At 40.9% G+C, this 72,089-nt stretch overlaps 2 protein-coding genes across 3 annotated transcripts; one reads left to right on the top strand and one right to left on the bottom strand.

Annotated features, from left to right (window-relative positions):
- Nucleotides 1–13,156: 13,156 nt before the first annotated feature.
- On the bottom strand, nucleotides 13,157–29,689 carry Znf786 (zinc finger protein 786). Of its 2 annotated transcripts, XM_076859606.2 has the most exons (4): nucleotides 29,621–29,689; nucleotides 23,301–23,427; nucleotides 17,536–17,685; nucleotides 13,157–16,542 (listed from the first exon to the last, which is right to left on the bottom strand). In XM_076859606.2, the coding sequence occupies exons 1-4, from the start codon at nucleotides 29,648–29,650 to the stop codon at nucleotides 14,474–14,476; spliced, it is 2,376 nt and encodes a 791-aa protein (XP_076715721.1). In that variant the 5' UTR covers nucleotides 29,651–29,689; the 3' UTR covers nucleotides 13,157–14,473. The 2 variants fall into 2 exon arrangements, with proteins under 2 accessions (XP_076715721.1, XP_076715724.1); XM_076859609.2 differs by lacking the exon at nucleotides 17,536–17,685.
- Nucleotides 29,690–37,903: 8,214 nt separating this feature from the next.
- On the top strand, nucleotides 37,904–70,288 carry Znf398 (zinc finger protein 398). Its single transcript, XM_076832227.2, has 6 exons — nucleotides 37,904–38,082; nucleotides 40,496–40,891; nucleotides 52,200–52,326; nucleotides 52,875–52,988; nucleotides 63,240–63,353; nucleotides 64,642–70,288. The coding sequence occupies exons 1-6, from the start codon at nucleotides 38,059–38,061 to the stop codon at nucleotides 65,796–65,798; spliced, it is 1,932 nt and encodes a 643-aa protein (XP_076688342.2). The 5' UTR covers nucleotides 37,904–38,058; the 3' UTR covers nucleotides 65,799–70,288.
- The last annotated feature ends 1,801 nt before the right edge of the window (nucleotides 70,289–72,089 follow it).

Here is a 72,089-nt window from a genome sequence, read left to right as displayed (position 1 = left end):
AAGATTGAGTCTGATAGACCCAACCTGATCTTTTCTTAAAATTGGGCATCTCGCCACAAAACCATGAAAAGATAATTTCGGCTTTACTATAAATTACTGCAAATTCTGAACCTGCTTGGAATGCCTGCCCATGCCTTGAACTCACCCATGCCTGGCTCTCTGACCAAACAGCAGCCCTCTCTGAAACTTAGTGACACCTCATAAATATTGGCCTTCCCTGGCCAGACAACAACCCTCTCTGAGGCTCTAATGGTCCTCATAAATTCTGATGTTGGGGACAGCAAAAAATGTAAACTACCATTAGTGTGATGCTTGTCAGAGTTCTGTTATCTGTAACCCCCCCTTTGTGTAACTTTCTGGGCTATAAAGCTGGGCTTCAGGAAAGCTGGGGTGCTGTCTTGTTCCCACCGTTTTGGGAGGGAGAGGCAGCCTGGCCGGTCGAAATAATAAGCTTGCTTTAATTTGATTTTAATTGGAGTCAGTGATCTTTTCTTGCGTCCTGGTCTAACAAGTCCAATCAGAATTTTTGTCTTTCTTCATAGTTTTTTATGAATTTTCACTAAACTGAGAAGAATGAAGGCCTCATTTGCCCAGATATAGGGCAACCAATTGCAGTAAGGCCCTTTGTTGATAACAGGTATGACAGGAAACCTGTCAAAGTGCAACCACACGCACACACACCCCTTGTGAAATTGAAGTGACAATGTTCTTTTTGAAACCATTTGGGTGGCACACACTTGTAATCTCAGTTACTTGGGAGCCTTGAGTCAGGAAGATTGCAAGTTCGAGACCAGCCTCAGCAACTTAGCCTCAAAATAAAAAGGGCTGGGATATAGCTCGGTGGTAAAGTATTCCTAGGTTCAATCTCCAGTAGCAGAAAAGAAAAATATTAAATCATTTAGATTAGAACAGTGGAAATTCATTGAAAAACAAAATATGACTTTATCAAGTTGCAGATCTCCTTGTTCTTCATCTCTAAATCTCATCCAATTTGGTTATGGGTACAGCAGGCTGGGAGACCACTGTGAGGTGGACCACAGCAGAGAGAGGATTTCTTTAATCAAGATCTCCATAACTAGGGGTTGGGGTTGTAGCTCAGTGGTAGAGCACTTGCCTCGCATGCATGAGGCACTTGGTTCTATCCTCAGCACCACATAAAAATAAATAAAGCAAAGGTATTGTGTCCATCTACAACTAAAAAAATTTAAAAATAATTTCAAAAAAATCTCCATAACTATTGTAATTATATATAAAGGCTGACTGTTAATACAACTGGCATCTAGTTTGGAAACTTCATTCATATAAATGAACTCGCCCCTGGCTTGTCCTCTGAGCTGCCACTTAACACTACTAGGCTTGGATTAGAGGTCAATTTGAACAAGTGTTTTCCTCTACTCCTGCATAGCCCTTGGGGAATGGCCTATGGGGAATTAATCTTCCCCTTCCAGATTATCTCTAGATAGATCTATGACACCAATGTCTGCCATAACAAGCTGAGTTTATATGGTTGGAAAACTAAACTGGGACCAGACAGATGTACAACCTGCAGCCATGTGGTTTCTAATCCATCCTATGCAAGAATTAAACCACCTGGGCTATTCTTGTATGTGCTGGAGATCTTAGGAATGGTTGGTCCTACCTTCCTTTGATTATGATACAGTTCCTTTTCAATAGAAAGGGGAAAAGTGAGATCTCTGCTTTTAGCTGGCATGGTAGTGCATGCCTCTCGTCCCCTCTACTGGGAAGGTTGAGGCAGAAGGACTGTTTTTTTGTTTTTTTTTTTTAATTTTAATATTTATTTTTTTTTTAGATCTCGGCGGACACAACATCTTTGTCTGTATGTGGTGCTGAGGATCCCCCGCTACCGCTTGAGCCACATCCCCAGCCCAGAAGGACTGTTCTTGAGCCCAGGAGTTAAAGGCCAGCCTGGGCAACAGGGAAACCCAGCCTCAAAAAACAAAAACCATGTAACTGAAGCACACAATCTCTGTGTAATTTTATATCCTACATCTTAAACTTAATATCACATCATGATCATTTTACCATGCTGTTACATTGTCTTCTGAGAGAGAACATCACTCTCCCCTAAAGGATTCACCTTGATTCATGATTGCAGACTGAAATGAGGTCCCATACCCACACTTTTACCCACACTCCAGCTACCCAAGCATCTACCTGAGGATGTAAAACGATTAACTCCATTCTAGAGTTATGGTGCATAAACACTATATTCAGATTCTATTACCATGTTTTAGAATATACTGGTATTTTAGTTACTGCATCTTCCAATAATCCTTCCATAAGGGCAATATTCACACATAGAGGGGTGGACAACCTGACATTTTTTTTTAATTTTTTTTTTTTTTTTTAGTTGTTGATAGACCTTTATTTTATTTGTTTATATGTGGTGCTGAGAATTGAACCCAGTGACTCACATATACCAGGCAAGTGCGCTGCCACTGAGCCCCAGCCCCAGTCCACAACCTGACACTTTTGCAAGGGGTTGCCTGTGATGAGAACTTATTTCCAAAAGTTTGAGGAAATGGGTAACCAGTCCAGTCTTTTGCTGTTGTTGTTATACCAATGGTCTTAGTCACTATTTCTCTTATTTTGAGGTAAAGTAATTCTGCCGCGTGACCAGCATGCTAGCTTCATACTAGAGGTCCTAAGCATAGAAGTTAACTAGTGAGATCAAAATAAACACACATAAACTCAATTTACCTTTTTCTTGACCAGGTCAGAGACGGCCCCCTCTGGCTCCTGTCTCGAACCACTGGTGGGGTAGCGAGGTTTACACAAGGGACTAGCAGGAGAGAGGAAGGGCGCGCCAGGGAGTGGCCTTTTATTGGGGAACAAGAAATTCAAGAAAAAATTCCATCCAATGAAGGTCGAGGGGGACAGCATTCCAAGGTCAGGGTCAGTGATTGGTCTCAGGGTCAATGGTCAGTCACACCCCCACACGGATGGGCTCTTAACCTAAAAAGGGTGGGGATTAGTTCTGACACAGCTTGGCTGGAAGGCCTCACACCCAGTCAGGGAGGTGCCCAATCACATGTGAGAACGGCTTCCCACAAGTAATTCTTAAGATTTTTATTTTTTATAATGGTGCTGGTTGATCAAACCCAGAACCTCACTCATGCTTGGCAAATGCCATCCTTAGTACCTTAAGGAGTTTTTTGTGTGGGGGGCGGGGCGGGGGGAGGTGCTGGGGATTGAACCCAGGGCCTTATGTATACAAGGGAAGCAACTTTACCAACGGAGCTATATCCCCAACCCATATTTTAACATTGAAAATAAAATTATTCAGGCTGGGATTGTAGCTCAGTGGAAAAGTGGTTGCCTGGCAAGTGTAAGGCACTAGGTTTGATTCTTACCACCACATACAAATAAATAAAAGTTCAGCAACAACTAAAAAATATTTTTAAAAAAAATTTAAAAATATATAAAATTATTCTTTTGGAACTCAAAGTTGCACTGTCACCAAATGCTAGAATATTCCAGACATTTGGTATCATTACTAATGCAATTGGGATTTAAAGAAATTAAGCAGTAAAACAAATAAAAAATATAACCTCATGTTAGAAACAAAAAATATTTATTGTATTTGTTGTGAATGGGTAGAGTAGCTGTTCTAGAGTCAGGTTGCATGGCTTTGAATTTAGTAAGTCACTTACTAAATTATTATTTTTATATATTGTTGGACTTGACTTACACTTTATTTATTCGTTTAATGTTTATTAAGTACCAACTATGTGCCAAGAAGTTTTCAAAGCATGGTTCTACATACAACTTGCAATATTTTGTGCTATTTTAAGGAAAAATTTTTAAATGTCAAATTTTAATTACTCATTGCAAGTTAACAGAAGTGCCATTGATTTTTGTACACTGACATTGTATGAAACATTGCTAAACTCAATTGGTTTCAGGAGCTTTGCTGAAGATTTGACTGGTAGATTCTAGTTCTCTATCAATCTTGTCATCTGCAAACATAGTTTATTTCTTCTTCATTGTGAATTCCTTTATTTTTCTTTCCTTATTTCCTGTCTCAAACTTGTAGTATAATGTTGTTGATGGGTATTGATGAGAGTGGCTATATTTGCCTTGTTCAGCCTTTCCCACTATACATGATACTGACTGTACATTTTTAGTAGATGCTTTTTATCAGATTAATTTCTAGTCCTGGTTTCCTAAGAGTTTCTTTTTTCTTTTTCTTTTTTTTTTTTTTTTTGGTGGGGGTCTTAGGGATTGAATTCTCAAGGGCACTTGACCACTGAGCCACATCCCCAGCCCTATTTTTGTATTTTAGAGACAGGGTCTCATTGAGTTGCTCAGAGCCTTGCTTTTTGAACTCCTCCTGTTCCAACTTCCCCAGCCCCAGGCATATGCCACAGAGCCTGGACTGAGAGTTTTCTTTAAAACAGAAATGGATCATACGTTTTTCCTTTTTAGTTCATTAATATGGATTATGTTAATTGATTTTGAAAAGCTTGACCTTTGTATTCCTGAGACCTCACTTGGTTATGATGTATTATTATTTTTATATATTGTTGGACTTGACTTACAAAAATTTTGTTGAGAGTTTTTGCATCTATGTTCATGTTCACAAAAGACATTAGTGCTGGCCTCATAATTAGGAAGTGTTTTCTCATTTTCAATTTCCTGGAAGAGTTTCTGTAGAATTTGCACATTTTTCTTCCTTAAATGTTTGGCACAATTCTCTAGTGAAATTTTCTTTGTAGGAAAGATCTTAATTTTAAGTTTGATTTCTTTAATAGATACAGAGCTATTCAGAGTATCTATTTCTTCTTGAGTGAACTTTGGAAGTTAGTGGAAATTTGCCCATTTCATGTAAGTTGTCAAATTTATTGGCATAAAGGTGTTCATAATATTTGCTATGGTCTGAATATGTCCCCCAATATTTTTATGTTGGAACTTAATCACCAATGTGATAGTATTGAGAGGCAATTAAGTCATGAGAGAAGAACCCTCATGGATCAGGAGGGAGCAGGAACCTTATAGTCAGGGACTGAGGGAGTGGGTTCATTCTTCTGCCATGCTCACCTGTTTCTACCAGGTGAGGATGCCTCAAGAAGGTCCTCACCAGGCATTTTTTTTTTTTTTTGGCACTTTGTTAAGAATATATATTCTGGGGGGCTGCGATTGTGGCTCGGTGGTAGAGCACTCTTCCAGCATGCGCGAGGCCCTGGGTTTGATCCTCAGCACTTCATAAAAATAAATAAATAAAATAAAGATATTGTGTCCAACTACAACTTAAAAAAAATAACATTTTTTTTTTTGTTCTTTTTATTTATACTCACCAGGTATCTTGGTCTTCGACTTCCTAGCCTCCAGAATTGTAATAAATAAATTTCTGCCTCCTTTAAGTTAAAAAAAAATGTTCTTTGTAAGTTACCCAGTCTAAGGTATTTTGTCATAACAACAAGAACAATAAGACAATAGTCTTTTCTCATACTTTAAATAACTAGAATCTGTAGTTAGGTTACCTCTCTTATTGCTGATATAATTTATCTTCTCTCTTTTTTAATGTTTAGTATGGCTGCAGTTTTGTAAATTATATTGATCTTCTCAAACAACCAGCTCTTATTTTCATTGATTTTACTTAGTTTTTCTGCTGTTCATTTCATTGATTTTTAGCTCTAACCAATTTTCTGCTTACTTTAGGCTTCATATTCCCTGTCTCTCTTAGTTTCTTCACTGACATGTGGCCCTTCTTCTATGATATAGGCATTTTGTGCTATAAAACTCCCAATCCTGCCAAGTGTGGTGGCAAACCCCTGTAATCCCAGCAGATCAGGAGGCTGAGGCAGGAGGATTGTGAGTTCAAAGCCAGCCTCAGCAAAAGTGAGGCACTCAGCAACTCAGTGAGACTCTGTCTCTAAATAAAATACAAAATAACGCTGGGGATGTGGCACAGTGGCTGAGTCCCCCCGAGTTCAATCCCCAGTACCTGCCCCCTAAGAACAAAAACAGTAATCCTCCCAATTCCTGCTTCTCATCTAGGAATCTGTTACAAACTGGAACATGGAGAATTTGGAGGAAGGCAGGTTATTTAGGACAGCTGAGATAGCGTGAGAAGAGGTGAAGTAAGGAACACAGCTGGAGAAGATGGGACCAGGTAATGAAGAGCTGTACCCTGAAGGCAGCCAGGAAGTGACTAGATCATGTCTGCATTTTATACAGATCAATTTGGGGCTGTGCGGAGGTAGAAGCAGCTGGAGTTAAGAGGACTAGCTAAAGGGTGGTCTCATGTTAATCCTGATGACAGATGGTGGTGAGAGGGGATGAAGAAAACTAGACAGACTGAAATGACAGTAAGGAGTTGAAATAAATGTGAAAATTGGTGATGGACAAAGATGTGTGGGGCAGGACCATGAAGACTCAGGAAGCAGTGAGTGCTGTCCATTCATTGAGACAGAGAATGCAGACATACGTTATTGGCAGGCAGAGACCAGGAGGAGGGAGGCAGGAAGAATTTCAGTTTGGTCCACTGACTTTAAGGTGCCTGTGAGGCATTCAGGTAAATATATAGTAGGCAGGTGGAAATGTGGGTTTGGAGCTCTGGAGAAATATGTAGCTAGGAGCTGAATTTGCAGTCAGCACTGTATGAATTGCCAGTGAAATGTTGTTAGCAAAATCACTCATGAAAAATGTGCTGAATTGGAGGAATATGAAACTTTGGGGAACAAAGAGATTTTAGGGACCATCATTTTAGTATTAAGTAAATCATGGGCTTTTCCTTACAGTAATCAAAAGTCTGCTCCCTGAGTTTCAGGGAAGGTTTAATTTGATCTCCAGATTATTACTGACATCAACCATGCATAACATTATTGCCAAAATCCAGTATACACTTCAAATGCCAAGGTATGGGTCAGTCAAAACTAGTTACTAGAAGCCTAGTAAGAGTAAAACCAAGCTGGGCACGGTGAAACACACCTGTAATCCCAAAGGCTTGGGAGACTGAGGCAGGAGGATCAATAATTCAAAACCAGCATCAGCAAAAGTGAGGTGCTAAGCAATTCAGTGAGACCCTGTCTCTAAATAAATACGGCTGGGAATGTGGCTCAGTGGCCAACTACCCCTGAGTTTAATCCCTGGTACACCACCCCACCCCACCCACCAAAAAAGAGTAAAACCACAACAGTGACCTGGAGGACTCTCTGTAAAGAATACAGAGCAGTGGGAGAAAACAACATGGTAGCTTGGGTGGTGTGCCTGGCCACACTGGGTCACTATAAGGGTCTCTTCCCTCTGTGTAGACCTTGGTGGACAAGTGGGTCCTCCTTCGGGCTGGGGAAGCTTTCTTCTTTACTCTTAGGCACTAAAAGGCCTCACTTCACTGTGCACTCTGAGGGGCTCAGGGAGTTCAGACTGTGGGTAAGAAAAAGACCTCTTGGGGATATGGATACATGAACTTTGATGTCAGCTTGCAGTAAATTCTTATCATGTTCTGGGAACCTGTGTACACAGGGAAGTGGGTGACAGGCTGAGATTTCAGGGGTTTTTCTCACAGTCACTGCAGGAGAACACTCTCTCTTCACTTTGTAGGTGTGGAGGAAGCCTGGAAGCAAAGTGGCCACATTCTGGACATGGGAAAGGTCTTTTCCCTCTGTGCCCATGCTGGTGACTGAACAAGTATGGAGGTGCTCTTGCACTCAGAGCATGTGAACAGCTCCACCCCACTGTGCAGATGCATGTGGGTCCTAAGTTTTGACTCCTCAGTGAAGTCCTTGCCAGCCTCAGTGGGGGAATGGCTCTCTCCCCAGTGTCCACACTGGCACTCCTCAGACAGCTTTTGTCACATTCAGGGTTCTGAAGGGCTTCTGTCTGTAGGCAGACTGGGGGTTGGCTAGACTTCTTCTCTGGGGAAGCTGCTGTCACACTTGACCAGGAGTCATGAGCCAACAATTCCAAAGATAACCAGAGCGAAAGTCCTGCCTACAGCAGCTTCAGGGGAAGAGCTTTCCCTCCTCCAGGGCTCAAGGCCCTGGAGATCTGAGGGCTCCCTGGGCTTCTGATAGCCCTCTGGATACTCACAGAGTGGCTTTCCTGCTGTTCCATTGGTTGGCTCTTCACCCAGGAACTTGCTTCACAGAGCAGGAGTAGGGTCCCCACACTGAAGAGCCAGGAGATGGGCAGAGCCCTGAGGCTGTGTGCTTTAGAAAGGAGTCTGAGGCTCTTGGCAGTGCAGGTCCTTCACATCAGCTCTTTGGGTAGTCGTTGAAAATACCGCATATCCTTTTTCTATGAACTTTCTAGAGCAGCCCTGTCTTTGATAACCACCCAAATGGCAGCCCTCCTCATTTGGGCTTACTGTTGTCTTGCTTCCCTGGAACTTAAAAGAAGTATCCAGTTATTCATGACTGATTGTTAACCAGATTAAAGAATAACCCTAACGTGAACCCCAAAATGAACCAGTGACGGTGACCTTGGCCATGGTAAAATATCTAGTTTTCCACAAGAACTTCTTTTTCCCTTAAAAAACGGCAGCCTTGGGCTAGAGTTGTGGCTCCGCGGAGCAGCGCTCGCCTGGCGCGCGAGAGACCCTGGGCTCGGTCCTCAGCACCGCGTAAAAACAAATAAATAAAATAAAGGTACTGTGTCCGTCTACAAAAAAAAAAAAAAAAAAAAAAAATATATATATATATATATATATACACACACATATATATACATACATATGTGTGTGTGTGTGTGTATAAAATTAAAAATAAAACCGGCAGCTTCCAGTAACATCGCTAATACAATTAGACCACAAGATTCATCTGCAACAGACAGGTCCACTATTGGACAGGTGACAAGGGATCAAGAAGTGTCTTGCTTACCTAGATGATCAGTCCAGGGCTTAATTTAATAAGATCAAACTGAAATTCGCATTTCTCTGCTCAATTCTCAGTCCTTCCCCCGCTGATGTCAATGACCCCGCCCCGGCACCTAGTAGCACCTGAAGACTCTGCATTGCCTGAGACCTCCTGCGAGGGTCCATCGAGGGCCCAAGACCGGTGTGGAGTCTGGGAACTCTGAGTCGCTCAAACCGCAGCAGAGAAGTTCTGAAAGCGGAGGCCACGTGGTGAGCCGGACCTGCTCCCCTGGACCCGCCCCTGGCGCCGTTGCCGTGGAGACACGCGGGGCTTCCTGGGAACACTGCCTCTCCCGCGCGTAGCTGCAGCGTGAGCTTGGCTCCCACAGCGCCGCCTGCTGGCAGGATGCGAAAAGAGCTCACGCTGCCCCGACCCGCGTCGGAATCTCGTTGGGTCTTCCCGGCGCAGAACAGTGGAAATCACTACAGTTCTGACCTCTTCCTCTTTGGGTTACGCATCTTAGGAAATTGGGTCATGGGTAGCTCCTTTTTGTGTCTCGATTTTTGCTACTTTGCACGTCCTTCCTTCAAAAAGAAATTGTCATCACACAGCCAATTCACTCCTTCATCCACCCTCCTCACTCACCTATTCACGATGGTGGTTTTTAAGGTTCCGGAAAGATTTGGACTCCTCCAGCTTTCCCCTGAGGACCTGGGGGTGTGGGGAGTGATGGTAAGGTTCTGTATCCTTCAAAAGATGGTGTCTTGAGGACCTCCATAGTCCACTGGACACAGCAGATCGCAGTGGATCAGGCTTTCATGGAGCCAGTGATTACCGACTGGCCTGCTGGGTGCTTTCTTGGTACTGATCCCGGTGACCATTACCTAATTCTTAAACGCTGTTCTGTCTTGATACCATGTATTTGTTTTCCTCTGACTACTTTATCCCAGGTTTATTCTGAAGGGTCACACCAGGGGCATCCATACTGCTGCCTTGGTTCCCTGCTATCTCATTGTCAGGATTCTCAAGTATGAACCAGGAGCCTTCACTGCCCTCCTAAGGGCTATCAAACCACTCACTGTCTGGACTTGTGTGGGCAAAGGCCATCAATCAGTCTGCAATGCAGGGATCTTGTTGAAGCATTCCATTCGATATTTCAAATGGGATGGATGGATGTCAAAGACTAAAGTAATGAATCTCACCTTGTAAGATTTCCTGAGACCACTGTGGCCATCCTTTGGTACTCCAGACCCAAGCAGCTGTTTAAAATATGATTTACTGGGGCTGGGGATGTGGCTCAAGTGGTCGCGTGCTTGCCTGGCATGCCTGAGGCCCGGAGTTCAATCCTCAGCACCACAAAGATGTTGTGTCCACTGAAAACTAAAATAAATAAATAACTCTCTCTCTCTAAAAATAAATAAATAAATAAAATATGATTTACTGTTTGAGGTCAAGCCCACAGCTTCTATGAGTGCTGCTTGAGCCTCATATGTATGTTGCTGACTTGCAACAAGGTGGTCTTGGAGAAAGTGGTGAGAAGAGATTAACTCTAGATATATTTTGAAGGTGAAAATACCAGGATTTGATAGAATGGGTGAGAATTTTGAGAAAAACTATGCAAATTTTCAAAATTTCTCAAAAGAGAAGTCAAAGACAATACCAAGATTTTTGACCTGAGAAGCTAGAAGGTAGTTTCCTTTCACTGATGATAGAAGAAACAGGACAAGGGAGGAAAAAATGAGAATTTGGTTTTATTTTATTTTATTTTTTAAATTTTAATATTTATTTTTTTTTTAGATCTCGGCGGATACAACATCTTTGTTTGTATGTGGTGCTGAGGATCCAACCCGGGCCGCACGCATGCCAGGCGAGCGCGCTACTGCTTGAGCCACATCCCCAGCCGAGAATTTGGTTTTAGAAATGTTGAATTTGAGATGTCTGAGAGACATACAAATTGTTATGGTGAGAAACTACCCTTCTATCCTTTCAATACACCAAAAACGCACTTTTCAATCAGAAATTGTTGCCTTGCCCTTAGCAACTTCTTGCTTACCTATTTTGTGAGTTTGCCCTTTCTGCACACTCTACTGGTAGATTCTCATCAGGCAATGGTTTCCCCTGGAGCTGTTCTCATAGAGTGAGCTCACAGTTAAGAATGTCTACAGCTTCCATTGCAGTGGTTTGTTCCCATTTCATTTAAAAACATATACAAACTGCCTTTTGTCAATTACACCTAAGAGTTTTTGCATTTTTATGTTTTAATAATTCCAATCTGCCTAATTTAGGGTGACAGTAACTTCCCTAAAAAACTGTCTTGGTAGAATGAGACAATGAGTTGCATCCCATCTACAAGAAGTTTCCATTTCATCCCTAAATAATCCCTTTGTCCCCAATCATAAATGGTTCCCATTAGTTCTTGGATTGCTTTTCGTCCCTATTTAAACAAAGAATCCCTTTCATTAGTGTTTTGTCTCTTCAAGATGATGCTGGGCCTATGTGATTTTTAAACTGAACACTTGGTTTTCCCTGCCTTGTGCTTTTCTTTCATATTTGAACCCCCCTTGCCCCACCCTCCACTGCAACAAGCTAGCTTAGTAACTGTGTTGGTCTTTGGTGTCTGAGCACCTGCTGTTTCTTAGCCCTGTGCGTTTCCTGGATTTCCAAATTACATGCAGCGAAAGGAATCCCTTCTCTGAAATCAGACCTGCAGAGAGCATCAGCATGGTCACTAACCAGGTTTGAGACTGTGGGTTAGACATTTATTGTGATTTTGTTGCTCTCTCTGTAACATTAGAGTATGAGAAAAATTCTTCCTTGTATTTTAGAATTCTAAAAGGGTGTGATAATTTTCCTTTTAATGATAAGAATATTGCTTTTTAATGATAAGACTTTTGAACAATACTTTAAAAAAAAAGAATTCTAAAAGGATTTAGAATTATATTTTTTCTATATATTTTGTATAAATTATTTTATTAGGGAGTCTTCAGGACCCCTGTGGGATAGTGAATTTTAAATTTCATTTTTCTGTTATGCTTTAAAATTTCAAAATTTTGTTATTACTATATATATTTGATGGACCTTTATTTTATTCATTTATTTATTTACTGTGCTGAGAATCAAACCCAGTGCTTCATACATGTGAGGCAAACACTCTACCACTGAGCCACAACCTCAGCCCCTATATAAATTTTTAAAAAACATTTTTTTAGGGGTTTGGGTTGTGGCTGATGAGTAGCATGCTCATCTAGCATGCTTGAGGCACTGAGTTCAATCCTCAGCACCACATAAATGCAAAATAAAGATGTTATGTCCACTTAAAACTAAAAAATAAATATAAAAAATATATTTTAGTTGTAGATGGACACAGTATCTCTTTTATTTATTTATTTTTATGTGGTGCTGAGGATTGAACCAAGTGCCTCACGCATGTGAGGCAAGCACTCTACCACTGAGCCACAATCCCAAGCCCACACAAATTTTTTTTTGCATAAAGGTAATCACACCTGGGTTTTTTCACTGTTTTATTTACTTCACCCACTTCCCCCTTTCATCACATATGCACATCTATGATGCAATCATAAAAACTGAACAGAAAAGAGGATCAAACTCTCAGTAAAAAAAAAAAAAAAGGGTAAAACTAGTGTTGGCACAATTCACCTTCTACTTACTCTCTTGTTTTCTACCTGTTGGATCTTCTGTCCTACTTTCTGGGATCCAACTAATTCTACTGAGATTTTTAAGATTTCAACAATCATAGTTTTTAAAACTTCTTAGTAGTTATTTTTATTTCTAGATGTTTCCTTTTCCATAAAACTATATTTTTATTTTATGACAAAGATAGCTTCTCCAGGTTTTCTGAATAGGCATTTTTTAACTTTTGACCAACTATGGTAGCACATGCCTAACACAGGAGGCCGAGGCAGAAGGATTGCAAGTTGGAGGCCAGCCTCAGCAACTTAGCAAGACCATTTCAAAATAAAATCTGAAAAGGAGTTGGGGTGTAGCTCAGTGCTAGAGTGTTTGCCTAGTATATGCTAGGCCCTGGGTTCAATCCCCAGTACCACCAAAAAATAAATTAAAAATATAAATAAATAAAAGTTAATTAGATTTTGTTCCTGAAGTAAATGATTTGTCTAGAACATTTTTTACCCTTTATCTTGGTCTTTCTTTTTCAGGTAAAATTTATTTCTTCAAATGTTGGATAATCTCCTGGGCATTGTAGTGCATGCCTATAATCATAGTGACATGGGAGACTGAGGCAGGATTGTAAGTTTGAAGCCAGCCTCAACAACTTAGTGAGACTTTACCCCTCCCACCCACACCCCCTGCCTAAAAAAAAAAAAAAAAAAAAGGACTGGGAATGGGAATGTGTCTCATTGGTAGAGGAGCTGGGTTCAATCCCCAGCATAAAAATAAATAAACAAATAAATAAGTTTGATAATCTTTGTGTATTCATTCATATTTAGAAGGTAGCAACAGTCAATTTAATTAGGATCTTTGTATAATTGACCATGCAATTCTTCTCCGAAAAATATCTTTAAAGCTAGTGTTCCAGAGAAAAATCATTTGTGAAACATTGTCTTAGACTACAGTCTACTGATAAATCTAATTTTCTATCATCCCTCAGAATTTCAGGTCAGCCCTCTGAAAATTAGGAATTCTTTGTATAGAGTATGACTCTGACCCTAAGTATGTACACAACTTTCATCTAACATGGCAAATGGGGTAGCCCTCACCTGTTTCCTGGACTTATTTGTATTACTGCCAACATTTGCTTGGAAATTCCCTAAACTCTTGTTGCCTATAATGCATCCTAGTTCCCTTGTTTAGCTCCATTACTTTGTCATAAATTAGCCTTTAATCAACTGCTCACATGTTCACTCTTGAGGTTCACTCACTCACTTAGCTTCAAGTAGCATCTCTCTTCTGGAACTCCCAAGGATCTACCTCCTGACTCAACCTCTCAGCACCTGTAGTTTTTTGTTTCTTCTCAGATTAGCCACATTTTGCTGAAACCATCAGCATTTCCTTAGGAGGAACTATGTATAATCCCTATGAGCCCTTCAGCATTCACATAAACAGAGGAGAGATTCAGAGAATTCATCTTACGGCTATCAGTTTCAAAATAAATAAGCCAAAATCAAATCCAAGGGCATATTAAGCCAGCAACAGAATTCACTGGACTTAACCCACAGAATCATATTATGAAAAAAATAAAAAGTAGAAATGGCAGTTAATAGATACCCCATCCTTTCAGAGGATGTACTGGAGGGATTTCCTTAGATCTTATTCAAGCTGGGATTTTATGGAGCTAGCTTAGCATTTGGGCAAAAAATACCACCTAAGAAGGCAAGAAGAAATACCTCTTTTTATCAATGGATAGAAAATATAATTGATAGTTTCCTTGCTTGAGGTCCTAGGGATTGGACCCAGGGCCTCACATGTGTTAGGCAAGTACTACCACTGATATATCTCCAGCGTATTGATGTTTTGGAAGAGAAAAACTTTTACGGTCTCCTACATTCCTAATTTTTATTACATTCTTGCTCAAACTAGGACCCCTGTTCCTAAAATTTGTCTACTGGTGTGCTTACTGCTTTGCTGAGGATTGGGGCAACATCAGCTCTGCTTACTGCTCCCGGGCCCGCCCTGCCTCAACTCCAATCAGCCTCTATCATGGCGAAGAGTTGGCTAAGCCTTTTCTTAATGTCAGGCTCACTCGGAGCACGGCAGGATTTTGTGTGCACCCTGATGTGCTCCGCCAGCTTGGACCTATAAATGAAACCCTTCCCACAGTCACCACAGGCAAAGGGCCTCTCCGGCCTGTGGATGCGCTGATGCCGGAGCATGTGTCCCCTTTCCCGGAAGTTCTTATCACACTCAGGGCAGTGGAAGGGTCTCTCCCCTGTGTGCAGGCCTTGGTGGCTGAGCAGCTGTGCCTTCAAGCGGAAACTCTTGTCACATTTGGGACACTGGAAAGGCTTCTCGCCGGTGTGCGTCCTGATGTGTTCCACGAGCTTCGACTGCTTGGCGAAGCCCTTGCCACACTCACAAGAGAATGGCATCTCCCCGCTGTGCAGCAGCCGGTGCGCCTTCAGGTCAGCCTTCACGCGATAGCACTTGTCGCACTCAGGGCACTGGAAGGGTCTCTCTCCCGTGTGCAGGCGCTGGTGGCTAAGCAGCTGCCCCTTCAGGCGGAAGCTCCTGTCGCACTCTGGGCACTGGAAGGGCCGCTCGCCGCTGTGCACACGCAAGTGCTCGGTGAGCTTGGACTGCCGGGTGAAGCCCTTGCCGCACTCGGCGCACGAGAAGGGCCTCTCCTTGCTGTGGGTGCGCTGGTGCGCCTTCAGGATGCCCTTCAGGCGGAAGCTCTTGCTGCACTCGGGGCACTGGAAGGGCCTCTCCCCGCTGTGCACTCTCAGGTGCTCGCGGAGCTTGCACTGGTGCGTGAAGCCGCGGCCACACTCACTGCAGGCGAAGGGCCGCTCCCCGCCGTGCCGCAGCTGGTGGGCTCTCAGCGTGCTCTTCAGGCGGAAGCTCAGCTTGCACTCTGGGCACTGGAAGGGCTTCTCATCTGTGTGCAGCCGCTGGTGCCTCAGCAGCTGGCCCCTCTGGCGGAAGGCCCTGCTGCACTCTGCACACCAGAAAGGCTTCTCGCTGCTGTGGACTCGGGCGTGCTCAGTGAGCTTGCACCGCTTGGTGAAGCCCGTGCCACACTTCCTGCAGGAGAATGGTCCCTCCCTACTGTGCACACGCTGGTGGACCCTTAGCAGGCCGCTCAGACGGAAGCGCTTGTTGCACTCCGAACACTGGAAGGGCTTTTCTCCTGCGTGCACTCTGAAGTGGCTGGCCAGCTTGGACCTTGAGAGGAAGCGCCTGCCACATTCCAGGCAGGGGAAGGGCCTCTCCCCACTGTGGCTGTGGCCCCACTGCAGAGCCTCTGCGTCCCCCCACGGGCAGTGCTCCTCACAGTTCAGGCCGAGTCCTGGCTCTTGCCCTGAGTGCACACCAATGCCACTTCTCCAGGAGGCTGGCCTCTCCCCTCTGTGCTGGCACTGGGGAGCCTGTGCACTGTCCGTGGAGAAGCCGCTCTTGTTGCATCGGTGGTACTGGGAAGGTTTCTCCCCCTTGTGCCCGAGATGGTGGCTGAGAAGGGTCTGTTCCTGGCAGAAGCACATTTTGCATTCAGGGCACTGGAATGGGCTCTTCTTTGTATGGACAGCCATATGTCTCAGCAAGTACTGCTTCAGATGGAAGCACTTCCCACACTCAGGACATCGGAAGTGCCTCTGTGTCCTGGAGATATCCCACTGCTCCTGCGCATCAGCTTGTTGGTTGAACTTCTTCCAGGCCCTACATGATGCATCCTTGGAGTGGCTCCTCTGGTGCTTCACCAAGTGGTTCTTTTTCCAAAACCCTTCTCCACAGACAGGGCAAGAGTGCTGGGTGCTTTGCCAGGAGGGGCCTTCCTTCAAGCCAGGGTGACCCACAGCTCTGTGACTTGGGATTTCTTCTCTATGTGCAGATTTGCTGGAGCTGTAGACCACTGTAGCTAGAGCCTGTGTGTCGTGTGTCTTTGGATTCATAAGGGTAATGCTGTGGTCAGGCAGGAAGGAAACATCTTCCCTTTCCCCTAAACTCCGTCCATGGGAATACTGGCTCTGAAGAGGACTGAACTGGAAATGACATTTAGTTTCTCCTGATTTTTCAGTTTCCTGGCTTCCTGAAATTGAAAACAAAAATTCAGTCAGTTTTCTCATCCACAGCATGACTAACGACTGTAAAGTGATCCATAATAGTGACCTGGGTGGTCTGAGAACCCAGCTTTCACTAAACTACTCAGCCATGTCATGTGGTTCTATTTCATGACCAAAATGAGTTTGGTGACAGTCTGCTGAAACTACACTCTCGTGGCTTTGCTCCTTATCCTGTAAAGACAGAGGAATGATAATATGTACATAAGAGCATTATGAATGTGATCAGGGAGCATGCATGAGGCGATAAGTATGGTGCCCAGCACGTCATGGCCTCTGCTGACCATGCTAACAACTTTGGGAACACCAGACTTAACCCATTTTATGTACAAACCTGCCTGGAGTCACAAGGTGATGATGACAGCGAGTTCCTAACAGACTCCTAACACTAGGGCTCTGCTCAGCAGAGGAGCAAAACTTTGGGAGTGGGTGTTACCCAGTGGAATGGGCTGTATTCTTGTTCTGTTGTAATACTACCCCTTCCTTATCTTTTTTGGATGGAATGTTCCATTGAACCTCCCCTTGTGTGCCCCCTATATAAATAAAGAATTCAGGTGGAGCTCTCTTTCAAACGGACCCCTAAGAGCTGTCAATAGACCGTAAGAAATAGGTATTTTCTGTGTCTGTGTAATTATTTTGTGATAACCCAAATTTACCCGGGGTGACCCTGAATGATTTAGTCACGTGTTGCAGCAATGAAGGTAGATCATGAATTGAAATATTGTAGATCAGGAACTGAAATATTGAATTACTCAATAACCTGCTCAAGGTTACCCAGTAAAGGCAAGAAGCACACACTCAGGCTCCAAAACCCACACCATTAACCACTATGTTTTACTGCCTTTCTATAGAACTTATGAGATATCAAGCTCAACCAAACAGGAAGGCAAGATTAGAGAAGCAAAACTAAGAAATCTGAATATGATATCTTAAGGTCAGCATGCTGATTTCTTAATACTCACCCCCAAACAGCTCTCCCTCAATATGTGGGTCAAAATACATATCAGCAGAGTGAATCATGTTTCTGGGTTTCTGTGATTCTCCCCAGCTCTTAAAGGACTCCTCTTCTTGTTCAATCCAGGATATTAATTCTGGCTTGGAAAGTCTATCATCTGCACAGAGAAGTCAGACAAGGCAGTCTGGTTTCCTTAAGCACTCACTATATTTAAAACACATTGTTTCTAGATTTCTCAAAATTCACCTCTGGGACAATGTATGAGATGTCAACAGATATAGAGTACAGGGTTACATGAAAAGAAGTAAAACTACCCACCCACCTAATGTGTGTCCTAGTCTTTCCAGACCTATTAGACCAGTTATGTTGTTTTAATTTTGTCATGGTCGCCATGTATGTAACAATGCTGTATTTGGTTCAAAAAAAAAAAAAATGGCAGGGGTTGGGGTTGTGGCTCAGCAGTAGAGCGCTCCTCTCACACGCGCAGGACCCTGGGTTTGATCCTCAGTACCACTTAAAAAATAAATGAGGGGCTGGAGATGTGGCTCCAGTGGTAGCGTGCTTGCCTAGCATGCGAGAGGCACTGGGTTCGATTCTCAGCACCACATAAAAATAAAATAAAGATATTATGTGTCCACCTAAAAACTAAAAAATAAATATTAAAAAAAACAAATGAGTGAAATAAAGGTATTGTGAATAAATATTAAAAAAAAACCCAAATGGCAAATGCTTCAATATTCTTTTTTAAAATTTTTTCTTTCCACGTTTATTGGTATATTATAGTTGTACATAATGATGAAATTTGTTGTTATATCTTTGTACATGCACACAATTTAACAATATAATCTGGCCAATATCACTTCTCTACAATATTCTTTTTTTAATATATAGTTTTTATTTTTTAGTTATAGATGGACAAAATCTTTATTTTGTTTACTTATTTTTATGTGGTGCTAAGGTTTGAACCCAGTGCCTCACATGTATGAAGCAAGCACTCTGTCACTGAGCCGCAACCCCAGTCCCACCTTATCTGTAATAGCCAATCTCAGGGGTTCAGTTTTATTAAATATTTATACTCTGGGTGCTGGGTACTCTACCAACCAGTAAGCCTAGCCCTTTTATTTAATTCATTAATTTATTTATTTTGTGGGGGTACCAGGGATTGAACTCAGGGCACTCGACCACTGAGCACATCTCCAACCCTATTTTGTATTTTATTTAGAGACAGGGTGTCACTGAGTTGCTTAGTGCCTCGCTGTTGCTGAGGCTGGCTTTGGATTCTTTTTTTTTTTTTTTAAGAAAGAGTGAGAGAGAGAGGGAGAGAGAGAATTTTTTAACATTTCTTTTTCTTTTTTTTTTTTTAGTACTTGGCGGACACAACATCTTTGTTTGTACGTGGTGCTGAGGATCGAACCCAGGCCGTACGCATGCCAGGCGAGCGCGCTACCGCTTGAGCCAATCCCCAGCCCTGGCTTTGGATTCTTGATCTTCCTCTCTCGACTTCCCAAGCTGCTGGGATTATAGGCGTGTGCCACTGCTTTGGGCCCTTTTTATTTTTTGATATAGGATCTCACTAAGTTGTTGAGGCTGCCATCCTCCTGCATTTGCTTCCCCAGTTGCTGGGATTACAGGTGTGGGTACTGCACAAGGCTAGGGGCTCAATTTTAAAGCAAGTTGGTTGAGGCAAAAATTTCATCAGAAAGTGTTTTAAGCTGGGGTTGTGGTTCAGTGGTAGAGCACTTGCATAGCACATGTGAGACACTGGGTTCGATCCTCAGCACCACATAAAGATAAATAAAGAAAGGTATTGTGTGGTTGGACCCAGAGCCTTTATGTAAGTAGGCATCCCACTACTGAACTATGATGTTTTTATTTTTAAAATATGTACAGGTACATAAATAAAATATAATAATTGCTGATTATAAACATTCTACAAACTACCATATCATTCTGTAACTTGCTTTCTTTTCCCTTAAATATTTTCAACATTCCCTTGATAGCCCCTGAGTATCTGAATGCATCTCCACCTGTCATGTCTCTCCTGCTCACAGGCAGTCTCCAAGAGAACATCACAGGCATTTACATTCCTCTGTGTGAACTGCATCATCGGAGCACATCTTCGACTTTACCTTATGTCACCAGATTGCTCTATAAAGTGGCTGTGCTAATTTACAGCCTCATTTGCTTCAAATCTTGAGAACATGGGCACTATCTGATGTTTTCCTCCACCACAGTACCACATGTAAATCTCAATGATAGAAAAATCACCTTCCATCTTGTTCCAAAAAAATTATCTTGCTTGTTCTTTGTCCTTTGTTCCACTGTGTTCTTTAGGATCAGCTTACAGGACCATAAAAAACCCTATTGGGATCTAGGTTGGAATTGCTTTGGATGCAATTTTGTATCCAATATTGCATTTTAAGGAGAACTGACAGAAGGCAGAAAGGTTCATGCAATGAACTGTATGGTTAAGAGGTTGGACAATCAGAGATATGGATGCAAGCAGGGTAAAGAAGAAATTAACTAAAGATCGGAGTCTAAAAACGTTATGGCTTAACAGTGAAGAAAATTAAAATTCAGCATGATTTTGTTATCTTTTTTTTTTTCCTCTTAGTTTTCTTTTCTCTTTTTTAGGGCTGAGGACTGAACCTAGGTTTTACACGTGCTAGTTAAACACTCTGCTACTGAGCTAAATCCCCAGCCCCTTCAGTATGATTGTGAACAACTGATGAATATGAAACAGATAATCCATTTGATCTTTTTTTTAAAATATATTTTTTAGTTGTAGTTGGACACAATGCCTTTATTTTACTTATTTTTATGTGGTGCTGAGGATTGAACCCAGCAACTCACACATGCTAGACGAGCGCTGTACCTCTGAGTCACAACCTCAGCCCTAATCCACTTGATCTTGATGCTTACAACATTTTGGGGGTGGCACAGGGTTCCTGACATAAAATTACATTTCTCTGCAAATTCGATTACTTTAACTGATTCTTTAGTAACAATGAAAATGTAATGACTTGGATTACATGTTTTAGAAGCAATCCACAGATGGAGCCTGGATAACTTAACTATGGCAACAGGACAGAATAAGTTTTAGAAAGCTTGTGTATGGAGGGGGCAGTGTGGCTGTCATGAGCTGGCAGTAGTGGGGTGCAGGAAAGCTGAGGATCTTCCTAAACGGGTGGTATGGAGATACAGAGCTGATGGAACAAGATCTAGAAGTTTAAATATACTACTTTAAATTTTAAAATTAACCAAAAGAGGAAAAAAAGACTACCAAAAATGGGGGAGGAGAAGGTAAAAAGAGAGGTATCAGAAGGATAACATATGTGACCTAATGTGTCACTTTTCATAGTAAACGATAAATTTTAGGTAACTTCAATAAATCAAGACAATAGGTATTATTGTGACATTTAGATTGGAAGAAACAGCTTCATGAACTAAAACAAACAGGTAAAAGTGATTGCCTTAGGAGAGTTAACCGAGTGTGGGGAAAGGAGTCTCACCCTTCATTTGATGCTTCTCTGTACAGACTGATTTTTTTTTATATGTTGATGAACCTTTATTTTAATTATTAATTTATATGTGATGCTGAGAATCAAACCCTGTGCCTTACATGTGCTCAGCATGTGCTCTACTACTGAGCTATAACCCCAGCCCTGATAATAGACTGATTTTTAAAAACTCTTACTTGATAAATAAGAAGAAATACAAGGAGGCTTGGGTTATAGCTCTGGTAGCACACTTGCCTAGCATGTGCAAGGCCTTGGGTTTAATTCCCACCACCATCCCCCCAAAAAAGTAAAGAGGAAATATAAAGACCAAATAAGGAAAGAGACCAAAAAGAATATTCATTACTGGGGCTGGGGTTGTGGGTCAGCGGTGGAGCACCTGCCTAGTGCATTCGAGGCCCTGGGTTCTATCCTCAGTACCACATAAAAATAAATAAGTAAAGGTATTGTGTCCACCTGCAGCTAAAAATTAAATATTTAATAATAAAAAGAATATTCATTACTGAAACTGCACAGAATCTTAAATACCTCAATGTGCATCCTGCCAATCAACAAATGTCAATCAACAAATATATGAAAAAATGTTCATCCTCTCTAGCAATCAGAGAAATGCAAATCAAAACTACTCTAAGATTTCATCTACTCCAGTCAGAATGGCAGCTATTAAGAATACAAACAAAAAATTAATGTTTCTTTACATTTAAATAAACATTGGTGAGAATGTGGGGGGAAAGGCACTCATGCATTGCTGGTGGGACTGCAAATCAGTGTAATCAATATGGAAAGCAGTATGAAGATTCCTTGGAAAACTCAGAATGGAACCACCATTTGACCCAGCAATCCCACTCCTTGGTCTATACCCAAAGGACTTAAAAACAGCATACTACAGAGACACAGCCACGTCATTGTTTATAGCAGCACAATTCACAATAGCTAAACTGTGGAACCATCCTAAATGCCCATCAGTTGATGAATGGATAAAGAAAATGTGGTATATATACACAATGGAATACTATACAGCATTAAAAGAGAATAAAATTGGGGCTAGGGTTGTGGCTCAGTGATAGACCACTTGCCTAGCATGTGTGAGGCCCTGGGATCAATCTCCAGCACCACATAAAACTAAATAAACAAAATAAAAGTATTGTGTCCATATACAACTAAAAATATTTTAAAAAAGAATAAAATCATGGCATTTGCAGGTAAATGGATGGAGGTGGAGAATATAATGCTAAGTGAAGTTAGCCAATCCCAAAAAACCAAATGCCGAATGTTTTATCTGATATAAGGAGGCTGATTCATATGGGATTGGGGGAGGAGAATGAGAGGATTAGACAAACTCTAGATAGAGCAAAAGGGAGGGAGGGGAAGGGAGGGGACATGGGGGTAGGAAAGAGGCTGGAATGAGATGGACATCATTACCCTAAGGACATGTATGAAGCCACGAATGTGACTCTATTTTGTGTACAATCAGAGATATGAAAAATCTACATGTATAATATGAATTGTAATGCATTCTGCAGTCATATTATAATAAATTAGAATATAAATAAATAAAGGTATTGTGTTCAACTGCAACTAAAAAATAAGTATTTAATAAAGAAAAGAATATTCATGGGCTGGGGATGTGACTCAAGCGGTAGCGCGCTCGCCTGGCATGCATGCGGCCTGGGTTCGATCCTCAGCACCACATACAGACAAAGATGTTGTGTCCGCCAAATGCTAAAAAATAAATATTAAGATTCTCTCTCCCTCTCTCTCCTCTCTCTCACTCTTTCTTTAAAAAAAAGAAAAGAATATTCATTACTGAAACTGCACAGAATCTTAAACACCTCAGTGTGCATCCTACCAAAATCTCACTGCAGGGAAGAAGACCATCAGCTTCCCGAAGGGTTTAACTCTATGGGAAAGTTATGAGGAGGCCATTCCTAGGATAAAGATACCCAGGTATTTATGGACATGAGCCAGTATGTTCCTAGGTAGAACACCATGGCAACCCAAAAGTAAATCATAATGGGAAAAGTGTTGACATGTATTTAATTACCTCTGGCTACCCATATGTGTTGTCTCAAATATTCTTACACAGCAATGTCTACCCCTGAGTGAAGAATGGTAATGCTTACAGAAGTAACAAAACAATATGGGGTAAAAAGCCTTTCTGAGGACTCTCCCTTCCTGACAAAGAGGAACACCAAGAGAGACCTCTTTTAGGACCCGGTTCCAAAACTTGCCCCCAAAGCTGAACTCTCCTTACCTAGTGAGAGGAGAGTCTCATAATTGGTGATCATGACATGCTTGTAGAGCTCCTTCTGCCATGCCTCTAGATTCCACCATTCCTGCGCCGAAAAATAAATGGCAACATCCTCAAAGGTCAGAGGGAACTGAAATAACACACAAGACATAGTTGAGTGCTTCAAGATGACTACAGCTCCTTCTCATCATTAAATTAAAAGACTTGTGCAGTAGACAACTGTTTTGTCGGCCACAGCCTCTCCCCTGGGGACTACTCCTTCCCCTACCCAGGCAAGTGGCTCTGCGGTTTACCACCACAGCCCCCTGCGCGAGCTTCTTCATGCCTATTCAAGCTAGATATGGAAACATATGGCATGGAATGGGAACAAACACAGTTCAGCTTCATTCACTTAGTATGTCATGGCCATCTTCCTAGGTCAATAGGAAGAGGCAAACTCAATTTGAGTAAACTGTATTGTATTCTATGAGTACGCATCTCCCATTGATGGGATAAACTCCCCCAGTTTCCAACCTCTTAAAAACAATGCCCTCATGTACTTCCTCTCCTATTAGTGCTTTCAGCTTTGTAGGATAAAGTCTAAAAATGAGAACTACCAAGTTAAAAAGTATATACATCTTTAGTTCTATTTATTTATTTATTTATTTATTTATTCGTGGTGCTGAGGATCAAACTCAGGGCCTCATGGATACTAGACAAGCACTGTACTGCTGAGCTATAGCTTTGCTTAACATCTTAAGTTTTAAAACTTTTTTTGGTGATGCTAGGGATCGAACTCAGGGACTTGCATAAGCTAAGTAAGCACTCTACTACTGAACTACAGCCCCAGTTTAAAATTAATAGTTACATTTATTATAGTTGACTTGAAAATACGATGGTTATTATTAGAACTACAAATTTTGTTAGTTTAAAATGGTCTCATTATGTAACTATACATCCCACATTTTATTGAACCATTTCCTTTACACCCAATTTAACCTCAATTGTTATTTTGTCATGGGTTTATTTCCTATGGACATTAAGGTATACTTGTTTCCATTTTTAATTTATGTTCATCTTATTGTATTCAATATAATAGTTTCTGAAATTAATGTTTCTTTACATTTAAATAAGATTCATTATTTTAGATTAATGAGATACAAATTTCTGCTATAACACTATTTTGAAACATGAATTTGTTCCATCATGACTGTTAGAGAATTTGCTTATGTCCAATTTTCTCTGTGAGAAATACAAGGTCAGAGGTTCTCAATAAGGACAATTTTGTCCCCCAGGAACTACTGGGCAAAGTTTGCAGACATTTTGGATTGTCATAAGGAGGGGTGCTTCTGGCACTTAGAGGGTATGGGCCACGGATGCTCCCAAACACCCCACAATGCACAAGACAGTCTTCACATAAAAAATCATCCAGTACAAAATGTCAACAGTGGCAAGGGTGAGGAACCTTGCACATGTGAATAGAGTACAGGGCTGTGCAAACAAGCAAATTCCCACAAACATCCTTTGCATGTCTACCAGCTACCTCAGACTGCCTTGTGCTATGAGCCCATCTATACCAGGTATCAAAAACGTCCACCTTATTTCAGATATTCTTCCTTTTACTACTTCAAGGTAATGCTACCCTTGTTAAACTTACTTCCACAAGCAACTTTCCAGTAGTTTTTAAGGTAATTAAATTTCTTTCTTAATCATTTAATATGCACAAAGCTGCCATTTTATTAGGTTTCAATCTTTCTTTCTTAACATGGCACTGATGACATTTTTTCAGTGTCACATGCTTGACATACCTCCTGCAAGTTCTGATTTTTTTTCTTTTGCATAGACAGAGGTTTATCTAGGAGAGTAGATATATATTCAAGGGAGAATGGGGGCAATCTCAAGAGAGAGAGATGCCTTTGAGGGTAAAGCAAAGAACACACATTCAAGGGAGAATGAAGGCCACCTCCAGAGGGAGAGACAGCCAGCTGTGATTTTACTGCACAATTTCACATAGCACTAGAATTTTTAGAAATGCATTACACAGCATAACTGAAAGTATGTTTTTATTTTTGTTAAATACACTTATTCTCATCTGATTAAATTCCTTACTTTAAAAATGTTTTCTAAAAAGTCTCAAAATCCTTCATTGCTTGTTTCTTTTTAAATTTTCAGTTTATAACCATTATGTTAGTAGTCACCAATGACATGACAAATTAACCATTTTTTTTCATCTTTTCTTTTAATAAAATAAACAGAACATGACAGATGACATTCAAGTTCTCTTGATTTTTATCTTCATTATTGTTCTTTTTTCCCCACATATTTTATATTGGTGCATTATAGTTGTACATAATGATGATGGAGTGGCTTTACATATTTGCACATACACACAATATAATAATATGATCTAGCCAATATTATTCTTCCATATTGTTCTTATGCTCACTCCAGTTCTTCCTTTGAGGAGACAAACATTATTATGAATGTGGAAGTTTTCAGTTCATATTTCAAAGTTAATATACATATATGTCCACAAATAATATATAGTATTTCTTTGTATATTTTATACATAAATGCTTTATAATGCAACTTGCATTTCCATTCAACATTTTGAGATTTGTGTATATATATGTATATATGTAGCTGATTTATTTTAATTTTGTGCAGTATCTGAATATGTCACAATTTTTAAACCATTCTTTTACCTACTGATTATTTCTATTCAGTTCTGTGAATTGCCTGGTCATATTCTTTGCTCACATTTTTATTGAACTATAAGAATTGCTCATTTATAGTTTCATTTCTAGTAAAGGCAAGCCCTCTACTGCTGAGCTACAACCCCAGCCCCTCTAGTATTCTTTATACAATTTATGTATTAACTGAATTAATTACAAATAATTTTAGGTTACAAATAATTTCCACTAGTCTTTGGTTCATCTCTTAACTTGTTTATGCTCTTTTATGTTGTATAAAATTTTCAACTTTTTTTTTTTTAAGAGAGAGAGAGAGAGAGGCAGAGAGAGAGAGGGGGAGAGAGAGAACTTTACATTTATTTTTCAGTTGTTGGTGGACACAACATCTTTGTTTTGTACGTGGTGCTGAGGATCGAACCCGGGCCATATGCCTGCCAGGCGAGCGCACTACTGCTTGAGCCACATGCCCAGCCCCTAAAATTTTCAACTTTAATGCAAATATGCAATTTTTTCCTTAGGTCTCTTTGTGTCTTATTCAAGAAATTTTTTTCTACACTGTATTCATAAAGATACACCACATTTACTTCCCAAAAGCTCAAGTTTTGCTTTTTGTCTAGATTTTTTTGAGATGGGGTCTCACTATGTTGCCAGAGCTGGTCTTGGACCCCTGGGCGAAGTGATCCTCCTCAGACTCCCAAGTGCTAGGACCATGGCTACCTCACCCAGCTCTGGATTTTTTTTTTTAATATATTTTTTTTAGTTGTACACAATACCTTTATTTTATTTATTTATTTTTATGTGGTGCTGAGGATCGAACCCAGGGCCTTGCACAAGCTAGGCGAGCGTTCTACTGCTGAGCCACAACCCCAGCCCCTGGATTTTTCTTTTTTTAATATTTATTTTTTAGTTGTAGTTGGAAACAATACTTTATTTTATTTATTTATTTTTATGTGGTGCTGAGGATTGAACCCAGGGTTTCGCATGTGCTAGGGGAGCGCTCTAGAGCTGAGCTACAGCCCCAGCCCCCAGCTCTGGATTTTTATTTTTTATTTTTATTTATTTATTTTAAATTTTTTAATATTTATTTTTTAGTTCTCGGCGGACACAACATCTTTGTCTGTATGTGGTGCTGAGGATCAAACCTGGGTCACACGCATGCCAGGCGAGCTCACTACCTCTTGAGCCGCATCCCCAGCCCTGGATTTTTAATGTACCTAGAATTTAAGTTTTGTGAGGTATGAGGCAGTAAGCTAACAATATTTTTTTTTCCCCAAATGAAAAAGTCAATTGTCACACTACTACTTTTGAAGGTCTGGATATTTGTTCCTATGGCCATTGAAACAAAGTACCACAAACTGCGTGGCTTAAAACAACAAAAATTTATTCTCTTACATTTCTGGAGGCTAGAAGTCTGAAATCAGGGTGTCAGCAATGCCATGCCCTCTCCAAGCCTCTAAGGGAGAATTAGTTCCTGCCTTCCTTTCAGCATCCCCTGGTAGCTCTTCACCCTTGGTGTTCCTGGTTTGCAGGTTCATAGCCCACTCTTGTCTGCAAGGCCACATGGCTGTGCCTGTCTCTTTTTATATGGGCACTGTTCGTATTGGACTAAGGGGCTACTCTACTCTAGCAGGACTTCATATTAGTCAATTACATCTACAACCACTAGTATTTACAAAGAAGGTCACAGTCTGAGGCTCCAGGAACGACATTAATTCGGGTGGGGGAACACTATTTACATAGCGTGTAATCAGCTTCTGGGTTCACTGTTCTGTTTCTACTGCTGTCAATCCTGCACAAAACAACACTATATTGGGCTGAGGAGGTGGCTCAAGCCGTAGGTGCTCACCTGGCATGCACAGGGCGCTGGGTTCCATCCTCAGCACCACATAAAAATAAAATAAAGATGTTGTGTCCACCGAAAACTAAAAAATAAATATTAAAAAAATTCTCTCTCTCTCTCTCAAAACAACAACAATAACAACACTGTATTAATTCTACAGATTTATAGTGTCCTCTGAAAGGGAAATTCTCCCATCTTTGCTCCTTTTTTCAGAATCATACAAATCATATTTTTTTAACTTTATAGCTGTTTTCCCTTATATGAGGATTCGCTTTCCAGTTTGAAAATATTAAATGGAAAATTCCAGAAATAAACAATTAATAAGTCTTAAATTGTAAACTATTATTCTGAATAGCCTGCTGAAATCTCCACCCAGGACACCAATCACCCTTTTGTCCAGCAAATCCATGCTATGTGCTGGTTAGTCCCATTTCTGCTATCAAAGTTCTTGTGTTCAAGTAACTCTAACTTTACTTAATATTGGCTCCGAAGTGCTAAGAGTATTGACTGGCAATTCAGATATGTCCAAGAAAACCTGTAATGGGCTTCATGTAAAAAAAAAAAAAAAAAAAAAAAAAAAAAAAAAGCCGGTTGCCACAATGCACTCCTGTGATTCTAGCAGCTCAAGAGGCAGAGGCAGGAGGATAGCAAGTTCAAAACTAGCCTCAGAAACTTAGCGAGACCCTAAGCAACTTAGAGAGCCCTATCTAGTCTAAATAAACAATAAAAGGGGCTGGGGCTGGGACTCAGTGGTAGAGCGCTTGCCTAGCACATGTGAGGCCCTGGGTTGGATCCTCAGGACCACATAAAAATAAATAAATAAAGGTATTGTGCCCATCTACAATATATTTAATAAATAAATAAATAATTAAAAAGGACTGGAGATGTGGCTCAGTGGTTAAGCGCCCCCTGGGTTCAATTCGTGGTACCAAAAAAAAGAGTAAAAGACCCCACATAAAAACAAAACAAACCCTGTGCTGAGACTGCTAAAATTCATAGAAAGAATCATTTTTGAATCCCTGAAGTTGTAAGGGAAAAAGAAATTTATGCTAGTTTTGCTGTCGCAGCTTAAACTGCAAAAGTTACAGTCACAGTGTGATAGCAAAGTCATTGAATACTGAGTTTGATATAACCATCTTCCCGTTTCAGGCATCCACTGGGGGTGGTAGAATGTATGTGTACTGTTGTTTATCCAATTGAACTTTATCTACATTTGCAAATGTTACTGTCATTTGATAAAACTGCAGCGATTTTATAAATAAATCTGTATTATACTTAGTTTTTCAACTATGAAAATGACATATCTGACACTTATTTAAAATTCTCTCTATAAACCCTAGAAAAAATTGTTTTACGATGATCTCAGTTCATTTAACTATTAGCAAGAATACTCAATAGAAAAGTTAGAAAAACATAACAAAAAATTAGCTCCCGCCCCCAACCCTGACTTCAACAGAATGCTGAAGAGCTCCCCAGTTCTCGGAGCTCCTAGAGTCAACACAAACGCAGTCACAGTTTGACATCCTCGGCGGCCAAACGCCGTCTGAACCATTCAGGAGCTGGCATCCTTGGAAACACCAGGTCTGCATTCGGTGCCCCGACGTGAAGGCGGCCGAGGCAGCACCCAGGTCGGCCCAGACCCTCAGCCCGCTCCCCGCAGCCCGCGCTCTGCGGTTTTGAGGTCCGGCGCCCGGTGGCTCCGGGACCCCGCACAGCACCCAGGCCGGCCGCTCGCCGTCCTCGCCATCGGCGGGCGCCACTCACATGAGCCCGGAGCCCGAAACCCGAGCCCGCGCGCCGCAGCCCCTTACCGGAGCCGGCTCGCCCGTCGCTCTCGCCATCTTGCTCAGCCAGGGCGACGGCCACCGGCGACGCTGACAGTCCTTGCCCTCCGCCGACTCTCCCCGCCCCGCGGGCCCGGCCGCGCGGTGCACGCTGGGCCTCGGCACCGCCCCGCAGCGCCCCCTGCGGCCGGAGGAGCCGGCGCAACCCGCCGTCGGTCCCCGCCCCAGGCTCCGGGGCCCGCGGCCGCAGAACGCCCGTCCCAGGTGCGCCCCAGACTCTCCCGGGGTCTCCCAGGGAGAGAAACAGTCGCAGACCTGCCGACAGGACTGGAGGGAAGGTGGAAATGGAGAGAGAAGGCAGGGACCGCAGGACGCTTCCCAGAGACAGACGGAGACGCAGCCCGCAGAGGGGCGCCCGCCACGGCTGCTCCCACAGCGGTCTGCAGCCAAGCCCTGGGCTCCGGGGACCGCCTGTAAATCAAGCGGGGGAGCTGCGGGGACAGACCCGGGAGGAGGCGGCCGGGAAGGGGAACCCCGGTAAGCAGGCCGGCCCTGCGCCAGGGGTCCACCTGCCAGGACGCTGGGGCGTGCGCACGCAGGCGGGTCCCAGGCAGGTCCCAGGCAGGGCAAGGGGCTGGGTGCTCCTGTCCCTCGTGGTGGACGGCTTTGGGCGACGCGGCGCAGGCCCGAGAAAACCGTCGGGGAGATAGATGAGCGCCGCCACCCAGGGCCTCAGGGAGCTAGCTGCCCGCGGGATGAGGGAGGGGCCCGCACAGCATCTTCGGTGAGACCGAGGGACAGAGACGGAAAGGGAATGAAACAGGGAATGAGAAACAGCGCGGGGCTGGGATGTGGCTCAGTCCGTAGAGGGCTCGCCTCGCGGGCACGAGGCCCTGGGTTCAGACCCCAGCACCACAGGGCTTAGGTCTGGGTGGGTGGCTCCGTGGCAGAGCACCTGCCTAGCCAGTGTGAGGCATTGGGTTCGATTCTCAGCACCGTATAGAAACAAATAAATCAATAAAGGTCCATCGACAAGTTAAAATGGGGAGCGGGGTAGATGGAGTGACACGGGATGGGGGTAAGACAGGGAGAAGCTGAAGAAGGGAGAGGAAGATGGTAGGTGTTTGCAGACATCAACCTCAGATTCTATCCCTGTAATGAGCTAGGTGTCAGGCTAGGGAAAGGGAAAGTGTGCAGATGGTGTGTGTGGAAGGATGCATGTGAAAGAAGTTCTTGTGTATGTGGGATACGTGTGTGCGGATATCCGTGTGTTATGGAATAATGAAATGTACACTTATGCCATTAAAATTTTTATTATTTAAATATTACCATAAGATAAATTAACTTTCCTCTTTCGGTGTGAAGTTCTATGAATTTTAACGTATGTGGATACATGAAATTACCACTATGATCAGAAGACAGAGGAGTTCTGTCACTTCCCAAATCCCTCCGAGCTCTCTCTGTATAGTTGCCCGCCATGCACACCCCACATACACACCCCCCCTGCCAAGGGCCTATTCATTCTGCATCCTATAGTTTTCTCTTTCTGAGAACAGCATACAAATGGAATCATGCAGTGTGTAACCTTTGACAACTGGATTCTGAAAAGTATGATGCTTTGTAATTTTCCCACAGTTGTGATACTTGTTTATTAGATTAAAGCATATTATTACACAGGATGGATGTACTGAAGTGTAGTTACTCATTAAAGGATATTTATTTAATTCTGAATAGATCTGCTGTCAACATTAATGCAAGGATTGTTTGTGTGAACATAAACATTTCTTTAGGGTAAATACCTATACCCAGGAGTGGGACTGTTGAATCATGTAGTAAGTGTATTTTAATTTTACAAGGAAGTGGCAAACTTTTTTTTTTTCTTTTTTTCAGTGATAGGGATTGAACCCAGCTTCTGGCACATACTAGGCAAGTCTTCTACCACTGAGCTAAACCCCCAGCCAAGTGGCAAACCATTTTTAAGAGTGGCTGTGCTCTTATCTGTTCTTCTCATGAACAAATGAGCATTCCAATTGCTTCACATCCTTGTCAAGCACTTGGTATTGTCAGTATTTAAACATTTCTAGACACTCTAATCAGTGTGTAATCAGATCTCAGCATAGTTTTCACTGGCATTTTCCTAAAGGCTATGATGTTGAATAACAATAATAATTAATATAATCGTCATCATTATCATTAGGTACCAGGAGTGCTTTATCACCAAGCTACACCCCCCAGTCTTTTAGTCTTTTCTATTTTTTTCTTTTGAGACTTGCTAAATTGTTTAAGGCCTTACTACGTTGCTAAGGCTGGCCTCGAACTTGTAATACTCCTGCTTCAGCCTCCCAATCGCTGGAATTAAAGCATGAACCTCCACACCCAGTGACACTTTCTAATGTGCTAAATTGCCATCACTTGGTGAAGCATTTGTTTTTTCTTTTGCCCTGTGTTCAGATTTAGATGTTTTTCTTATCATTGAGTATTGAGAGTTCTTAATATATTCCAGATGCAAGTATTATGAGATACGTGATTTGCAAATATTTTCTCCAGGTCTGTACCTTGTGTTTTCGTTCTCCTAATGGTGTATTTTGAAGCTAATTAATTTTGGTGAAGTACAATTTATAATTCCTTTTTTTTTTATTGTGCTTTTGTTGTCATAGTAAAAACTCTTTGCCTAACTCCAGGTGAAATTAAGATTTTTTTTGTATGTTTTCTTCTGGGGTCTCATAGTTTTTGTTTGTTTTAAATTTATATTTATGGTCTATTTACTTTTGTTTAAAGATTTTTTTTGTTTTTTTGCATATGGAAATTAAACAGTTGAAATAAAATTTGTTGAAAATATTTTCTTCATTGAATTGACAAAGTCAATTTCCAACTTTGTGTAGATATATTTTTGGACTCTTATTTTGTTTCATTCATCATTGATCTTTGCAGTACAACATTATCTTGATTACTGTAGCTACACATGAATGAGAGTGGACATTCTTTATCTCAATTTCTGGGGAAAGCATTTGATCTTTCACTATCAAAGGTAATGTTAACTGTAGATTTTGAAGATACTTTTTATTAGGTTGAGGTAATTTCTAAGTTTTCTGAGAGTTTTTATTGTGAGTGGATGTTTGCTTTGTGAAATAGTTTTTCTGAGTTTATGGACAAACACAACTTAGATTTATTTTGTGGTGGAAAACTAGAATCTAAATGTATAAATAATGACACTTTATGAAATATTATGTGGACATTAAATTCATGCTTTAGAAGAGTATTTAATGCTGTGGAAGATACTCAAGTACATTAAATAATAAAGGTATGCTAAAACCAGTATTCATAGTTCCAACTATATTTTTAAAAAATACTATACATAGAAAAAAAAGAAGCCTAAGGGTATAGGACCAAAATGCTAATGGTAATATCTTTGGATATTACAACTAGATGTGGGCTTTGTCTTCTTTATATGTCCCTGTATATTTAAATATTCTATAAATAACTGAAAAAGAATAATAATTGTAATGCAAAAGACAAAAAAGGTGTCACTGTAAGAATTTTGATGAACATTGGTAATAAAAATACAAGGCAATTTCAACCCACTCACATCATATAAACAAAAAAATGTAAACACTTTTAAAGTAACATCCATAGTTTCAGTCTAGATGGAAAATAATCACTTAGAAATGTTTATCCACAGTAGTACTGATCACTGTCACAATCATTAGGTCTTTCAAGTACTCGTAGATTAGAGGTACCCACACATGTAGTAGGGATGCACTGACACTGGACTTTGGGATCAGTGGCCAGATCTTTATCTTCAATGTTTGCTTCAGCCTTGGCCATTGAAAGGCGGAATAACTAAATGCCATTTATGGCATCCTTCAACCTGTCTGTGGATAATGACATGTGAATGTGTAGATCACCATTACATCTCTTTAGTGCAACAATCTTCAGTGACAAGAACATGCATGCTATTCACATGTTCGTTCAGATGGAGAGAATATGAAGATTTGTTGTTAATAGCTGAGTGTATTTATTTATTTGTGGTATCCAGAGGCACTCAACCACTGAGCCACAACCCTACCCTTTATTTATTTATTTATTTATTTGAATTTCTTGATAAGTTGCTGAGGCTGGCTTTGAACTTGTATTTCTCCTGCTTCAGCCTCCTGAGTTGGTGGGATTACAGGCCTGTACCATTGAATATCTACTGTTAAATTTAGGTATTCTAAATTCCATATGCAATTTGAAGTGCAAAATCTGATGATGTGCTTTATATATTGAAATTCTAACAGTTGAAATACATATGAATGTGTGTATATATACATATTTACACACATTACAAGTATTGCTATAATAAGTATTAAAGATTATGAAAGGTATGTTATGTAATAAGCAAGAACTTGCAATTAAAATACATTGACAATATGAATATTAAGAATGTGATATTTGAATAATTTTAGAAAGAACATCTTTTCTGAGCCTACGATATTTTAAAAAAATATTTATTTTTTAGTTTTAGGTGGACACAACATCTTTATTTTATTTTTATGTGGTGCTGAGACCTGAACGCATGCTAGGTGAACACATTACCACTTGAGCAACATCCCCAGCCCCTCTGAGTCTACAGATATTTATAAAAATATAAATGCCACCACAGGGTAGGTGTGGTGGTGCACTCATATAGTACTAGTGACTTGGGAGGCTGAGGCAGGAGGGTTGTGTATTTGAGGCCAACCTGGGCAACTTAATGAAATCCTGCCTGAAAATAAAAACTAAAAAGGGCTGAGGACATAGCTCAGTGGTAAAGCACCTCTGGGATTCAATTCCCAGTATCACCACCACCAAAAAAAAAAAAAAAATTCTACCACAATGTTATATAATAAAGATCAGACATCATAATTGTAATTACTATAAAATTATTTGGTGCAATTTATTAATAACAGGAAACAACCTTTTAAAAATAATTTTTAGTTTAAAATAGATATAATATCTTTATTTTATTTATTTATTTTTATGTGGTGCTGAGGATTGAACCCAGTGCCTCACATGTGCCAGGCAAGTGCTATACCATGAACCACAACCCCAGCCCCAGGAAACAAATAATCTTTAGAAACTAATGTTTAATTATTCAATTCCATTTAGTCTACGATTTTTTTAAAATAACTATTTGGTAATTTTTCACAAGTTAGGAAAATAAAAGCAGAATATTAACTTGGCTACCTCAAATTTCACAAGTAGAAAAAAACACATGAAATACATACATGATAAGTCATGTTTGAGATATGACATGATTAAAAATATGGAGAGTTGAAGAACAGTAGAAAGTGTTGATAAAAATAAGGCACCCCAAACCTATTTGTTCTCTAAACAATGGATTTACAGGGTGTTTTTAATATGAGTTACTCACCTTTTGGTATCTGTAAACATTCATGTATTTTAAAGCTTGTGGAAATAGTTACTATATATTGATAACCATTTTCTAACAAAGAGAACAAATTTTTTGAGATTTCCCCCAAGTTTTTAATTTTACATATTGATTTCTTTTTGAAAATATTTCTAAAACTTTTTTATTTATATCCTTTATGCACGAATTTTTGTTTTAGAGAGAGAAAGATGAGAGAGATAGAGAGAATTTTAATATTTATTTATTTTTTTAGTTAGCGGACACAACATCTTTGTTTGTTTGTGGTGCTGAGGGTCGAACCCGGGCGCACGCATGCCAGGAGAGCACACTACCACTTGAGCCACATCCCCAGCCCCCGAAGTTTTTAATTATTAAATTTGTACCACAGGGGCTGGGGTTGTAGCATAGTGGTAGAGTGTTTGCCTAGCACGTGTGAGGCCCTGGGTTCAATCCACAGCACCACATATAAGTAAATAAAATAAAGGTATTAAAAAAGAAAAGAGTGAAACACTGTTTCTAGGAGAATTAGAAAATAGTGTTGGGAAAGGATTTTTAAAAAATTTGCTACCACAGCATCTAGCATATAGCACAGTTGAATATGAAGAATCAAAGATTTGACCACATTGAATATTAATGACAAATTCAACTGTCCTGGATATCATACATGTAATAAATTTGACCTCAAAAAATATCTGTGGAATATTTTTTCTTCAATAAGGAGAAATGCACACAATTCTCATTGTCCACGAAGTAAACATGAGAAAGGATATGAGCACACATACACTATAGTTTAGCATCTTCAGTTTTATATTCAGAAAATGTTTTTAGCTTACATTAGTTTTAATAGAAAATTACTGCCTAAAAGTAGAAACATTTCCATAGTTTTTCTTTATCTTATAAGAAATTCTGTAATACACAAAAGATTTTGAAATTGTCTTGTTACATACATTTGCAAGATATTTCATAAGATGGAATAGCAGTTATTACAGGTTTCAAAGGCTGATAAGATGAAAGTTTTTACTTTGTATTTTCCAGCAAATATTACCATTGTACTAAGATTTACTAATAACCAATGATTGCTACCGAGAAAGAAGTTTGTATGAATTTGTTGAATAAATTGATACTTAAAAAGTTCACATATATTTTCCACAATTCCTGTTGAAAAGATCTCCATTGACTCTGCTTCAGGGACGATGCTGTAGTTAGTGTGCAAGCAATGAAAACCAAGTTGCAGGTAGAAACTGATTTATTTCATTCACTTGACCAGTTAAATTGTTCCATTGTCACATTTCTAGATCCCAACTTTAAGGACAAATTTTTCTCTAGTAACTGGGCATAGCAGCAAAAATATTAGAAATTTAAAAATAAGAGTACAACAACCTTAAATCTGCTTCTAAAAATGTCATGTATTTTCTTCAAACAATATACGAAACTTTAGTTCACAAAACTGCTTAATGAAATGCAGAAATGAAGACCAAGAGTAAACTAGGGGACTAAGGCTGTGGCTCAGAGGTAGAGGCTCAGAGGTAGAGTGCTCGCCTTGCGGGCCCTGGGTTCCATCCTCAACACCACCTAAAAATAAATAAAATAAAGGTATTGTGTCCAACTACAATTAAAAAATAAATATTAAAAAAAGAGTAAAGTAGGAAGAAAGTCTTTGCCATAAGTTCCTTTTAGAGGAAGAAATATTTAATAAGTTAGTGGTAATACTACCATATCAAATAGGCAGAGCTAGTTTTGCTTCCCCATCAAGTTCCGCTGAAAGTGTCTTATTAGTGATGCAAATATTCCTGCTTAATAATCATAGGAGCATCTAACAGTTAACAGGGCTTTGAAATTACTGCTCTTGCTCTTAAAGGTTGAACCTTTAAATTATAACTACTATATTTTTAATAATAAAAATATAAAACAATTTTCTTGGAAAGAAATTTCAGATTTTTTTCTTGAATCGTAGAAGTTCATTCTATGGTGATATTCAGATTCAGAGAATGGTAATATTACCTGTCAAATATTCTCCATTTGACCAAGATGTATACTTAGGTAGACCTCAGATTGCATACTGCGTAAGTAGCTAGAGTCTAAATTTAATACAAGAGCAGGTGTCCTAACAGGAGGTTCTCATAACTTCCATGAATTACAGATACATTTACTGCTACTGGCATTGACTTGATTTCTTTTGTTGCAATATAGTTTTGAGAGGATTTTGAGTCATGCCAGTTTGAAAGGAGAAATGTGCTGGAAACTCAGGTTTATGTGGCTATGTAACACACTGCTAAACACACAACCTCCATGGTTAACAACTTTCTTTTCACCAGTTGCTTTGCACAGACCCAACAAACCATAACCACAAGCTTTATTTCTGCGAACCTCAAGAATTTCCCTTCCAGACCAAGCCCCAGAGAGTCAATAATCCAGAGAGGATAAATTTGGTGCCAACTCGGGTCATGTAAGATGTGAACCGCTTCACGTTGGCAGCCACATCTGTAATTTCTGCAAATGACACGTCTTCGTCATTGTTCTACCCAGAAACTCACTCGGGCTTTATCCCCACCTGACTCTCACACTCTTCCCGTTTTCAAACCTTGCTAAATCGGAAGGTCATCCAGCAGAAGCTCTGTTTCTCAGCTGGAACTTCATCATGAAAAACACTCCCCAGGACGATCCCTGGTTGGCAACTGAGCCCTAAGCTACCAACTGTTGGACTTTCTCGCGGGGAACAAGCGGAGATCGCCCGCACACGGGCTGGGCACTGCCAACCAACCCGCGCAGAAGCGGACCCGCGGGAGGGACGTGCTCGCCGCGGGGGCCGCCAGGGGGCGCGCTGGCTGCGGCGGTCGGGCGGCTGGAGCCTGAGGCGCGTCTAGGCCGGCGAGGCTCCCAGCGCACTCGCTGCCCACAAAGCGCCGCTGCGGACCGCTGCGGGAAGCTGCCTCGCGACCAGCTCCGCGTCCGCGCGAGCCCGTGTGTGGGGAAAGGCAGGGCGGGGCCGGCGCGTCCTTTGGAGAGGACCGGGCGGCGGGGACTTCGTGGGACGGCAGCGGCGTCGACTCCGGGCCGGGCCGGGCAGCGCAGGGCCATGGCCGAGGCGGCCGCGCCTCCGGTAAGGCCGGCGCGCGAGGGCTGCGAGCGTGGAGGGCCCCGGCTGGGGGGGAGGCGGGCGGGCCGCGGCCGCGCAGGCTCCTCCTCGGCCCGCCGCCACGTCGCCCGCGCCCGGCTCTGCAGCCGCAACCCGCTCGTGGGCCGCCGCCGGGAAGCCGGGCTCGAGCGCGGGTCCGAGGCTCTCCCTGGGGTCCGCAGGTCCCGCGTCCTCGGGGCGGAGGCCCAGGCATCCCCCGGTGGGAGATCTGGAGCCGTGAGAGGCTGCCCCGTTGGGTGTCAGCCTGCAGAAACGGGGAGTGCGCTTGGGTTTGGGTGTTTTTTGTGGTCCGCCTGCCATTCTCACAACTGCAGGAGCTGTCGTCACCAAGTCCCCCCAATGCAGCCACCTGCGCGGCGGGGAGGGTGGAGCCAGGTGTGCCCTCCGCAGACTGCGTGACGACGGCCCCAGCACGCGCTGAGGCCCTGCGGGAGGCTTCGCGGTGAAGGGCTGCAGCTGTCGGAGCGTGGCATTAGCCGCGCGAGCGCCGCTTCACTGCGGGCCTGCAGTGGGCCCGGCACTCTACCAACTGCCAGGGCACAGAGGCAGCCGGGACAGCTCCCGCAAACAGCCATTTAGAAAGAGGAGGGAATGGTCAGTAGCAGAAGGACTGGAAAGTATTCCTTGGATTTGCCACCTAAAGAAGCCTTTGGCCCCCTCAAGGACAGCAGTGTGCTGGAGCCAGACTGGTCCACGGAGAAGTGGCTTGAAAGTGAAAAAAGGAAGAGATAAAAAGAGGGAGCAGCAGCAATGGGGTGGAGAATAGAGCAGAGGGGAATGCCATCTTTACTCTTGGGCCTGTTTTTCCTTTTATCAAAAAAAAAAAAAATAATCCAGTGTATGAAAAATATTATTTCAACAGTAATCAGTATAACAAAAATCACTCGTGAGATTTTTAACTGCTTTTTCTCTATCAAGTCTTCAAAATCTCATGAGTATTTTATACTCACAGCACAAATGAGTGGAACTGAGCACACTGCAAGTGCTCAGTGGCCACAAGTAGCCAGTGACTGGTACTGAACAGGACAGGTCTATCTAATGGAGAAGAATCTGTAGAGATTGGCATGTTGATGATAAAAGAAACAAATGTACCTAAAAAGGTGAAAGGGATTGGCTGACATTGAGAGTGTAAGTGGAGAGACTGGTTTTAAATAGGATGAAACTTTTCTCCTTGGGAGGGAATTACTGATGAGTAAGTGGGAAGTGATATGAAGAAAAAGATAAAGTTGAGAGAGTTTAGGTCCAATTATTCAAATTGGTTTCTCAAAGTAGGAAGCCATGTCATCTCCTGAGACTGAGGGAACTGCAGTGCCCTCAGTCTGCAGTGCCAGCAAGTCTTTCCATCTACTGCTGTGTACCCTGAAATCAGGCAGCTTGTCTGGGAGCTTTTTTAAAATGCAGAATCTCCATTTTCCTCCCAGACCTACTGAATCAACATGCGTTTTAACTACAAATGATTTTTAGCCATTAGCTTAAAAGTTTGTGGTGGCTTTGTGGAATGTGAAAAGATGCCTGGAGAGCACCAGGCAGTGTTGCCCTACTGAACTAGACTAGCCTGTTAGTAGTTCACAGGACAGGTGAAATGAGAATACAGTAGTATGTGAACCAGAAAGAGGGTTCAGATTCATGGAATTAGAAGGCTTTGCAGAGGTTATCCTAGTCCAACCTCCTATTTGTTGTAGGAATTTCTTCCTTTTATACCACTCTTTTTTTCAAAGTATATTCAGTGATAGGGCAGCCTGTTATTTTTGTGAAAAGATCTAGTTCAAAAATAGGTCAGAGTTTGCCTGAAAATTTCCACATGTTGGCTCTAATCTGCCCATTTGAGTAACACAATATAAGATTAAACAAGTCCATTCTGCCTTCTGTTTTATAATCCTCAAATATTTGAAAACAGCCATCATATTTTCTCTAGGCTCAACATCCCCACCTTTTTTACTTCTTCCTGAATGGTATGGTTGTGATGTGTAAACAGGGTGGTGGACAGGGCGAGAGCATAAGTTTATAAGGGATTTGTTCCAGGGCATTATGCTCAGTGAAACCTGGAAGAATCCTTGTGCAGTTTTGCCTTTTCCAGAGATAGCTAAAGCAGCAGCCACCTGAGCCTCCAGGTCATATATTAGAAGAAATGTGCCAGACTTGGTCTTAAAAGCCAGTTTGATTCACAGTCTTTCTAATTCCATTCCTGAACCACCAAAATGGCCTCCCTGCTTTTGATGTCAATGAGCTCCAGAACAATGAGACTGATACCAGCACACTAAACTGTATTTAGATTAATCTCAGATGGACAATTAAGCAATTCTTATCAGATTGTACTTTGCAATCAAGAGTTCCTTCTAACACTGAATGTCTTGTCCCATCTCTCCACTGCACACAGACTTCTGAATGGGATTCCGAGTGCCTTACATCCTTGCAGCCCCTTCCTCTTCCTACACCCCCAGCAGCAAATGAGGCACACCTACAGACTGCAGCCATCTCCCTGTGGACAGTGGTGGCCGCCGTGCAGGCCATAGAGAGGAAGGTGGAGGTCCACAGCCGGCGTCTCCTACACCTAGAAGGCAGGACAGGGACAGCAGAGAAGAAACTAGCCAGCTGTGAAAAGACAGTGACCGATCTTGGGAGCCAGCTGGAGGGCAAGTGGGCCGTGCTGGGGACTCTGCTGCAGGAGTATGGGCTGTTGCAGCGGCGCCTGGAAAACTTGGAAAACTTATTAAGAAACAGGAACTTCTGGCTCCTGCGGCTGCCCCCAGGTATTAAAGGCGATGTCCCAAAGGTAATACCTCCTCTTCTAGGGGTAAGATAGTACTGCTAGACCTCACATGGCAGTGAACGATGGTCTTGGTCAGTTACTTAGATATTCTTATTTCCTTTTATAATTTTTGGAAATGTTTTAGGTTGAAAGAACCATGAAGCTGTTTTGTGTTTATTTGAGAAGTATTCTGTATTCAATTTAGTGCCCTTTTACAGTGTCAAGCTTCAGATGGGAAAACTTTCCTAGCCAAAGTTGGCTGTCTGGTAGGTAGATTTTTTTCTTTCTTGCTTTCTCCTGTCCTTATGTGTCACTTCTCTCCTGTCCTTGATGAGAATCTTGATGAGGAAACTAAATCCAGTAACATGTAAACCAATCAACATGAATTTGTTCTCATTTCTGGCAAAAAACCAGAGGGGACATGGTAAGCGATGTATAGTCCTATGGTTAATGTGAAGGCTGAGGATTATCCACAGGTCTAGGATTGATATAACTCCTGTCCTTTAGCATCTTCACAGAAGAAGCATGTTGAGATGCTAGGGCCCTATGGCCCTTCTGGAGTAAATAGCCCCCCAAAATAAGGAAATAAATATTATTCTAAAGCAGTGGAAGATGACATTGAGGCAACTAGTTTCCAAACATGCCTATCTATTCATTCGTTTGTTTAATAAATATTTATTGAATTCTTGCAGTTTGTTTGATGTACATCCTATGAAGGACATAGCAGAGAATGGTTCACTTAAGCTCTCCTGGAACTTATATTTTCCTGGGGAAAGGAAGGTACTACAAATGTGTTTGTATTTGTAAATACATCTGTATCAAAGCACATATATTTGCTTTGATCACAAGTAAAGCAAAGTGCTATCTGGTGATCTATTTTCAAATGGATGTCAGAAGTTCTCATTAGGGAGCAATGTTTAAGCGGAGGCTGAAAGGCCCAACTGTGAGAAGTGTGAGAAGAGCTTTCCAGGCAGAAAGAATAGTTGGTGCAAACTCCTGAAAACACACACAGTTCTAAAACACAGGAGAAGGAAAAAAGACCAGTGAGCTGGTATGCATGCTCGAATAGGAGCATGACTTTCAGATGTGGGTAGAGTCAAATCATTTAGAGCAAAGTTGTTCTGCCCTAGCTGTCCTAAGAATTAGCTGGTGGCCTTTTATTTATTTATTTAAAATATTTCTTAGTTGTTAGTGGACCTTTATTTATTTACATTGGTGCTGAGAATCAAACCCAGTGCCTCACACATGCTACTGCTGAGCCACAACCCTAGCAGCTGGTGACCTTTTAAATTTTGACTGGTGTCATACCTAGATGGAGCCCAAGCATGAGTAATTTTCAGAGCCCCACAGAAATTCTAATGTGTGAGTGGGATTGTGAATGACTAATTGAAGGCATTTAAGTCAAAGCAAGGAATTGGGATTTTAAACTTCAGTGTAATGAGAAGAAACTGGAGGTTTGAAGAATCACTGGCTGCTTTGTAGAGAATGGATGGTGAGGGCAAGAACAGAAGAGGGAGGGGAAAGTGAGGCAACTGTAGTAGAGTGAGGGCCACCTGAATGTGATAGTGATAGAAATGGAGGAGTAGACAGAAGCTGGATGTTATGATAGTAGAACTTAAAGTAGCACCTACTGATGGAAATTAGAGAGGAGGAGTTAAGAACAACAATGGTACACTCACTGGAAGGTAATATACTTAGAATTTGGTGTTCTAAGTATTTATTTATATAATTCTCACAAGAGCCCTAATTTGCCCAAGGTCATATAGTTACTAACTATAAATAATAGAGTTGTATTTTAACCGAGGCAACTCCAGAGAGTATACTCTTTTTTTTTAATTTGTTGATAGACCTGTATTTTATTTATTTCTATGCAGTGCTGAAAATCAAATCCAGTGCTTCATACATGCCAGGCCAGTGCACTGCTGCTGAGCCCCAGCCCTAGCCCAGAGAGTATACGTTTAACCACCATGAATTTACTGAGTCTTAGGCTCTAGTCTTGAATAACTGGATAGATGGTGTTGGCCTTTTCTTAAGAGGAATACCTTTGGGAGGTGTGGCTTTGGAGTGGGAAGGAATTAGGAGTTCTCTTTGGGCAGTGTGAGGTTTGAGATGCCTCTGATACCAGAGAGATGTTAAGTGGGCTCTGAAGCTCAAGGGAGAGAGAAATATTTGGGAGTCATTGATAGATGGTATTATGAGTTATGAAACTGGAAGGGATTATCTCAGGAGAGAGAATGGATAAGCAAAAGAGAGTCTGGGGACCAAGTTCCAAGGATAGGAGAAGAGAAGCTAGTAGAGGAGACTCAGCAGGAGAGGTCAGGAAGGCAGGGAAAACAAAACACACACACACACACGAAGGTGGGTGGTATCACAGGCCAAGGAGGAAAATGCATTTCCAGGACAAAGTTGTCCTCTAGGTTGAATGTGTTCCTAGGAAGTCCAGAGAGATGAGGACAGTGGCCTTGTCAAGACTGTTTGACTGGAGAAGTAGGGCTAGGAGGTTGAATGGAGCAGTTGAGAGGGAGTGGGAAGAGGACACGGAGGCATGACAGAGAGCATCTTGGGTCACCTGTGCAGGGGCAGAGGAAGAGGAATGGCTGGGAGGGATGTTAGAGTCCTTTGCTGGTGGGAAGCTCTCAACGTGTCTTATTTGTGTCTCAAGAGCCCCTCCAAAGGTTGTTGGAGTTACTTAAAATTAAGTGTTTTAAAATAGAAAAGTAAAAGTGAGTTAGTTATTTTCTTATCTGGGTAAGTGGATAACATTAAAATTGCCCATCTTAAACTCCAAAATCATATGTAAAATAAAGTAATTTAAAAATTTCTTGATGAAATTAAATGCATTTAATTCTAGTCAAATGTACTGAAGATTTACTAGATAGAAATATGAGAAATAAACCTTTGTTTCCATGCTTTATTGAAAATGACCTTATTCTGTTCTTATGTTTGAGTGCTGAGTTCTAGATCCAAAATCAATTTCCCTCAAAAATTTCTTTCTTAATTCTTATTTTTTATTTTAATTTTTTTATTTCTTCTAGCTTTTAATGGATCTTCTAAGTTGTCCACAAATTTAAAGTCAGCCAAAGGGCATATTACTCCTATTTCCCAACCTATCAGGCAAAATATCTATTTGGACAAAGTTATCAATTTCATTAGTTTTTTTTTTTTTTAAATTTTTATTTATTTCTTGGTGCTGGGGATTGAACCTAGGGCCTTGCTCATGCTAAGCATATGCCCTACCACTGAGCTATAGTAAACTGCCTGGCCTTTTTTTTTTTTTTTTTTTTTGATGAGGATTAAACCTAAGGTTGCTTTACCATGGAGTCACATTCCCAGTCCTTTTCATTTTTATTTTGAGATAGGGTCTTGCTAAGTTGCTTAGGGCCTGAATAAGTTGCTGAGACTGGCCTCAAACTTGTGATCTTCTGCCTCAGCCTCTTGAGTTGCTGGGATTATAGGTGTAAACCATCATGCCTGGCACCCCTATACCTATTTTATTTTTTTTAATGTGGTAAAATTTATGTAGCATAAATTTATCATTTTAACCATTTGTCACTTGAAATCATTTCAGTTAACATTAAGTATATTCACATGGAGGTATTCATGACTCCCATTTATTTCCACATCTTTTTCATCTACCCAAACTGAAACTCAGTACTCATTAAACACTAACTCCCCTTTCCCTGTGTCCCCAGCTTCTGGCAGCCATCATTCTGTTGTGCCTACGACTTTGAGGACTCTAGGAATCTAATATAATGGGACTTGGGCAGCGTTTGTCCTTTTGTGCTGGTTTACTTCAGTTGGCATGATGATGCATGGTGCAACATGTGCCAGAGGGCCTGCCTTTTTAAGGCTGAGTAATAGTTCACTTCCCTCAGAATTTTAGTCTTTGGGGCTTTTGTCTCATGACACATCAGATGCCATTGATGAAGAGTTTAATACCAAATCTATTCTCATTTGTTTGTATTTTCTCTCTGGAAGTGTTTATAGTTGCTTTTCTAAATGTATTGAGGATATATGTGGATGTAGGTCTTTTAAATTTTATTTTGGACTCTTAATGAGATCATTCAGTCCAATTGGACAATTGATGGCTTGGTGGCTTTCAGCTTTGAGAGTTTTCTTTTGTGTTTTATTTTTATAATATTTTATCTCACTGTTCTTCTTTTTTTTCCTCCCTATTCTTTCTTTCTGGTACTATTATTTGATAATGGATTATTATCTTTATCCCTTAACTTTATCTTTTTCAGCTTTTTCCTTGACCTTTCCTTTTACCCTTTCTAATTTTTTTAAACTAAACTTTTTTTTTTTTTAAATATACCTTATTTTTTTTATTTTTACATGTTGCTGAGGATTGAACCCAGTGCCTAATGTGTGCTAGGAAGTGCTCTACCACTGAGCCACAACCCTAACTCTGCCCTTTCTAATTTTTATGTTATCAATTATATATTTAATTTTTAAAAATGTTTGTTTTCTGCTCCTTTTTAAAAGCAGTCTTTTTTTTTTTTTTTTAATGGATGCAAGATGTGTTTGAATTTCTCTGAGCATGTGTATCAGAGGTTTGTTTTGGTTTATTTTTCCTATGATATCATTTATAGCATTTGTACATCTCGGTGCAGTTAGGCATTTCTGAATATTGGGTAATCCTTGGTTCTTTATTCATAATCACAGTAAAAGAATTAGATTGATTGATAGTTAGAAATAGGAAGTGGGCATACATGCTCTGCCATCATGCAGATCTGTTTATCCAAAGGATCTGCCCTTTGCAAAAGAGGGCACTCTCTACAGGTGCTTGATATGTGGGCTTCACATTAAGCAGAGAGGCAAGAGGGGCCAACTAGAAGGAGTTATTGCTACCCTTATCTTGATTCCACACTGTCTCCAGGCAGGTGGTTATATTTCTTTAGAGATGAGGGTTCTGGTTCCAGCTTTGGGGAAATACTGTTGTTACCCCTCTTGGGCAGGGCTGATGTGGCAAAGGAGAGGCCCCTGTGATAAAGATAGGCCTTTAAACCACATTTCATAACCAGGTTTACTCATATTCAGAGTATCTGCTAGTTTGGGGTTCAGAATTTTCTGAATTCCTTGGCTTCTCTTATGCATAGTTAGAGGTGCAGCTGCCTCACTCAGACCTAACAGTGAGCCTCTCTCTCAGTGAGAATCATAAAAAAAAAAAAAAAAAAAAAAAACCCAACTGATCTGATGGCCTCTCCATTTCATTCTTTGTATGATTGTGGATCTAATCCCTCATGACCTCATTTATTGACATTTCAATGGAATTCTGGTAAGAAAGGGGAAAAAATATGTTTAGTTAAAAATTTGGAACAATGAGCTCATCTTGATTCTTTATTTTTGCCATTATTTTATGTACTTTCTGCTGTACGGTGAAGCAGGTCTTTTTTTGTAAATAAATTAAATAAAAACAAACTATCGAATTTACAAGTCTATACTATCAGTCCCATTTATTGCTGAGCAGGATGTAAAGATAAGTGGTTTATTATTCTAGCCCCCAAGGAACAAAATTTCTAGTGAGGAGAAAATGTTGACAGAAATGAAGCATTTATGGAAAAATGTATTAATAAAAGCTAAATAATAGCTATAATATCTTAATACTGTCATATCCCAAGACCTTGGGATCTTAAAGGATTTATTAAATTTATGAAAAGAGTGTTAAGACCTATAAAATACCAGTGAATTGTGATCTTGATAAGTTACTTTCCAGTGATTACAAGTATACAGAGTCTGGATAGTGGCTTGGAGGAGAAAGTATGTATTCAGCTCTGTTGAAGTGTGTCTTGGCTTGTCAGGATGGTTTCTCTAGAGTAAATGACAGCTTGTCTATCATCTGCAGCAAGGCATGGCTGTTGCTAGGAACACCAGCTCACCTGCTCTGTCTATAAACATGAAATGATCCTTTACTTCTGAGCAGGCCAGCCTGAGTATCAAGTCAGATATAGTTCTAATATAAATTCAAATTACATTCATTCTTAATTTACCTACCCTTATGGAGTTGAGAGTTGAGTGTTTTTTTGTTTGTTTGTTTGTTTGTTTGTTTTTAAATCATATCAATAGGGCCTCAGTATCTCTGGGTGACCTGGTACCATTGGACGCAATTTTGTTTGTTTTGTTCGTTCTTTCTTTCTGAGATGGGGTCTTACTGTATTGCCCCCAAGCTACTCTTGAACTCTTGGGTTCAAGCATTCCTTCTGCTTCAGCTTCCTGAGTAGCTGGGACTACAGGCATGTGCTACCATGCTTGGCTAGGATTGGATTTCTAAAGTGGGAGACTCTGAACTTTAACAGGGATTTTTAAAGTGGGGAGACCCTGAACTCTAACACTTACACCAGCAAGGTACAAGTAACTCTAAAACAGTTAGCCATCAGCCTCTTCTGTAGGAGGTACAGTCATCAGAGGCTGAGAGCCACAAGAGTCACACCTAAGATCAATGTGGGATCAGGATGCTTAATGCTATTGTCCCACCAAGAGGTAGGGGCAGCTCAGAGATAATTCTCAAGGGCCTTCTCAATATATAGTCCATGCATGTCACTGCAGTCAGGAAGTGGTCAAAAAATGACAAAGACATTAGGAGGGGAAACATTAGCAGAGGGAGACTGGAAGCATAAGCAAGTCCCCCTTCCTCCATGAAGCCTTCCTCAGGGCAGGCAACACTGGTGCCCACTGTGTTTGTTCATTCACCAAATGTTTGGTGAGCACCTTGTATGGGATCCAATTCAGACATGGTCCCTGTCTTCCAAAGAGTCACATCTGACTGAATCTGGCCATACACCTATAATAGGTGGTGATTGCAAGTTCAAAGCTAGCCTCAGCAATTAAATAAGGCCTTAAGTAACTTAGTGAGACCCTGTCTCAAAATTAAAAAAAAGGGGGGGGGGGCGGGAGGGCAGTGACTAGGGTTTGTAGCTCAGTGATTAAGTGCATCTGGGTTCAATCCCTGCTACAAAAAAAAAAAAAAAAAACAAGCATCATTTCTGTTGATTCTACTTAGGTAACTGTGTCTTCTCTCTCCCCACAGCAGCTGTACTCAATCATGTCCTCCCTGGCTCCTGCTTGGTCTTTCTCAAAACCCTTCTAATATATTCCACTTGCTACTCTCCCAAAACAGCATGATGCCACTCAAACTAATGTTCTCAAATCATAGCTGGAATCAAGTCAGTCTTTTGCTCAGCATTCCTCAGCTTCCCTTTATCAATAAGATCCAAAGTCCCCAGCCCAAACCTCCCACTACTTCACTTCTCATACCCTGCCCTCCAGCCAATAGGTTGAAGTGCTGTTTGAACATGTCCTATGTTGCCTCCTGCTTTGATCATGTCCCCTCCATTTAGAAGTCCTTCTTGCCATCCTTTAGGCCCAATTCAAAAGTTGCCTCTGTTGGGTTGGGGTTGTGGCTCAGTGGTAGGTAGTATACTCATTGCAAGGAGTGTGTATAAGTCTGGTATTTTGGTCTGCTGAGGAAAGAAAACTGGACATTAAGAAAGCTAGAATTTAATTTTATGTGGTATCAGCTCACTTTGCAATGTGGACACTTTGCTCAACATTTTCCCCTCCTGGTTCAGTGTGCTGACAACTTCTCAACCTGCATTCCAAAACATGCTAACCAATAGAACGGTAAGGATGGGAACAACAGGAAACTAGCCATTAGACTTGGAAAGTGAGACATACAAGGTTGCAGAATGAATACATTAAGTTACAAAGTGAATTTAAGTGCCTGTTAAGTAAAAAGCAAATTGGCTAAGAAAAATTTCAACTGTGCTTCAAGAGCTAGAAGAATTTGTAGAGAAAACTAAAGACTTAGGAGAAATCAAGCTACACATGTCAGTGCCACCAAAAATGGAACTGTTAAGACCCCAAATACAACAAAGAATTAGAGACTCCAATGACAGAGTGTATTTTTGGAATCTGGGTGTAGAAGGGGAAAAGTATCGAGTTGAATATGATAAGCTTTTCTATGACATGTTTCTCAAATCAGAACCTGAACACTAAAAACAGAATTTAAAGGTGATTTAGAAGAACCAGACATATAAGTCAGAGATTGCAAGCCTGAAGAAAGATGAAGAACTACATAAACTATAAACTTGGTGTTGATCCCTTAAGAGGCAGCACAGGAATGGAGTGGCTTGTCCAAGAAAAATGCTACTTATATCAAAAATGAAAATATTAAGAGACAGACAGCAGAAATAAGGACCGAAAAACAGAATTCTGGTGCTTAGGTAGAAAACGGCCAAAGAATACAGGTGTGGTGGTTGGCTGATATTCAGGCTACAGTCAGATCCCCGGAGACTGAAAAAGTTAGCTAAACTATTGGGCCAAATTCTTGGAAAGAAAGCTGCAAATGGGTGGGGGTGGAACTCAGTGGTTGAATACTTGCCTACTGGACTAGAAGCCCAACTGTGGGGGCTGGTAGCCACTATAGTCAAGCAACAAAGTATCTCTTAATCAGTAAATAATATACAATTGAACAAGAAAGAAATACATTGACCAATAAATAACTTAAGTATTCAAAATAGGTGACTAAACATAATAGATAAAACTAAAGGTAGGTCACGCATGGTGGTGCATACCTGTAATTCCAGCAATTTGGGAGGCTGAGGCAGGAAGATCCCAAGTTTGAGGCCAGTCTGAGAAACTTAGTGAGGTCCTCAGCCACTTAATCAGATTATGTCTCAAAATGAAAATGGCTATGGGCTGGGGCTGTAGCTCAGTGGTAGAGTGCTCGCCTCGCATGTGTGAGGCCCTGGGTTCGATCCTTGGCACCACATAAAATAAATAAATAAAAATAAAGATTTTTAAAAAAAGAAAAGGGCTGGGGTTATAGCTTAGTGGTAAAGTGCCCCAAGAATTTAAAACAAAAGTGAAGCAGCAAGCTCTAGGAGTGAGCTGAGAGGAATAAGACTTGGGTGAACATAACTGAGTCACTAGAATGTCAGCCACTGAGCACCAGGTGCTCTTGATAGGAAAGGAGCACAGCACAGTGGCTTGTGTCTATAGTCCAGCTTTTTTTGGAGCAGGGGGAGATGACATCAGGATTGCTTGAGCCCCAGAAGTGGAGGCCAGCCTGGGGAAAATAGCAAGACCTTGTCTCTGAAAGAAAAAAATGGTTATAAATTAATATATAAAAAGTACAAGCTGTCAGGGAATGAGGTTATTAAAAAATTAATATACAACAAAATGAAAAGCTGGAGTTCAAGAACAAGTTAGCAGATCTAGAAAAAATGAGAAGTGGAACTGGACGTCTGGAAGCCCTCTGAAAAGGATCTGTGTGAGGAGAAATCTGCTCCATTCATGGCAAGAGAGTCGGCCAGAAGGGTCTTCGTGATATTAGGCTGAAATGTCGACAAACTGTGAACACCAAAAATGCAGAGAAAGGAAAAATGAAAATTCTGACCTGAAACAACAAAGGAGTAGTTTGCAGATGCAAGATCTCCCTTGCACAGTCAGAGTGGATTTGACGAATTCAAACCAAATGCTAAAGGGAACAGTGAAAAGCTGAAATAGGAATGCCAAAATTTAAGAAGCTGAGCCGAAAAAGTGCAGCTATGAGTTGAAAAGATAGTGGAAGAGGAAAAGAAAGAATAGACATGGTGGTTGAAGAAAAGCACAGGCATCCAGTTGAGCGGGAAGGAAACTGCAGTGGACTACAGTTGCCTAAAGACAGGGAATCCCTTCACAAACAAGCTGAAGAAATCGAAGGAGAAGGCAGAAGTTTTACAGCCTGTAGAGAATAATTTGAAACAAATTCTGTCATTCAAAGAACATGGAAGGTAAGACTGCAAGGCAATCTGGACCTTGTGCCTCAGTGGAGGTTCCAAAAGGGAAGAAAGACCTCTTGAAGTAAGGAGGCAGATACAATTAGAGGACATCAGCAGATTCTGTCCAAAAGGAAGAAAGAGAATGTGAATAATGTCTTCTAGTCACCAATATCTTCCAATATCACCCTGGGCAAGATATGACAGGGACCTTTGGTGTAACTTCTGCAAGCACTTTAAAAATGAACACAATTAGGATTTCTGTGGTCCTTGGGGGTGGTGGTAACATCAAAGTTTTCCCATTTCCAGGTTCAGTGGATCAGAATTCAGACAATAATGAGCATCCTTCTATGGATCCTTTACCCACCAAACAAGATTTCTTCAGAAACCATCTTGCCTTTGCAAATGACTTCAATAAGAAATAGCTGTGTAAAATATAAAATTGTATTGTCAAATGATGAGATAAAAAGCTCATGTATATCTGTGTAAGATAATATATATTATTATATACTAAATAAGCACATATTTAATTTATATAAACTGAATAAACACATAAGATAGCAGAGAGATATAGATTAGTCCAAGATTAGGACCTAGAATTTTGAACCTCAATGTATGGGAAAAGGAATACTTTTTACATCATTACAGAAAAGCACAATAAATTTGAAGGAAAGTAAATGTAAGAACAATAAAAACAAAAAGAATATGAAAAACTTCAAAAAAGACTAAAGGCTATATAGAGAAGCCATAATGAATTTTGTAGTTGAATTTTGTTCTTTTACATGCTCTTGGTGTCAGTCCTGTTAGCTTTCAGTCACTGGGTGTGGAACTTCCTTTCCTCCTCATAGATTTGAGGAACAGTATCAGAGGATGGACCTCTGCTTGGCAGGAGATTAGAACTAGAAGAGGAAGTGCTAGAGGAATCAACTCTCCTGAGGAAAACTGTTCCTGAAAAAGGCAAATCAAATAGATGAAATGAGAGATGCAGGAAAATTTGAATTTTTGTTTTGTTTAAATATTTTTTGGGGGACTGGGGTTGTGGTTCAGCACAGAATGGCTCACTTAGCATGTGTGAGGCACTGAGTTTGATCCTCAGCACCACATATAAATAAATAAACAATAAAGGTACAACAACAAGTAAAAAATATTTTTAAAAAAAATTTTTAATTGTAGTTGGACACAATACCTTTATTTTATTTATTTATTTTGTATGTGGTTCTGAGGATTGAACCCAGTGCCTCGTACATGCTAGGTGAGCGCTGTACCAATGAGCCCAAAACCCTAGCCCAGAAAAACTTGAAGTTTACTGTGTGGCATTGAGATGCTTTCTTACTGCTTGCAAAACACTTAAATATGCCTCAAGAAATGTGCTGGATACATGTTATGTGTTGAGATTTTAGGATTGTACTAACAACAAGTGGAGCATTAACAACTTCTGAGCTATTTAGAATACTCATTGCCAATCCTTTGAGAATGTAAAAAAATAATAATAATAATAAAAGGAACTAATGGGGGCAGTTACTGAATGACTGAATTGCAATGGGTGGGACTAACCCATGTGATTGTAATTTTAGGTGCCTGTGGCATTTGATGATGTCTCCATCTACTTCTCCACTCCAGAGTGGGAAAAGTTGGAAGAATGGCAAAAGGAGCTTTACAAGAATATCATGAAGGGAAACTACGAATCTCTTATCTCCATGGGTGAGGCTGAGTTGGCACCTTCTGAATGAGGTGACAGCAGCCCCAGAGAGGGTGGAGACACACTCTTTTCCTTTACTGTCCTCATTTTCATTGTGTCTTTACTGCAGAGTTTTAGCTTAGTTTCCAAGCTAAAAAGGCCAATTCACACTTGCTAAGTAGGAAATCATAATTCCTCCTTTTGCCAAATCCTAGGGAAGAATGACATTCAGGGCTCTGAGTCTTGTGAACTGGCAGTTTCCCTGGGTGTCCTTCACATTTAAAGGAGCTTAACCACTCTCCCTTGAGGCCTGCTGTCATTCTCATCCCCATGAAAGGAGCAGTGGGCAGAGCTCACCTGGCACGTTTGCTTTCCCTCATAGTACATCTGCTTGTACCTGCTTTCTTGAGTAGTTATCATCTATTTTTGGAAGTGAATTGATGTAGAGAAGCCATATTCAATCTAAAAGAAATTCCTGGGGACCTTAAAGATTGTATTCAGCCTTAATGGCTGTTGGTTGTCATATTTCATTTAGCTCTGTCATACCCGCTCTCCCTTTTTCCTCTCGTAGATTATGCCATGAACCAACCTGATGTCTTATCTCAGATTCAACCAGAAGGAGAACATAATACAGAGAACCAGACAGCACCAGAGGCAAGTGAAATTCCTGCAGACCCCAGTGAAGGTAGGTGGGAGTAGAGATTATCCACTCTTCATCTTCCTTTCCTGGTCAGAACTAAGTAGGCAGGATTTCAGGGCTTCCTGAGCCATTCATTGGTAAATCAACTAGACTTTGAATGGGTATTTCTATCTTGGTAAATATAGAAGAGCTTGGAGATCACCTTGTATATTGCCATCACTGATCATTACCACACATCTAAGGGTCCTTGATGAAAGTACTAAACCCTGGTTATTTACTAAAATAAACATGCTTGTATGACAAGGAATCATGCTGGTGTGGAGTGTAGAGGCTCTGGGAAGGTGTGCCTGAGAGGTACAGAGGCCTGGCAGTCCATACAGTCCCTCCAGAGTACCCTTAACCAGTGGACGCTGATTTCACCTGCCTGGTTAGTGTGGATATTCCCAGATCTGGAGAGCTAGCAGAGAAAGCTGTGGTCCTGTTGTACCATCTCATGCCCTACCTTGGCTGTCAGAAAATCCTCATACATCTTTTTTCTTTGCTGACTAGAAGTTCACAGAAAGTTTAACCTCCAGATACCTTTATCAAATGAACTTTGATCACTATCCCCTACACTGCCATTTTTAAAAATATCTTTTTATTTTGAAAATTTTCAAACAGAAAAATTGAAGCAATTTTATAGTAAACACCTAGCTATCCAGCACAAGATTCTACCACTAACAGTTTCTCAGCCTTCTTATTCACATATATCTATCTCTGTACCCCTCTATCTGGCCATTCATCCATCAACCTGTTCTGTTTTTGACATATGTAAAATCAATACAGACATCAGTACATTTCCTTCTGAATAGTTCAGCATCAATATTATTAACCTAGGATTCAATATATTTTTTTTCCCTTTGAGGTAAATTTTACAAAATGTTCAAATCTTTTTTTTTTTTAAAGAAAGAGTGAGAGAGGGAGAGAGAATTTTTTTAATATTTATTTTTTAGTATTTGGCGAACACAACATCTTTGTCTGTATTTGGTGCTGAGGATCGAACCCGGGCTGCACACATGCCAGGCGAGGGCGCTACCGCTTGAGCCACATCCCCAGCCCCAAAATGTTCAAATCTTAAGTGTATCTTCTCTGGGTTTTGAGCAATACGTCCATCTGCTATACATATTTTTTAAGAATGTGTGGATGATTGCATATAGGTATTGAAATAGGTTTAATCTGATTAATCTGTATCATGATAAAGAATATGTCTAAAATAACATCACCAAATGCGTGATTTGATTATAGAAAGATTCATTATCTGATGTATCTCTTTAGTCCATATTGTTAAGTGCCTGATGGTTCTCAGCTAGATTAAGTGTATCATTTTATTTTGGGGGGATGGGTGAAAAAGATACAAGTAATTTGGTTTGATAATGATATATCAAAGTTTCATTTAGCTGTTCTCTTGTGAATTTATTTTAAAAGCCGTGGTTTTTAAGACTCGGTTTCTGGGTAGTCAACCTGCATACCTTAATATATTTTTTACTGAAAATGAACAATGTGTTTGATTTATTTAATACTCTGATTTTATTCTTTATAGTTTTAGCTTCCATTCATGATTCTCAAACTAGATATTCATCCAAACTCGAGAATAGGACTCATGTGACTTGGGCCAATCAATATGTTACATTAAAAAAAAAAAAAAAAACACCTCACAGAACTGGGCATTTAGTAGTACTCATAGCTAAGATTTGTTATGGCAAAAGGACACAAAGCAACATCAGCAAAGGGAAAAGGTACCGAGGAAAGGAGAGACAAGCCTCCCTAAGCCTCTCCCAGGGACTTTGAAGAACACACTTACTTTCCCCCACGATGAATTACAGCAACACATACAGAGTGCTGTCAACCAGAGCATCTCACCAGATACTCAGTACCAGGGTCTTCAGTTAGAGGCTGTCACACAGACACCCTCTGCCCATACCCAAATTCCAGACTCCCAGAAGAAAAGTAGGCAGCCAGTATAAGCCACACTGCTTGACAAATAGTTTAGGCAGAATGAGTTACTTTAGCATTTAGGGAAAGTTTTATATCAGTGTAGGGAATGGTTTGCTAGTCAGGGATGGACCCTGCAAGTAGGCCCTTCTAAGGCCTTTTTTGAATCTTCTCCTTTCACTGAAGAATAGTATTTAACCACTGTCTAGTCATAGTCATTAAAAGACTATTCCACACAAATATTAAGTGGAGGGTACTAATGTTAGGTTACTTTGTGACAGGATTTAAAAAATCTCTTTTTGGAGGCAGGAGGATGGCAAGTTCAAAGCCAACATCAGCAACTTAGTGAGGCCTTAAGCAACTTAGTGAAACCCTGTCTCAGTATAAAAAATAAAAAGGACTGGGAATGTGGCTCAGTGGTAAAGTGCCCTGGGTTCAAACCCCAGTACCAAAAAGGGATAAAGAAATTAGAAGCCATGGACTCAGGCCAAGATTCTAGAATGACCGAAAATTAACTCAGTTCTAAAACTTAACAGTCCCAGGGAGATGTTTTTGACCATTCATTGCTGTTATCTTATCTTTATCTCTGGTCACTTTAATTCAGTAAAATCATTTTATTTTTTAATTTTTACTTTATTCATTTTAGTTGTTGATGAACCTTTATTTTTAATTTATATGTGGTGCTGAGAATCAAATCGAGTGCCTCACACATTCAAGGCAAGCACTCTACCACTGATCCACAACCCCAGCCCCTAAAGTCATTTTTCTTAAAGAAAATCAATGATTAAGTCATATCCTAATTTATAATAATCCTGTATTTTTGCTTCAAGACTACATTAGCTTAATTTATTTGTGAATAAGAATAATCAAAATATAGAGATTTTAACTTATTGCACAAATATTTAGCACATTCACTTGGCTGGGTTATAGATCTACACCTGTTTTACGAAGTTTGTTTTTTTTTTAAGTGTCTGTACTTTTAACCAATAGTTGTTACCCATCTCAAGTATTTTTATAACTTTCTTAGAAGCCAGATCTCAACATGTTTTATCTTAGCTACTTTTCTAGACCTTTGCACAATCCCAGAACCTCGAGTTTCTAGCCCCCTTTCAGAAAGCATGGTACATATAAGTTTAAAACACGAAAAAACAAATTAACTCCATCAGATTCACACTTAAAATAGCATTCAATCAATATAGACATTAAATTTGTATTTATTGTGATTAGTCTTTTTATTTTTAACCATTCTCAAACATAAAATCTCAGCATTTATCTAGTTTTTCTCACTTAATTGGTATCCAGTTTTTCTCTATTCTCTGGCTTTCCCCATGGCCTGCTACTTGCATGGTCCAATGACATGACTTTCTTTTTGTGTATTCAGCATTGGACCTGTGAGGAATATGCTTGTAGTGCCACTGTGCTGACCTGACCAGTGTCTGTCGTGCTGTCTCAGAGCAGGTGTCTGCACCAGGCCATCCTGGCTCCAGGCTCTCCAATTCTGTTTCACTTTCTCAAGGCCCTCCTTATATACTCACCCTTCTCTTCCTAGATTGTGGTTGACACTGCAGTGTTCTGCGTGTTCTGTGATAGCAGTGCTGAGAACCAGTAATCTGATAAAATACATGTTTTGATCCAGCTAGTTAAATGGTCAGAGGAACTTTTAGACGTTTGGCATCATTCAGAAAGAAGGGAGCTGCAAGTGGTAATGTGGGCCTCTAGTCCCAGCTACTTGGGAAGCTGAGGTTGGAAGATCACTTGAGCTCAGGAGTTTGAGACCAGCCTGGACAACATAGACCCCATCTCAAAAAAAAAAAAAGGGAAAAAGAAATTTAGGGGCTAGGGTTGTAGCTCAGTGGTAGAGTGCTTGCCTAGCATGTGTGAGGCAGTGGGTTCAATCCTCAGCATCACATAAGAATAAAATGAAGATATTGTGTTCACTTAAAATAAAAAATAAATATTAAAAAGAAAGAAAGAAAGAAAAGAAATTTAGCTTCTTGGTATGTCCCAAGTCCAGGGAAGACATTTAGCAAGGGGATTCTAGTAGTTCCAGCCACTTACATTTCTAGAGAACTGGCTTGTTGTTTAGCTCTTCATAGCTTTTATGGTTGGCTTCTAACTAATATTGTAGGGAAAAGACTGGAAAGAATCCAAATGCTTATCAATCACGGATTCTTGAATAAACAATGGTGCAGCTACGTAGTATGACTATAAAAAGGAGTGAGAAAGGTCTTACCACTATAGAGGGATCTCCAAAATATATTATGAAGTGAAAAATCCAAGGTGTAGTTTGTGTATTTTATGTGGCATGCCATACTGGGTTAGAGAGGGAAGGTATGAATGTATACATTTTTGCTTATATATTCACAAAGAAATGATGGAACATTAAAACAAAAACAAACCAGAATGACTTTCTCTGTATAGAGATGGAACCATAGAGATAGAACCTAGACTTCTCTAAATATACCTTATTTTATATCTTTGATTTTAGAATGTTGTAAATATTTTTTAAAATTTTGAAAATCAAATACATAATAAGATATCCAAACCTAGTGGTATGTTAGGTGACATGAACACACACAGATTTATTTCAAGTGACTTTAAAATTTAATGTTTTAACTGTATGTCCATAGAAAGACACATCCCAAAGATTAAAAGAACCACAAAACAACAACTTTGCATTCATATTTTATTAGTATATTGGTATCATTTTGGAATATATTTAGATGAAGCAAAGACCACGTTAATGTCATTAGAAATTAAGCTTTTTCAGGGTAAGAGAGGAAAAATACTAGTATAAAACAAAAGGATTTAATTTAAACCCAGTAATCTTACATATGAATCAGAAATATTAATATGGACTCATAACACTTTTCTTTCTCTAAGAAGTATGTCTTTTATAACTTTGTCCATTGAAAAGATCTAGAAACAGTGATACCTGATATTATGGTTTAGATGTAAGATATCCCCCAAAGCTCACGTGTAAGACAATACAAGAAGGTTCAGGGAAGCCAGGTGTGGTGGTGCACACCTGTAATCCCAGCAGCTTGGGAGACTGAGGCAGGAAGATCACGAGTTCAAAACCAGCCTCAGCAAAAAGCGAGGCACTAAGCAAGTCAGTGAGACCCTGTCTCTAAATAAAATACAAAATAGTGCAGGGATATGGCTCAATGGCTGAGTGTTCCTGAGTTTAATCCCTGGAACCCCTCACCTCCCAAAAAAAAAGAAGGTTCAGGTAAGAAATGATTGGGTTATGAAAGCCTTAACCCAATTAGTGAATTAATCACCTGATGGGATTAATTATATGATGGCTGAAGGCGGGTAGGGTGTACCTTTGGGGTACATATTTGTATTTGGCATGTGGAGGTCTCTCTGCTTCATAATAATCATGTGAGCTGTTTCCTTCTACCACACTCTTCTACCATGATGTTCAACCTCACTGTGAGCCCTGAGGAATGGAGTCTGCTGTCTATGGATTGAGATCTCTGAAACTGTGAGCCCCTAAATAAATTTTTCCTCCCCTAAAATTGTTCTGGTCAGAACTTTTAGTTACAGCATCAAAAACCTGACTAAAACACTTGATTTGTGATTAGCAGCCTTATCTTAAGGCTGCCATTTCTCAGAGTGATCATTGATTTTTGAGCCTGGGACAAGAAATGTATTTATTTACCACAGGGATGCAAGGTTGGTTTAACATAAGGAAATCAATAGACAAAATTCATCACATCAATAGACTTAAAGACAAGAATTATATGATTATCTCAATAGATACAGAAAAAGCATTTGACAAAATTCAGCATCCATTCATGTTCAAAATACTGGGAAAACTAGGGATAGTCGAAATGTACCTCAACATTTTATAAGCTATATATGTTAAACCCAAGGCCAACATCATTTTAAATGGAGAAAACTTGAAAGCATTCCCTCTAAAAACTGGAACAAAACAAGAATGCACTCTTTTACTCTTTTGGTGGTGCTGGGGATTGAACCCAGAGCCTTATGCATGCAAGGCAAGCACTCTACCAACTAAGCCATATCCCTAGCCCAGGCTGCCCTCTTTCACTATTTCTATTTAACCTAGTCCTGGAAACCACATAAATTAGAAGAAAGAAATTAAAGGGATACAATAAGAAAAGAACTCAAACAACACACATAAATCAATTGCATTCCTATACATCAGTGATGAATTGGCTGAAAGACAAAGTAGGAAAATTATACCATTCATAATAGCCTCAAAAAAACTGGAAATAAATCTAACAAAAGAGGTGAAAGACCTCTACAATGAAAACTATAGCACACTAAAGAAAGAAATTGAGGAAGTGGTAAGATCTGCCATGTTCTTAGATAGGCAGAATTAATATTGTCAGAATGGCCATACTACCAAAAGTGCTATATAGATTTGATGCAACTCCTATTAAGATTCTGATAATATTCTTCATAGAAATATAAAAAACAATCATGAAATTCATGTGGAAAAATAAGAGGCCCAGAATAGTCAAAGCTATCCTCACCAAGAAAAGTGAAGCAGGAGGCTTCACAATACCAGATCTTAAATTATATTACAGAGCTATAGTAACAAAAATGGCATGGTATTAGAACCAAAACAGAAATGAAAATCAATGGTACAGAATAGAAGATACGGAGACAAACCCACATAAATATAGTTATCTCATACTAGACAAAGGTGCCATAAACATAGGTTGGAAAAAAGATAGCCTCTTCAACATATGTAACAAAATGAAATTAGACCCCTGCTTTCACCCTGCACAAAACTCACTAGAAAAAAAAAAAATAGGCCTAAATCTTCATCATGTCAGCTTAAGAACTGACTTCTTCAACAAGAGTCCTAAAGCACAAGAAGTAAAATCAAGAATCAATAAATGGGATGGTATCAAACTAAAATGTTTCTTCACAGCAAAGGAAATAATCAAGAATGTGAAGAGAATGCCTATAGAATAGGAGAAAATCTTTGCCACCTGCAAGTCAGAGCATTAATCTCCAGGATATATAAAGAACTCAAAACACACCCACACACACACCCACACACACACACACAAAAACCAACCCCAAAAATAATGGGCAATAAATGGGCAAAGGAACTGAACATGCACTTCACAGATGAAGAAATATGAATAGTTAAAAAATATATGAAAAAATGTTCAATATCACTAGCAATTAGAGAATGCAAATTCTCTAATACCCTGAGATTCCATCTCACTCCAGTCAGAATGGCAATTATCAAGAATATAAGTAACAATAAATCTTGGTGAGGATATGGAGGAAAAGGTACACTTATAAATTGCTGGTGGAACTGCAAAATGATGCAACCACTCTGGAAAGAAGTCTGGAGATTTCTCAGAAAACTCTGAATGGAACCACCATTTGACCTAGTTATTCCGCTCCTTGGCTTATACCCAAAGGACTTAAAATCGGCATACTATAGTGATACAGACACATCAATGTTTATAGCAGCTCAATTCACAATGGAACCAAGCTAGGTATCAATAGATGAATGGATAAAGAAAACGTGGTATATATACAAAATGGAATATTATTAGCCATAAAGAACTATGAAATTGTGGTATTTGCTGGTAAATAGATGGAACTGGAGATTATTGTGCTAAGTAAGCCAATCCCCAAAATCAAAGGCCAAATGTTCTCTCTGATGTGCAGATGCTAATACACAATGGGGAGCAGCGGGGATAGAAGTTCATTAGATTAGACAAAGGGGAATGAAGGGAAGGGAGGGAGGATGGGAATAGGAAAGACAGTAGAATGAATCAGACATAACTTTCCTACATTCATATATGAATACATGACCAGTGGAACACCACATCATGTACAACCACAAAAAATGGGAAGTTATACTCAATGTACAATATGTCAAAATAGATTCTACTGTTGTATGTTGCCGCAGTCCGGCTGCAGCAGAATAACGGGGGGGGGGCGGCGGGGGGGGGCGGCGGGGGGCGGGGGTGACGAATGACTTGTGTATCTTGATGCAGCAGGAATAGGAGCCGTTTATTGTAGGATAACAGAGGTATTTATACATTTTGCACAGCTTATCTTAATTAGCATAAACTAGATACAGCAGTCAACCAATAAGGAATCTCCACACTTAATGGCTCACTTTTGTTACTTCACAAACCACTCCCTCTGGCATTTTGCCAGGCGCCATCCAGACTTGTTTACAGACTTTAATATTTCTTTGGCAAAATAACAGGTGCCAATCTGACTTGTTTACAGACCTTAACAGTATGTAAGTAAAAAGAACAAAAGCCCAGGGCTGGGGTTGTGGCTCAGTGGCAGAGCACTTGTGAGGCACTGGGTTCAATCCTCAGCACCACATAAAAATAAACAAAATAAAGATATTGTGTGCATCTATGACTAAAAAATAAAAGATTTTTTTTTTAAAAAAAAAAGAACAAAAATATTTAAAAGAAAAAGAAATGTACTTACTAGCTGAGCCTGCTATAGTTTGTCATGTCAGAAATGAGGGAAACCAGGCATCTGGGGTCATGTGAGAAGCATATCAGGCCTATTCCATTGGCCAAAGAAGAGAAAATTTAAGTCTTAGAAAGAATAATGACTACAGTATATTGAAGCTAATCAAATATATAACATTCTATTAATTTGTAATGATCAACAATAATATAAAGTCAAATCTACTTGAATGGCATTTGGAGGTTTCTAGAGCTCTCATTATTTGCGAAAGAGAAAATTGTGAAAGAGAAACAGGTGAGCCTTAATGAAGCCATGTTTTTGATGGTTGAAGTGTTTTTTAGGAGCTCCTCTTCCTCACACCCACTGCCCCTTTTGCTTTATATCTATGTGTTTGTATAAGGTCTGGGTGGGAACAAAGATAAAGCTGCACTGTGTGACACATACAGCCATGCCTGCAGCCCACATAGTAAGTGGGAAGGCAGCCTGCCGCCTGTGTGCAAACCTGCACTCCCGGTCTCCACATAATGGACAGTGTTTGGCCCTGGCTGTACCCACTGCTTCTTTTTGATCTCGGCACACATTAGATTCCAGCCATCTCCAGCTGACTTAAAAGCCCTGGGCAAAAGAATGAGTGCTGTTCATTTGCTAGAAATAAAACCATACCCTGCCTACAAGGCTTTTTTGAGAAATAACTATAGGGGGCTTGAGTTTACTCTCTGGGTCTTGCCAGCTTGCCAGCTTGTCCTTTTAGGCCAAAAAAGGCCACCCATATCCAGGCTGGAATAGCAAGCATCTGCACTGACCAAATGAGGCTTCAGAGGCAATGCTGTTTTCATTCTAAAAGAATCCCAAGACCTGAAGGACCAGGGCTCAGGACCCAATGGCCTATATCATTTAATAAGCAAAGATAATATGATCTCTGAGGAGAAGTCCAGAATTGGAAATCTGAAAGTATATATATATATTTTTTTGAAAGTATATTTTTGAGGAGTCAAATTCTGTGTTTAAACCGATTTGGTTTTGTAATTCTGGAAGTATATTTCTCTTTTAATTAACATTTAAAAAGCCATTTTGGTCAGCCTCATTCTTTGCTTATTTTCTTTTTGTGTGCAAATCTTTGATAATATGGCACTTCACTGTAAATACTTCCTTATTGGGAATTTAGTTAATCTATAGGCCCTTCTACTTAAAAGGAAAAAATATTGCCTGCTCTGCTCTTTCACAAACTGTGAGACAAAAGTGAAAATGTGTTGAATATAAGAGTGTTACTGGGGCTGGGGCTGTAGTTCAGTGGTAGAGTGCTTGCCTACTATGTGTGAGGTACTGGGTTTGATCCTCAGCACCACATAAAAATAAATAAATAAAGGTATTGTGTCCATCTACAAGTAAAATAAATAACTAAATAGATGAATAAGAATGCTACTGGGCTGGGGTTGTGGTTCAGTGGTAGAGTACTTGCCTAGTACATGTGAGGCCCTGGGTTTGATCCTCAGCAACACATAAAAATAAATAAATAAAAAGATATTGAATCCAACTAAAACTAAAAATAAATATTAAAAAAAGAATGCTACTGAAATTAAAAGTACTATTTTTTCTAGATTATTTCAGAATATCGTCTCCAAAATAAAGATTGTAATTTGTTTTTTAATAGGCTCACTGAAAACAAGAAAATCAAGCCGAGAATATCATATAAAAATACATCAATTTGATTTCATTTTGAAATGATTCTCTAGAGTTTTATGCATTTTCTTATAAGCTGCCTATCTTGTTACAGTTAGTTAGAAATAAAATTTGGGCAAAATGCAGTGTTCTACAAACCAGTGTGATTAATTTTGTCTTCTGATTCAAGTCCCTGAAGTTCATTCTCTTTTCCCCCACAAATAGAGCCTGGTCTTTCAACATCAGATATTCTGTCTTGGATTAAACAAGAGGAAGAGCCTCAGGTTGGGGCCCCACAGGAGTCCAAGGAGAGCGATATCTACAAAGGCACCCATGCAGGTGAGTAACAGCCCAGACAGATGCTCCTGTCCAAATCCAGTTTATGCTAGGAGTGACCAGAGAAGTCGCAGCAGGAATGAGGTTTTAAAGGCAAAGTAGCGGGAGAAAAAAAGACCTGGTCGAATTAAGCCATAAAAGGCACTAAGATGAATTGCAAGTGAGAAAACACACTCAAGTGAAAGACAAATTGGAACGGTTAGAGCTGGGGGTTGAGCTCAGTGGTAAAACATGTTCTTAGCATGCACATGTCCTTGAGCTTAATCCCAAGCACTACAATAAAAAACAAATTGGAATTATCAAAGGAAGAAAAACAAGTGCATTCAGATGGACCAGAAGTATGAAGATGGGAAAAGACAGAAAAACATTTGAAGATCATGTAAAAAGTATAAAACAAAAATAGGGAGTGGGGTGGGGAGACAGGTGATAGAGACAGGAATGTTGTTGAAGAGATGCAAGTGGGAATGTTAATCACCTCATTCAATGAAAGGAAAAGCAATGATGGGAGAAGAAATAGAAATGGCTTCCTTCTAAGATATTTAGCACCATCTGTATTTTGCCAGTGGAATTATTAAAGAGAATCTCAAGGTTAGAAGTGATCCAACTGTTTATATAACTAAATGCACTCTTTCAAAAATATCTTCCAAGCCCTGTATTCCTTTAGATTCAGTAAAGTACAAATTAAAAATAAGACAGTTTCTGTCCTTCAAGAAACTGACCCTGGGAACACATATGTTGTTATGTGGCAAGGGCTATATAAGCATAACAGAAATGAGAATATTTCTGATATTTAAATAAGACAAAAAGAAGGACATGAAGCCAGAAGTGGGCCTAGAAGGATGATTGGTTTGAGATGACTGGACATAATTTGGTAAGATGGGGAAAGGAGGGAGGTATTCTATAGAAGGGAGAACAGATGCAGAAGTAAAATGCTTACCCTATTTTCAGGGAAAGTGGAACAGAGAAGAATAAGAATAGATAAATAGGTGATTTTAGGCTTTGTCCCAACAGGCAATAAAGTTCTTGAGCAGAGGTGAAACATACAGTAATGTGGAGAAGACTGATGCCAAGAGCGTTCCTTTTTCAACAGGGAGCATCAAAGAGTACAGCCTTAATTCTGATTTGCCACAGGGACTGCTACACCTTGATTAATATCACAGCAGCCCTCTGCTGTGTTGTTTTTCTTAGCAGCTCAGAGCTGAGCAAACCTGTTGGAGCCGGGTAGGAACTTGTGAGGGTTGCGGGTGAGACAGTTCCTGAGGGGTGTTAACTCTTGAGTCCTTTCTTTCAGATGAAGAGCTCGTCATCAAAGCCGAGGGCCTTGCTAGAGCCTCCTTGTGCCCTGAAGTTCCTGTTGCGTTCTCTGCTCCAGCACCACCAGCAGCAAAGGATGCTTTTTCAGATGTGGCTTTCAAACACCAGCAGTCCACTCCCATGACACCTTTTGGACGTGCAGCCACTGACTTGCCTGAAGCCTCAGAGGGACAAGTGACTTTTACTCAATTGGGTAGCTACCCTCTCCCACCTCCAGTTGGGGAGCAGCTGTTCTCGTGCCACCACTGTGGCAAGAGTCTAAACCAGGACATGTTGCTGACTCACCAATGTGGCCACACTAGCGAGCATCCCTTACCCTGTGCCCAGTGCCCCAAGCACTTTGCCCCGCAGACGGACCTTGGCAGCACCTCCCAGGACCATGCCAGTGAGCCACCCCCCACCTGCCCACATTGCGCCCGGACTTTCACTCACCCCTCAAGACTCACCTACCACCTTCGGGTCCATAACAGCACTGAGCGCCCTTTCCCCTGTCCGGATTGCCCCAAGCGCTTTGCTGACCAGGCGCGACTCACGAGTCATAGGCGGGCTCACGCCAGTGAGAGGCCCTTCCGCTGCACGCAGTGTGGCAGGAGCTTCAGCCTGAAGATCAGCCTCCTGCTGCATCAGCGTGGGCACGCACAGGAGCGCCCATTCTCCTGCCCTCAGTGTGGCATCGACTTCAATGGCCACTCGGCCCTGATCCGCCACCAGATGATCCACACGGGCGAGCGACCATACCCCTGCACTGACTGCAGCAAGAGCTTCATGCGCAAGGAGCATCTGCTCAACCACCGGCGGCTGCACACGGGTGAACGGCCCTTCCAGTGTGCGCACTGCGGCAAGAGCTTCATCCGCAAGCATCACCTCATGAAGCACCAGCGCATCCACACCGGCGAGAGGCCCTACCCCTGTGCCCTCTGTGGCAGGAGCTTCCGCTACAAGCAGACGCTCAAGGACCACCTGCGTTCGGGCCACAATGGAGGCTGTGTGGGCGAAAGCGACCCTGCCACACGGCCCCCCGACCCACCCGGTCCACTCCTAGCTGGCCTCGAAACCTCTGGCCTGGGTGTTAGCACGGAAGGTCTAGAGACCAATCAGTGGTATGGGGAAGGGAGTGGAGGGGGTGGGTTGTAAGTCTGGTTTAGCTACGCTCACGACAGGACAGAAAGTCTGTATGAAGCCCCCAAGCCCTCCACCACTCGCAGTAATTATCTGACGCATAAGAGATTTGGTGTCCTCTCTACTCCACTGGAGACATGCTTATGTTTTGGAACTTAACAAAAGTACAATACCACATTTTAAAATACAGAAAGACCTGGAAAGGAGCCCCACACCCCCATCTTTTCAAAGATACCACAAAAACAGAAGTCAAAAATATTACAGAGAGGTTGGGAAGCAAGAGTCAACCTCAGGTTATCCTATTCCAGGAAAGCAAAATGAGAACAGACTGTGTCTAGGTAGAGGTAAATGCATGGAAAGAGCCCCCAAGCATGAATCAGGTCATCAGGCATGAGAATGTGCCAGGCCTTTCATTAATTCCTCCAGGTGAGGTAACTTTGGAAGAACGGGCTTTAGCCACTGTTTATGTTGCTGCCTCCTGGACACCAGCCGGGCTCTGTTCATACAGCTGCGCAGCCACCTGTCCCTGAAACAGGAGGACTGAGACTGCCTCCTAGCTTTCCCACCTTGTCTTTTAATACATTCTGTCAATACCTGCGAACAAAAACCCGACTTAATAGCTTATTTAGGAGAACAGTTCTTAATTTTGCTGGCTTGGTTCGAAGCATTCAAGCTGTTGTATTGGTATTTAAACTGTCAGAAATCTTTGCCAAGGTCCTGGTTAGAAAATTGGAAGCAGAGTTCTCAGCCCAGCTTTAAAAGCTAGAGATCCCAAGAAGTAGCTGGTGTAACAATCATAGAACTCTTTGAACTGCTTAAAACCTGTGCCTGAAACACAATTTTAGAGTGTTTTATGTCACATTCTCCCTTATCTTTTCCAAGCCAGTAAGCTGGCTTTTCCATTCCTGGTATCTGCTTGCCTTGATGATGATCAGCAGCAAAGATCACAGCACTTTCCTGAAACATTAAGGAGTTTCAGAAAGTGCTGCTGAGCTCTGGGCTTTTGTTTCCTCTAGCCAGTCACAGTGTTGTAATGTGGCATTCTCATTCTCCCGTTCAGCAGGGAGGCTGTCTGGTCCCCTCCACCTGCCCTACTCCATTGGCACCTCCTAGGTCACTTAGAGCTGAACACCACATGCAGACAAGGATGACCTGTCTTGCTTTTAGGCTTTTAGGTAACTCAGCTACCATGGTTTTTTCCTTGGGGTCACTGTTACCTGGGCAGATCTGAACCTAGTTCTGCTCCTCAGTGTCTTTGCAGCTAGTTAAAAGCCCTTTTTTCTTTATAGCTCTCAAATTTCAACTGCAAATTGAGACTGGTAAAAGTGGGAAAGTTAGCCTCTAGAAATTAAAAAAAAAAAAAAAAATTCCTGCCAAAATCCTGTTTCTGTCTTTGGCCTCTGCCAGGTAAAGCTAAATATGACAGCAAAATCAAAGCAAAGGTTCTTGCAGAAACTTGACTGAAATTGATTTGATTTATTGTTTTACTCATGCGTAGAGCCTGAGGTAGAAGAGAGAATGCAAAAGCCCTATGTCTTGGGCAGAAAAGTTGTTTATTCTCATACCCTCTTGTTTCCTCTGATTCTTCTCTGATGCCTGGAACAAGGTCTGGGAATATTTTGACAGGACATTTTCTTGATAAGTGATAAGGAAGGGACATGTTTTTTCCTTATCACTGAATCCACCTTTACTCTGCCTCGTTCTGTGTAGCCCTGCTAGGAGAGGATGTTAGTCCAGCTGGCTGTGCTCCTGGGAAGTCTCTGTCTGAAAAGGCTGCTCTTCAGGATAGTCACATTTATAAAACACTGTTTTGTGACATTCACAATACCAGGGACTATGGGAGACATAAGAAATGTGTGTGAGACCTGGGCTGCTGTCTTAACTTTCAGTCTATAGACAATGAAAAAAATCCAAGGAAATAGAACAAGACGAATGATGGGCAGAACCCTGGTATGTTGGGATCAAGAGCTTTCTAACCACAATCTGGCCCACACCAGGAAAACTTGGAGGAGTTCTGGGAATCCCAAAATCAGGGTTCTACCTTCGTTGATGCACTAAGAACTTGAGTGTGAGATTCAGTTCTGGTTTGCACCTTGATTCCCCCAGTTAAAAGGGAAAAGAATCAAGGCACCATCTTTAGGAGGTGAGCTCTCTTTGGAATGGATTCAAGCATCTGCCAGAGTATGCTGGAAGAGGGATTCCTATATTAGATGTGATGTGGGACCAGATAACATCTAAAATTCATTTGACTGAAAAGATTCACTGAGAATACAACTAATAACAAGAGAGACCTGTGCATTAAAATGCGGCAGATAGATACTGCAGCCCTTTCTGCTAAGAACTGTAGCCAACAGGGACCTAATTTTGGCAAAAAGTGAACATAATCCAAATGCCACTGGAGCAAGAGTCATAAAGCTTTATGAAAGGGAATGTGCAGGCCATCCCAGAAAGACAAGCATGTGGAAACCTAATCCTCAGCCTTGACACAAGGCAAGGAGTTCAACTATTGTGGGTTCTGTTCTTTCCCTTCATCAGGCCCCATCAGGTAGAACTCCAGGCCCCCTCTAAAGGGTTTTTCTGCTAATGATTCAAAAATGGATCAATGGGAAAGATGAGATAGAGTTCAATGAAGTTTTCAGCATGTGGAGGAGAATTTCAGGTTTCATCAAGTGCTCCTGAGAGAAACCATGCTGAGAGAAGCACCTGAGGCCTGGGGACACAATAGGGAAGAGGAAACCCCAGAACTGTGTTCCTCGCCTGTCCTTCTGACTGTCATACAAGCACCCTCTCCTCTGGAGTGGATCCAGATGTTGACTAACCAATCACTCTGCTTACTACGTTTCCATGGTTACCATTGGATGTGCCCCTAGTGCAGCCTCAAATGTGAGAATAAATGGAAGTTGGTTGATTGTCTAGAAAGTGAAAGGTGATTCTGAGCCTCTTCTGCTGGACACCTGGTACTGAAGACACCTTAGGTGGACTCTGGCTAGATCCATGTTCTACAATTCCCCCACCACAATTCCACCACTGGTGGGGATCCCTGCTTGGCTTCTTTCAGCCAAACCCTGTGGCTTGCTAGGCATTAACATGCACAGTCCCCAAAAAATCTTGATAAAAGGTCTGAGTCCCTTTTTTTCTTTCAAATAGGATGAAAGTCCTAAATTTCTGCTCATATTTCCTCTGAGGCAAGGGTAGGACCCCACCCCCACCCCCAGGTCTTGGCTTCTGCAACATCAAAATGCCCCTTCATCAGCTGTCTGAGGGTTGTAAGTAGCTAGTCTTCTCAAAAGGTTGTTATAGACAAGACCTCTGATGTTAGCAGATAGGTTTTTTTCCTGTGGTTTTAAGGGACACTTCTGGCCCTGTTGCATTAATTCTGGTTCCCTATCTGTAGCAAAGGAGAATTTATTTCTCACATGTCTGTGAGAGGCTGTTGTGTGTTTTGATAAGTTTCAGGGTCCTACAGGCAAAAGATACTTCAGTTAGGTCAGGTTGATGTGATGATGGGATGGGACCAGGAGAGCATAGGGCCTTGATGTAAGGGTGCACAGAGTGGGTTAGACCAGTGCCAAGGGCAAGAACTCTGGTCAGATCTAGATTCAGGTCCTGCTAAGTAATAGGTCTGTTATTTAACCATCTTGAACCTTAGTTTCACTATCAGTAAAGTAGGGATTTGAGACCTATTCTCAGAGGTGTTAGGGTATGCATGGAAACCCATGTGAAGTATTTAGCACAGAGCCTGTGACACAAGGAGGTCACAGAGCCAGGTTGAATTGGAGGTACAAGTGTCAAAAACTGAGCTGCCCTGCAGGGCACAGGGTGGCTGGGAGCTCAGCCTTTTGCCTAACATCATCTTTTACTTCTATTTAGGCTGGCCTATTTTTTCCTGTATCTCCCAGCTCCAATAAGTTTCTGTGTGCCATGACCTCATGAAGCTGATTCTCTTTGATATTTCCTAGATTCTTTAATAAGGAGTCTGTCCAGCTCCTCTTCCTATGTGAGGACCCAGAAGTTTCCAGCCAACCCTTGTGGTTACGAGCTTATCTTGGTTCAGTTGGCTGGAGTCAGTAGTGGAAATCCTACAGCTCCTGCACCAAGATCTGTGGGCTGGTGAATTCACTTGGGAATGGGCAGTGACTGTATGGCATTTCTAGTACTAGAGAATCTATCCTTAGGCCAGAGCATATTGTCACTTGCATAAAGGAACTGGAAGGTGCTGCTTGTCTTGTAAAATAAATGTCATTAGGAGTCAAGGGAGGGTGTTACTCATCCCTTTCTGGCCCTGCTCCAGTTTCTTTTAAAATGAATAACTGGCCACAATCACACAAATGACTCTTGTCAGCTTGGTCAAATAAATCGCCTCTTCCAAAAATATCACCTCTAAGACTAACTACCCGTCAAAGCAGAATGATGCAGCCAAACCAGAGAAGCCATAAAAGCATCGTGCAGCAAATTTCCCCAAGATAGCTAGGTTTCATTTCAAATAAAATGTCCGATAAAACCTTGCTGAACTATGTGGCTTTGTCTTTATTAGTAAAGCCATTATTTGCTTTAAAATCTTGAGACTGGCCTAAAAATTAAGCTACCCAAGGGCTAAGGTATAGCTCAGTGGTAGAACACTTGCTTAGCATGTGTGAGGCCTGGTTCCATCTCCAGTACTATAAAGCAAAACAAAACTATCCCAAACAAAGACTATGTCTCATTTTGTTTCCCTCATGGTGTTGGGCATCGGGATACTCGGTAATTTTATTGTGGGAAGACCACAAGAGTGGTTAAAAACTGGATTTTGGTCCCAGCATAACATTCTGTACTTGATGTGGGGCAAACTAATTTATGAAGATCTTTCTAATGTGAAGATTGAAGAAGATGGTAAAATATGGTCCCTTCTGAATCTAAAATTACAGAACTTAAGATTTTTACTTCTGGGTTCTCTTTTCTGTTTTTACTCCAGATTCTATTAGTGATTGTTTTTAACACAACAGAATAAACACTTGCATTTATTACAGAATAAAGAGTACAATCCTAATTATAAAAAAAGGGTTAAACAATTTAAAATTATGGATGAATATGATACTACGTAGGTAAATCAGTTCTTGGCCTTGAGTTTATAATTTTTTTAAATGGTGTTATAAAGACAATAACTGCTAACCAACCTTAGTGAGTAAACAACAAGATAAAAACTATGAATAAGAATAATTAAACCAATCATATTTATGTTATTAGATATTAAGTAATAATTTGGGATTTTCATTTCCCCAGATGATCTTTTGGGCCAAGACAAGGACTAGTGCTGTTGCACTAGTTAGTTCCTGACTGCACCTGAGAATGACTCAGGGTTCAGAAGAAGACGTTTGTGTCAGGGCCTACCCTGGCATGGCTTCATTGTCTGTGATGGGGCCTGTGTGTTTCTGAGTTCCCCTAAGTGATTCTAATGTGCCTGTGAGATGGAAAAGATCCTAGGAAGAGAATGCCAGGCATTGGTCAGTGAGCCTTACTAGAGCAGTGAGCTACGGATCAGAGATGAAAAAGGTCATGGAATCCACAGTGGGAAGCTGTAACTTGACAGTGGAGGCAGGACTTAGGGAAATAGGATATGGAAATAGAATTTGAAAAAGTTCTGACTTCTCTCCATAGTTAGGCAAGCTAGAGGCAGTGGGGAAAGCAGCATTCATTTCTGCTGCACCTTCTGTGTGCCATATCCAAAGACCACACGCTGGCAGGACTGGGCAGGATGTGCAACAGATGAGAGGGATGCCAGCACCCATGCTGCAGACTTTCCTAACCTCCTGAGGCCTGCACCTTCTTGTAAGAGGAGTTTGCAGAAAAACAAGGGACTTTGGTGCCATTATTACCAACTTGAATTAACAATCATACCTTACTTTTGCATTTGGAAACACTGGTACATTTTGTCATGAGCACTAGACTCTATTTTGGATGAATCTTGACCATTTTAGTAATTAAACAAGCACTTAAAAGTTGGAGGGCTGCCTTTGAAAGGACACACTGCAATTACATATAGCATATCTTCTGCATAAAGGATTCCTAAGCCTTGGGTGCTCACTGAGTTAGAACAGTTTCAATGATTGAACATTACTTCTGTAGTATCACAAAGTCATTAAGAACCAAAGAGAAGCATGTAATCCCAGTGACTCTGGAGGCTGGGCCAGGACAATCAAAAACTCAAGGCCCACCTCAGCAACTGAGTGAGAACTTGTCTCAAAATTAAAAGGGCTGGAGATGTAGCTTGGTGATAAGCTGGTGCCCCTCGGTTCAATGCCCACTACCAAAACAAAACTAAGAGAAGCC

Source organism: Callospermophilus lateralis, chromosome 1 (assembly GCF_048772815.1).
Source record: "Callospermophilus lateralis isolate mCalLat2 chromosome 1, mCalLat2.hap1, whole genome shotgun sequence".
NCBI classification, from domain to species: Eukaryota; Metazoa; Chordata; class Mammalia; order Rodentia; family Sciuridae; genus Callospermophilus; species Callospermophilus lateralis.
This window is presented reverse-complemented; position numbering and strand designations above follow the sequence as displayed.

Bases quoted from the DNA above. Each gene is read 5' to 3' on its own strand.
- Znf786 (XM_076859606.2), bottom strand. From the start codon at position 29,650: ATGGCGAGAGCGACGGGCGAGCCGGCTCCG. The intron at 17,686-23,300 runs GTAAGGAGAGTT...TTCTCTGTGCAG, and splicing joins TGAGACTCTCCTCTCACTAG to ATGATAGACTTTCCAAGCCA. The intron at 16,543-17,535 runs GTGAGTATTAAG...TTTCAATTTCAG, and splicing joins TGAGGGAGAGCTGTTTGGGG to GAAGCCAGGAAACTGAAAAA.
- Znf398 (XM_076832227.2), top strand. From the start codon at position 38,059: ATGGCCGAGGCGGCCGCGCCTCCG. The intron at 52,327-52,874 runs GTGAGGCTGAGT...TTCCTCTCGTAG, and splicing joins CGAATCTCTTATCTCCATGG to ATTATGCCATGAACCAACCT. The intron at 63,354-64,641 runs GTGAGTAACAGC...CCTTTCTTTCAG, and splicing joins CTACAAAGGCACCCATGCAG to ATGAAGAGCTCGTCATCAAA.